The sequence below is a fragment of the Poecilia formosa genome, unplaced genomic scaffold, assembly GCF_000485575.1.
Source record: "Poecilia formosa unplaced genomic scaffold, Poecilia_formosa-5.1.2 Scaffold122, whole genome shotgun sequence".
Classification (NCBI taxonomy): Eukaryota; Metazoa; Chordata; class Actinopteri; order Cyprinodontiformes; family Poeciliidae; genus Poecilia; species Poecilia formosa.
Window position 1 is genome coordinate 888,427 of NW_006800061.1, and position 59,741 is coordinate 948,167.

Genomic DNA, 59,741 nt, shown 5'->3' on the forward strand with positions numbered 1-59,741 from the left:
CACACACACACACACACACACACACACACACACACACACACACACACACACACACGCACACACATATCGACCCCAATAAATTCAGTTACTGAGGCAACCTCAGTTGAGGAGAATTGGAACGGTGCAGGTGTGTTTAGCTCAGAGCTTCTCATTTGAAACTAAATTAATGAAAGGTTTGGATTACTCATGACTGCTGTGCGGGGAAAGCAGCGATTAAACAAAAAAGCCAGCGATGCAAACGCTTTGCAGATGGAAATCTTTAACGTGAGACAAATGGAGACTTCGGGGGGAGGCTATCAAACACTTAGATCAGGTTGCATTGTCTAATTCCCTTTAAAAAAAAAAAGTCAGACGTCATCAGAAAGTGTGGACAAGCAAAAATACCCAAACATTTCTTACTATATTCTGCTCTTTGTAATCGACTGAGTGTGTTCTGATTGTTCACAGCATCTAAAGCGTTTTGGTGCTTCCTAATTCTCAGGTTCTGCAAGTTTACATAGTTTACATTGTGCCTCTCTCAACACCCAACAGTAAGAAGACCCAAACACCAGGCTTGGGCTAACTTGGCTAGCTCCGAAGCAAATTCCAGCCATCTTCAAACAACTCAAATCGCAAATGTATAAAAACTTTCTGCAACAAGAAAGTGGCTCAAGTAAACTGTACAAGATAGATCAGTTCCAGAAAACACACCTGTGTGGCAGTTTCACTTATTACTGATTCTCACAGACTCATGCATTTCCTTCAGATTTTCTTTTTTTTTTTTACTCTAGTCATCTTTTGCTTCACATATTCAGTTTTGCAAAGTGTGTTTCACCTTGAAGCATTATTGCTAAAAGCCTTTCACTCTATATAGACTTCTTCAACATGAACTTTAATATAAGAAAACATTAATATTTGTGCCATTTCTATGACAGTCCATTGAATATATGTCAAGATAGTTTAGACATAATGGAAATGTCAAAGGCTAAAAGGAAGGTAAGTAGACCGACAAAGCTATTTGGTTTCATCCTGTAGTGACCCCGTAATGATCCACAACGCATTAAGTTATTTCCACAGGGACGGCGGTGCTGAAGCAACTGACGCACGAACATTAAAATCCTTGCTCACTTTTCCGACCATGTTGTTTGCGCCACATCTGGCATATTTGTTTGGATGTACTTTTATTGGAATATATCCCAAAATTAGATCAAAAATAACTAAAAATTCTACATTAGACAGGTAAAAATATCTGCTGCCAAAGTAAAAAAAAAATTCTAACGCTTTTCATCAGCAAAAATTATACCAACAGACTGTTTAAAAGCGGGACCTGTAAGATTCTGGTGGAACTGTCCTCATACAACAAGAGAAAAACTTGCTACTCTAATACATTTTGATGCATTTTTTTCTTTTTTAGCTGATATTTCTAAGCTCCATGATGGAAAAATAAACAAAAGCCTTCACCTAAAGCTCAACTTCATAATTCAAAACGGCCACTGCATTTTTTTTTTTTTTTTAATTTAGTGATAGTAGATCAAGCTAAATACGCTTGTTATCATCTTGTAATGTTTAGTGGTTAGGTTGTTGCTACGTTGAAGAATTAGCACAGCTAAATGTTCAGCTCTCCTTGATTGAAATCATTTCTTCTGTCAGTGCCAGTTTTTGATGCGGACCATAAGGGACGTTTCCCAGGGCAACACGAGACGATGGGGCGCACAAGCACCATACTACCTCTGGCACAAAAGCAGAACATTCCAGTAAATTATATTTTTTTCACAAAAGCAGAGATATATTTGAACAGCTGGACGGGATGAGAGAAACTCATGACTTCGAAACCCCATGAATTGACTCCACGCGGGGGAGGATGCAAACGTAAGCGATTCCACGGCCAATAAGTTTTAGAACCTCACTGTATGGTGCTACAGCCTTACAGTACTTCTTATATCATGGTTTGAGAATGTCACAAGTAGAGGACCTGAAAATATTTATTGTTAAAAAGGTAAAAATGTTTCCAAAGAGTAAAGAGGGAGTAAGTTAGTACCAGATGGGTGGAAAGCTGCGGTAAAAGTAATTCATAGATCCAGAATCAATATGGAAGGACACATAAATCCTGTCTGCCGGTTCGTTTTCAGCTCATAATCCCTATGGATTGCCAGGCTAAATTTAAACCCAGCCTTCCCACATGACGGTTGCAGCGCTAAAACAAAGACGCACAAACCCAACAAAAGCTTCACCCAACCAACGCTGCGATACTTGGCTGCTTTAGCCGCCACGTCCCACCGGCCGTCGCGTTGCCACGTTACATTTTGGGGTGGGGAGGGTTGAGTTAAATGGATGAGCCACAGGCCATAAGGGTGCTGCACTCTCTGACCTACATCTCTGCCTTATGGGGAGAGAATGTGATGACTCAATCATGCACGCACAGCGCAAAGAACGGGATTAAAGCGCAAGAGAAGCGGTGGAGATCTGATTAGGCCTGCGTGAAACTTTGCGATGCTGAAGCTGCCTGGATGCAAGCCTACGACACTCAACGTGAAGCTGCAAGTGAGGGCGGGCAAGAATTGCATTAGCGCTGTCCTCGCGATGAAAATCACAAGAGACCCTCGAGTCTCTGATGTAATTTGAAGAGACCTTGCATAACATTTGTGTAATTCACTTACAGCTGACCTGGTGACTATCTAATGTGATCTAGAGTGGATATGGGAGAACAATTGATATTTTCCTGACCTTATTGTTGGTCTGCTACATAAACACTAGGGTTTTTATGAGGTGTTCATAAGCCCGTGCAGCAGGAATCGACAGGATGGAAGGACTGGAGTGATGCTACAGTCCAAGCAAAAGCAGAAGAGAAGCCAGGAACAGAGCAACTGAGACGCTGGCTCTTCACCGCAGCCTACATCTTCACAATCAATAGTAAAAAGTAACTAGACACCAGAAGGAATCTTCAGATTTGTTTTTTTTTTTTAACTCCAGGATTAATACCTGAGGTCTCGTAGATCTAACATGAGCTGTTCAAACTTGCCTCTAAATTTTGTTTTGTCTTCGTTGTCCTCTTATATAAAGAAAATAAACAGATATTCAGAAAATGACTCTCTTTAGATGGGGTAATCATCAGAAAAGACAACATGCTGCTTTGATCATTATTTTGGTGACCAATACTGACGCTGGAAAACTACAATCACCAACTCTGGGATTTGGAAAGGATGAACAGCAGGGTGCAATTTCCATTCCATAAGAGGAAACGCCTGTTTTTATGCCCAAATTAGGGCAATCAAGTTTAAAAGCACGGGAGATTACAGTGACGGAATTAATAAATGTTACATAGATCACCAGAATTCATTCTGATACATAAGCACCAGTTGAACATTATCAATGTAAAGGAACTCTTACACTATGTTAAATGTTAGGAAATCCACAATCCAAGTGCATAGAGCAGCTTTAGTAGTCAAATTGAAAAGATTTGTGATAATTATGGATTAAATTACTGTATTAAGTGTAGTTGGTTAGAAAGTTATGCAGTGAAAAGTCGTTAAACAATGTGCCTCTTTCTGGCCTTACAAATATGTTTTTATTATTCCACAAATTTGCTCTTTAATTCAGCTGGTGGTTTGCTACTTTGCATTCTTTTTTTTCTTTTTATCGTGTATTCTGGGCATGGAATTGAGGATGTGGGTGGAGAGGGTCACAGATCAGCAGCATTCTTATCATCACACTGAGGCTAAAAAAACTGCCAAATTTAGGTGCTATCTGAGCAAGGAGATGTTACGTTAAAATTGTGCAAATATTAACAGACTTGTCTTAATCACTGCACCACTTTTTAATTGAAGAATTGTTTGGATTATTAAAATGTGGTCGTCAATGTTTATTTTTGCCTCTTTCTATTCTAGAAAACAAAAACCTTAACTAAGGAAAAAAAAACTGGAAAACAGCAGGGAGAGAGAAAAAAAATCTCAGAAGGCCATCTGTTTGGATAAGCTGCGAAAACCAAAATATATCAAGAAAAAAAAAATGTATATTTTTGTTAGCAACAATGCCCAGGGCAAAAATAATCTATTCTTTCACTGACTCTTTATTTTCCCTGAAATTGTGGGACATTTGTAAGCGACAAGGATTGGTGACTGAGCAGCTGAATTAGGTGTGCAGGTTATGCTCATGAAAATTTTGCCAAACACGCTTTCCCAATGCCAAACAGATTTTGTGGAGGCAGTGTGATGGTGTGGGGAGGCGTCTCACTCACTGGAAATAAAACAACGCTCATCACTGTTGATTGCAAATCTTCATACAAAAAGACATCGAGGTAGGTTGGAGAGAACCGGATGGCCTGCCTACAGTCCTGACTCTGGCTACAGCGAACATTGTAGGATCAGATTTCCATCCCACTGCAGGGCCTGAACACGCTGGTGACCAGAATGAGGAGGGATGGAGTGGCAGACCTTTGCTGATGTTCTACGGTTTTACCCACACACAACGTTTTGAATCAGGAGAACTTTCTCTCCACAACTGCCCTGGAGTGACTGCTCTAAAATATGACACAAGCCAGATTACCAACATGTCACGTTCAACAGGAAGTGCACATGCTAGCATTAGCCTAGCACTGCAGCAAACTGCTCTAACCGAAAAACACCGTCAGCAGGAGCAAGAAGTGAGTTTGTTGAAGACTGGAGCAGTACGTGTGAGGTCAGGCCTTCACATTTCAGGTGAATATTATAGTAGACTTCTGAACTGAACAGCAACATTAATTCGAGGCTGTTCAGTAAATTTCCCGCTAGCTAGGGAAACATTCGCCATCGCCAAATAAAACGGATGCTGCAACAGGCCGAGCGGCATTGGTGAGTCAAGTTAGGAGAGACGTAGCACTACTACAGTAGACCATGTACTACTAGAAGACTATATAGAGGGTTATTTTACTGCAATTTAAAGCTACTGGGTTTTGTATTCAAGGCCCCGATTTTCACAAAAGCTAGTGCTGGACCTCAATGGATTAATATCCTGACCCCCAAAGTCAAACGTTGGATCAAATTTTAAACCTCTGCTGGCCATCTGCAAGGTTTTAGTAACCAAAAAGTAAGAGTTTGTGTATCAAATCCTACTCATTTCTTGAGCCTACTTGTTGCAGTCAAACTCTAAGCTTTGTATAGTGTTGACCTAAATATTTTAGCACTTTATTCTGGCAAAAATACACAGGTGTAAAAAAAAAAAGTGTTTTGTCTTCTTGGACCAAAAATATGGCGGCGGATGTTCAAGAAAAGAATATGGTTTGTAAAAATAAATGTTGGGACTCCCCCTACTGGCATACAGCCGCAACACAGCCGATATATTGTGTATGACAGCACATCAGTTTGCTCTTGCATGCTTGACACTTTGATGACCTGCTCGAGAGTGACGGTCAAAGAAAAGGTGTTTCTCCAGAGAGAAGAATGAGGATAAAATGACCTGACAGGTTCAAATCTGGGCCAACAGGAGGCTAAGAAGTAGAGCAACAAAAAATAATAGAAGAGCCAAGGAAAAATATTAAGTGAAGTTGAGAAGATGTTATCAAAAGAAACTGGTGTAAAAAGTTCACAGCACATTTAGTATAAAAAACATTTTTATTGCAGTTTTCAATGAAGTAAAAGTAATATTCAATGTAGAAAAAGACTACAAAAATAAAACACAGTAGTAAGAAATAGTTATGTGATCCTTCTGCAACAGTAAATCTTTGCACTTTGCCTGTTCTGATTATTCACTACAGTCATGCAAATAACACAATCAGCTTTCCAAGTTTTCTTTCCTCTGACGACGTAAATAAAAAAAAACAGAACAGCGACTTTGAAATCCATCTTTACGCTTCAAAAACTCCCAGCCAAAACACCTGGCTGTCATTTCGCGTTTCAGTTCACCAGCGTCGTCTTCCCTTCCGTCTTTACATGGGCGTGTGTGCGTGCTGTGAGGAAGAGGACGGAGACGCTGCGGTGTTGGTGGAGGAGAGCGAGGAAGGAGGCGGCTGGGGAGTGCCGGCGGAGGAGGAAGAGGCGGAGGCAGACGACGCGGCGGCGGCGGCTGATGAGGAGGTCTCGATGATGCTGCTGTGAGTGATGAAGCGCAGACGCAGCTTCATCGCGGGGCGAAGCGTCATGATGATTTTCTCCACCTGGAGAGAGATGAATTTAGGGATATTTCAACATGGTTGGTGGTAGACTGGTTAGTCTGTCTGGGTATTTCAGAAACTGCTGATCCCAGGTTAGGCAGCTGGTGATTTTATTTTTTATATACACTGCTCAAAAAAATAAAGGGAACACTCAAATAGCACATCCTAGATCTGAATGAATGAAATGTTCTCATTGAATACTTTGTTCTGTACAAAGTTGAATGTGCTGACAACAAAATCACACAAAAATCATCAATGGAAATCAAATTTATTAACCAATGGAGGCCTGGATTTGGAGCCACACACAAAATTAAAGTGAAATGTTCCCTTTATTTTTTTGAGCAGTATATTTTTTCCCCCTAAACACATTGTGCAGTTTTCAGTTAAAATGTACTGAATATACGTCACAATAAGAGTTGGGCAACATTTGAACTGATATATTATGGACCAACCGAACATTACCAAAACGCGAGAAATTGTGTGCGTTTCCACAGAAACAAAATAATACAAATGGGTAAATAATTCGCCAGATTCAGAACCAGCTACACTTTTTTCGTGCGACAACTCTGAAGCTCGGTTTGGCTGAATCCTTCGACATCGTTTTCTGTTGTGCAGATTGTCGTACGATCCATTTTGTGCAGATTGAATAATTTTGCGAAAGAAGCAGACACACAAAATTGAAAAATGGCAACAACAAAAAAAACCCAAAACCATCCTCAGTCTGACCCCTCCTGTCACTTCGGGTGAATCTGATGGAAATATAGAAAAGCATTTTGACAATCCAGTGATAATTGTATTCTCAGCTGTCTGGTTAGATAAACAGCAGAGTTACGTCGTCACTGCCGGGTGTTTTGGTTCTGTGAAATCACATCATCTCAGTCTCTTTTTCAGCTTCCTCCTTCATCGGTGAACAACCGCCATCATTCTGGTTTGTCCTCACCTGCTCCTTCACGCTGTCTCCGGTGTACATGTACTTGATGTGATAGAGAAAATCACAGATGGGGTCCATGTAGCTCAGATGTTGGCAGTGCTGGTCAACGGCCTGCAGCATCTCATAGAAGGCCACCCCGATCTTTAACACAAACATTGACAAGTGCTTAAAGAAAAACCCAAACGTTTATCGTTTTTATCATCCAACACTAGAGCTGTGATTGTACCTCCAGCATGCATCGTGTCCTTTCTTGCTGAAAGCGCTGCAGGAACGGCCCCACTAGGTGATACACATAAAGCAACTGCAACTCTGTCTGGACGATGGGCTTCAGCGTCTCTGACAGGAACCTACACACAAAAAAAAAAAGATAAAGTGCTACATCACACCAGACCCTTAAAAGCACACAATGGCAGGCTTTAAAAGAGAAGGTGGGAAGGCTAACTTGGGAATCAGGGAGAGCTGTCCGATGGAGGAGTGGTGCCACACGGCGTGCGTCAACGCCAGCACGTAGCTGCAGTTCATCTCGCTGTAGCTCTGGTGGCAGGCGGTGAAGTCCAGCAAGGCGAAGGGATCCCCCGCCCACTCGGTCTCCGACGTCAACGCCGGAGAGCTGAGCACAGAGATGATGCGGTCGTGGAGGACGATCCAGTAGGGTTCCTGCGACAGGAGATGAGAGATGTTTGAAGTTGTTTTTTTTTTTTAGAATTTCTTTTTAGGAAATGCTCAAAAGAGTTTTCTTACAGGAAGGGCAGTGATCACCAGTCCAATGGCGTTCATCCAAGCTGTGATGTTCTCCCTGGGAACCAGAGGTTGACTAAAAGGTGAAAAAGATTTCAATCTCAACCACACAAATCAGCAGGCGACCTATAGTCACATCACACTACGTTTTGAAGGTCAGCAATCAATAACTGAAGCTTTCGGTGAGCAGTGGACGTTCCTCTGGGCTTGATGCCTTGGCTGCTGGTTTATGCATTTAAACAAGTCATTCTGCAACTTTCCTTCCAACTTATCAAGCCTTTCGATTTGGAAATAAGAAAATCACAATCTTTGCTTCTAACAAATTATCAAGCCTTTTGATTTGGAAATAAGAAAATCACATTCTTTGCTTCTAACAAATTGGGGTCAAAGGAGAAAGAACTAAACCAGGAAGAAAGCTGCTAGCTTGACACCTGATGCCGAGAACTTCAACTACCAAACCATTTATCCCTGAATGAAAACACAATATAAAAAAGAAAATCTTACCAAGTATTTTTGGTCTAGTTTCTAATGCAAATATCTTAGTTTTATCTTATTTAAAGTGCACTAACTTACAAGTAACTTTTCAGCAATGATATGGGAGATTGTTTTATGTCAATAATACTTTCATATTGATAAAAAAGTACAAATTCCACTGGCAAATTATCTCCCTTATAATAGGAGGGGAAAAGTTTTATTATAAGTGAAATAGTACTTTTTTGTCAATATTAAGGTATTATTTACTAAAAACAAGGTCCTTTATCTTTCTGAAAAGTTACTTGTAAGTTAGCACATTTGAAATGAAACAAAACTAAGAGAAATTAGACCAAAATACTTGACAAGATTTTGTGTCTTTGTCAAAATTCTGAAGTCTAGGTTTGTTTGCTCCATCCAGATCTGGAATCTCAATGAGACGGATTTGGTTGATTAACAAAAAAAAAAGTAAACAGGAAAATACTAATGCTACAAACCACAGATTTGCATGCAATTCACAATCATTAATGCGTTTGTTGCACCTCTTTAACACCACGTTGAGCAAAGCGTTTCCCACGTCCTTCCCCGGGACGGCCAGAGCCATGAGCTCCACGCAGGTGACATGCAGGGCGTGAGCCGCGGGGTTGGGGAACTCGTTGAACCTCCAGTCACAGTTCGGGAAGGGGCCGGGCGACTTTCCCGCCATGGGTGGGAGTGAGAGTTAAGGCGGGCAGAGTGGGAGTAGGTGGGAAAATAACTCCAGTGAAAGCGAAGGTGACCTTGTTTTAAATGAGCGGAGGCGAGTAACCCAGCAGCCACGAAAAGCCCTGAGGCCGATTTTTATCTTGCTTACAGATAATTCTAACAACACGTTGGGGCACAATAGTAAAACATTGACTTTTAATTGCTTTGCAAAGCCATCGAGGGAGACATGCTATTAGGAGTAGCAAGGGTATTAGCCGGGCGCCTCAGAGGGCTGTGCTTTCCTCCATTACCCTGCATCAGTCTGATCTCGTTACGGTGATGGATCCGTTCAGATTATTAAAAGGATATTGTCCACAAGGCGGCCAATCAGCTTGCAGTAGTAGGTGTCGTCGGGTATCCAGACGTTGTCCTCCCTGGGGTTCATGCCAAACTTCAAGTAGGTCTCACTCAGACACCATCCTGGGGTTCGGTTGTCCTGCAGAACAAAAGCTTCAGGGTTAACGCCGCCGCTCATATCCAACGGCAGCTCTGCTCGGTTCTCTCTGCCTGCCTTCAGTGAAGACATGATGGCGTGAACCAGCTTCCTCTTCAGGTTGGTTCGGTCTCTGAGATGCCGTTCGTAGTAGTGAAGGGTGTTGTACAGGTACGTCACGGGCCGGTCTGAGAACAGAAGACACTAGCAGATTAAAAACTTTGGTGCTTACTGACGTTTGCCCCTGCCGACCGATGGTCTTCCTCACCGTGGAACTTGTACAGTCCCCCCAGGTGATCCAGTAGCGTCTCCAGAGACTTGGAGACGGGGAGTAGCTCCAGGAAGCGGTGGATGACAATGTCGAAGACGGGCAGGAAGCGCAGGCAGACGTTGCCGAAGTAGATGGGCAGGTACTGAGACTGCAGCTGCAGGGGAGGGCTCACTTGTTCTGCGAGACCCTCAAAGTACAGCTTCTCAGGGTATTTCTGGCAATGAAACGAAGGTTTTTCCCTGTCAGCATTACTTTCTCAAACTCAATTTTGGTCGACAGTCAGGAAATACCCTGACAGGCTACAAACTGTGGCAAAGTGGAAGGAGAGAGATATCTGCAGGTTTAAGTGAGTTACATTTTAGACTTTTGGAAATCTTTTTCAAAGCCCATGACTAGGACGGCAACTAACAATCATTTTAGAAATTGATTAAATTGATTATCGCTTAATTGGATTAAACAAAAAAGGATCTTTATAGATTGGACGAGATGGACTGACAAATGAACCCACAAACATTTAGGAAAACATGTAGAGAATTCGTTAAGAAAAATGATAGAATCAATCATTTTCCACAGTCCTTTTTCTTTTTCCAGACCCATTTAAACCTGAAAACACTCAATATTTTGACATAAAATCTTTTAAGAAGAATAAAATAAATAAATAAAAGACACCTTGTGGTAGTTCATGTGTTTGTTGTGCCAGTCGCTCTGCAGCCAGTGCTCAGGAGCGTTCTCCTTCACAAAGTCGTTGACTCGGTTCCTGAAGTCGCTCGGCTTCAACAGAAGGAGCTGGATGATGAAGTAACAGACCTGAGCCTCGTTCCCCTCGTGGCTTCGCATCGCCTGGAAGAAAACACCGCTAATGAAGAACACTGAACCAAAGAGGAGCATCAGCGATGCCGAGTTTCTGTAGATGTTCTCACCAGACACAGAATGAGTCTGTCCAGAGTGACGATGTTGTATTTCCAGACCATGTCGTTCAGGATTTCGATGCACTTGTTGAGCTGCTGTCCGCCAGCCGAAGTCGAGAACTCGTAGACAAGAAAGTCGGCGAATGTTCGGACGTGGGCCACCAGCGCACGAGCTCCGATTCGCTCCAAAACCCTGATCAAGGTTTAAAAAACATTAAATAAATAAATCACAATGTCTTAATTCATGACACCATCCTCTCTCATAGTACAAAGCAGCGTCTCCAGACCTGAATCCTATCTGGTTTATGCGATCCGTCTCCAGGAGCATCTTCCACAGCAGACACAGGAACAAGGGAGGAGAGCCCTGCATTGAGAAGTGGGTGATGATGTCATTCTCATTGGCCATCGACTTCCACTTCCTGTACTCCTCCTCCACGTTCTTCTTCAGGTTGAAGCGAGACTCCTGAGGAACATTGTTCTGCTTGAAGAACGCCTGCATGGCAAACAGAGGAATAGTTTAATAAAAACAAAATAAATAAATCTGTCGTTTTTAATCCATGTCGTGCCTGCAGAGGTAAACGCGTGGCACCTGCAGAGGAGCTGGGAAGCAGGACAGAGTGTGAGACGCCCAGTTGTGAGGCGTAAAACTCATGATGGTCTGGAGGATGTCTTTACACCAGGTGCCATGAATGGAGTCGGAGCCGGTGAAAAAATCTGCAGAAGGTACAGAGCAGGTGGCTTTTCAGCTGAGGAAGCGTGGCGGAATAAATGAAGCTGAAACCAAAACAAAACGGATCTAAAAACGAAGTCTACTGGAAAGTACCAGTCACATGCGTGGCCCTGGCCAGCGTCAGTATCAAAGCTCGGTTCAGCTCCTCTGACTCGGCAGAGAGGACGGTCTTCGGGTCGTTGAGGAAGCGGGTGAACTGAGGTTGGACCTCTGAACTCCCCAGCGCCGTGATGAGCCGCAGGGCGGTGCTCTCGACGCTGAGGAAAGAGACACAAATCTCGGTTTCTATAAAGTTATGAGTAAAAAAAAACAACAAAAAAAACGAACAAAACAAACTTTGAGCACAATCAGATACACACCCTCGCTATTACTACTACATCGTACATAGTAAGAAAATAAAAGACGACGCAAATCCTTTTCACATTATTATCAGTTGTGTCATTTCCAAACAGAACAAATGGCAGTAACATGGAGACTTTACGAATATCATTACTAGATATACAAAAAGAAACAGCAAAACAAAACCAGGGATCCTTAGAATTAAACCTTGGGAAACGTATGAAAATGTTAATTTTTAATTTGCATATATTTTTTCTTTATCCTGCAACCTAATTAACTGCATCTCTCTTGCGGTTTTCGTTTTTATTACATGCTCTTTCACAACACCGTCTTCCTGGTTAATTGTTCCAGTTTTTTACTTAAGAATTTGAACCCGCAGGGCGTAGAACAACCATTTCTTTCTTGCATTGAGGTTACCAGAGATGCAGCTGATTCTGGTTGGTCTGGGGCACGGCAGCCAGGCTGTGTAGATGGCTGAGGAGCTGAACCCTGTAGTGCGGCTGGATGTGATGCATCCTGTAGCTGAACATCTCCAGCAGCGTGTGAAGGATCCCCCACGCGTGAGACTTGAACACGTTGGGCAGCAACTGACCTGGACAGGGAAGTTTTGTAACGTTTCCGCATACCGACATTTATTTCAGCGCAAAAAGTACCGGTGAAAAACGTTCAGAAATTTAAGCGGCATGGATACGTTCGCAAGGTTTTTGCGCACTGGTTCGTCAAACGTGTTTTCCTGGATTCTTCAAACATTCTTTGTAAATTCGTCCTACGTCAAAACATAAGCAAACACTTACTGATGAATCCCTTGATGCCCAGTGACTCGATCTCCATGTAGACCAAAAGCCTGCTGTACGTTTCCACCAGCGCCGGAGCCAGGGCGACGCTGGACTTGGCGTGAGCCAGTTTGATCACACGCGTGGCGATGCTGTGGATCAGGCTGAAAACAAACCCGGCGGACGCATGCGTTAAAAATAAACCGCTTCGGCTCAAATGAACTGCTCTCTCCCTTCCTTTCTCCACTACCTCATTTTCGCGTGCACAGTGAGAGAATCCAGCAGGTTCATGGGCAGCGGAGTGACGGATCCTGACGCCATGCAGCTGGTGCCGGGCAGGTTGATCCTCATGGACCCGTTTCCGTAGATGGTCTCCACCAGGACGCCCATCGGCAGTGAGAAGCAGTCGGAGTTGGTGCTGTAGGCGTTGCACAGCAAGGCGATCTTGTAGTCGGACATGCCCAGGCTTTTGTTACGCAGCGACTGCTGGAGAAACCTGAGACGAAGACGATGACAATGAGTAAACTACTGATAAACTAAGAGCGGCAATTCCACTGTGGGACCAGATGAGTTAAATATACGTACTCATGGTGGAGTTTCAGGGAGTGCGGTATGAGAATCTGTAGTTTGGAGTTGTCGTTCTGAGCTTTGCGGTTCAGGTGGATCCAGATGCAGGTCATGGCAAAGGAGTGAGTCGACTGAGGTTTGCTGATGTCAGGAACCGGTATACACTGAAAATGTGGAGAAAATTTTTTTTTTTGCTACATTTAGTTATTACGATCAAATGCATAAAGTAACACACACAGCAAAAAAGCCAAACTGAGTGCACCAGTTCACTTAGTTTACCTCTTTTTCTGGGTAAAGCAGGTCAAAGAGCTTCATGACTGGCAAGAAGTCAGCTAAGGCATTTTTCTGAATGCTGCCTGATATGAACTGCAGCAGGACCCACATCAGGTGATCTCTGCCTTTAATAAGACCTCTGCCTGCAAGCTACAAAGACAGAAAGGTTGAGAAAAAGAAGGATGATTAAGAGTAGGATTTTTCACCCAATTCATGTCATTTAGCAACAGAAAGCTGTTTGTGCATCAACTAAGCCTGTCACTATAAGCAATAAATCAATCACATAAATTAAAAATGAGTGCGTCTTTAAAGAGATGCTCCCATTTAAGTCGGCATTTATTAGAGCATTATTTTGAGTGGACTCTGAGATGGCAACAGGCATTCAACATAACAGTTTTATACAGAAGACTAAAACAAATCCTAAACACTGGAGAGAGTCTGGCTCAACAACACCTAACCTTGGGTGTGCAGGTTCATCTGGTGAGAGTTCATGAGACTTTAGAATAAAGACATAACCAACAGATTGTATTGTATCATGTAGAATTAAATTTTAAGTTTATGTTTCAGCACTTTTGGCCACTGGACCACCCAAGAGCCGCTCCATTTCAACATTTTGCAAAATCTTTGACTTGTCAGACTGGATCATCCAGCACTAAAGACAGATTGTTTAAGCAACAGTTTGTTATCTTGGACAAATGTTTTATTTGGCATCTAACCCAGACAGTTTAGAAACCCCAGGTTCAGATTAATCACACTGATCCAAGAGGCTCAAAGACATGAAAAAGCACAAAACAACCCGTTTTCATTCTTTTCCTGACTCTCCTATTAAGGCTGTGGCAATCCTGTGTCCTTAAAATCTGAGCAGAAGATGCACCAACTCTGCTCATAGAAACTGTCTTACCTTCTGATGCAAGGAGAGCACCATGTGAGGGAAGCTCGCAAACTGAAACAACACAAAGAAGATGAGCTGCGAGGAGAGGTGTTGCCACAGTAACTGGCTCGTTCCTCCGATGTCGGCGTCGAAATGTTCCTCCGTCTCCGACCGCTCCATGGCGTACACCACCAGGTCCACCAGCTGCTCCTCCAGCACCAGGCACCGCTGCTTTTGCTGCAAGGCGAGGAGCGGAGCGTCAAAAGGGCGAAGGACAAAGTAAGCGCGACGACAGGAGGGTTAACACAGAAAGACAAAAATATTATTACAACTACGCTAAAGTTTCACATGCCACAGCCATTATTAAAACACACAGACTTGGAAAATATATTTCAGTCTCTCTCATGCAGGACGGCATCTTATCGAGGTTCAACTGTAGCTCTATTCTGGCGTAGAGCTTCCCCTCGTCCTTTCATTTCACCGAGATTCAAAAGTCAATAAAAAAAATAAATAAATAACGTACAGTTACCACAGCATGATTTTTGTACACACTGCATAATTATTTAAATCCATAGTGATAAAACAAGGACCTTGATGCAAGTAAAACTAAAATTCACCTGCATGAAAACAGCATTAATTAATTTTCAAACAGCATATCATATTTGGTAGTTCTGTTTAGAATTAGAACTGAAATACATCAGTATAACATTTGCTAGGGTAGAAAGACGTTTTTTTTGTTTTGTTTTTTTTTCAAAAAGGGGATAGAAAAGTGGGGAAAACGAAATAAACAAAAACAGGAAAGGAGGAGGATTCCCAAGAGAATAGGATACTGTAGGAAAACGGGAGAGGCAGGCAGGAGGAGAGATGAATAAAGGGATATTAAAGCCCCAAACTGTGATTGATTTTATGCAGAATTTTTGCAAATCATATTTTAAGTCTTTATTTAGTCAATATATTTAATGTTGCACACTCAAGACAAAGACTGTGCTCTGCTCGTTTTAAAATGTTGACTAAATATTTCCTTTAACTGAAAGAGCTTTCAATTGGCATTTTTAGCTATGAATTTTTCTTCTTTTTTTTTTTTTAACCAAGGTGTTTTAACTGTTTTAAAACAAAATAAAGCTCTTGATCCAGATCCTTAGAGTCCGCATCGGGTTGCTAATCGAGTCAATTAAAAAAAAAAAAAAAAATAAATGAATCAGTTTCTATTTAGACTCACAATCCCTGCTGCTGGTGTGTGTGTGTGTGTGTGTGTGTGTGTTTGTGCATGCGTGCGTACGTGTCTCGCAATAATGCAACACAAACTCATCGTATTAATTTATTGATCTACTGAATCTGTCGGTTTTCAAACAACAGATTCATGCTCACAGTAAAAGAGAGACCGTAATGGCTGCTGCAGCTCTGTCAGCGTCAGGTGACCTGCTGTACTTTGTTGACCTCCTTCTATCTGAGTTTTCTGGTTTTATTTCTCCGTGTAACGCTTATGGCTTTATTACGGCACATTAATGGGGCAGTATAAGAGCTGTTAAAAATCAATAAAACTGATTATTGATTTTACCACAAATCATGTGGTGCAGGTCTAGTTTCACCAGCTTTATGAAGAAATGGAGCACAAAATATTTTATTTATAAGACAACTGAATTCACATCCTGTTGTCAGAGCGAAGGAGGTAAAGATCTCTTTCACTAGGAAGTCGTGTGAAACCTCTGGGGATAGAAGTTCTTATGTAACTCAGACACAGATTGGGTTGAACAACACAGCACGACGCAACACAGCACGGCACAGCAACCAATCAAAACAAAAAGGTGCAACACATTCCTGCATGCAGAACTGCAAGGTTTGGAGAGGCAGTCAGAGGGGGGAAAGGGGATATTAGGAGGAAGAAGAGGAGGCTGTCCTTCACTTTCTCACTCAATTGTATTTATTTATTTTGTTTGTTTTTTTTGTTTTTTTAAAAATCCAGCTACTGGTATAACCTCTTTTCCATGCTCACACAGGGGAATAGAAGGCAACAAAGGGACAGAGAAAAAGAGAGGTGCAGCTTCTGTGAAATTTCTGAAAATCACCCACATGGTTTATCTACATCACTCCAAAAAAAGAAATCACCCCAATCACTGGAGAACTAGAAATCACTAAACATCAGAACAAAAAGTCCTTCAATTTAGCAGATTTCTTCTCCTGAATCAATCCAATCCAAATACTTTGAATTAAACACAACCTTAGCTATTACAACAGTTTAATGCTAACAATTATACATCACGGACAATTGTGTATGGAAACACTAATCGAGTTCAAGTTAAGATTCCTTGTTCCACATACAGCAAGACTTCAAGCCTCCCTTACATCCAACTTTTATCTTGGGTCTTGCAGCTCAATAAAAGGCATCCAACAACCTACGCCCTTCGTTTACAGCACACTATTTAATTGTTGTGCCACAGGTCAGCGCTCCGTCAATCAGCCAATCACAGCTGGGTTTGTATATGAAGCTTTCCCTTGGCTTCTGCATCTACTTCACTATCCCGTGGCTTTTTAGTCGGGCGGCAGTTAAGGTATTTCGCCGTTTCTCCAAGATTCTTTGACATTCGAGTGTTTTTCTTTCAGACTCTTACCGTCTGCTCTCAGGGTGAACGCAGACCGCTTTTATTTTGAAATCCCTCCACCTGTAGAGTACTTTCCATACAGCGGAATGGCTGATTTCAAGTTCTTGAGACCTCCTTAAAGCCCTTACCAGACTCACAAATGGCTCAAATCTTTCAGATCACATTGTTTCTGTAGATCTAAAATCCTCAGTCACAACTAAAAATGACCCATTATGCAACAATAAATTAACCTCTGGGAATCCATTTCCTTTCTATACATTTATAACAGAGAACCAACTTCCTGCTCCTCCTGCCAACCTGATATTGTTTTAAAACCAGCTCTGCTTCCTCTCTGACTGCTTGTTTAATCAGGTGCCTGAAGGTCACAAACTACAAATAGTATTCCCTGTTCCTGCAAGGTTATAGTAAGCTGTTATGTGTCGACAAACAAATGCATAGGGAAGAAGATGCGTCCTCAGTAATGCGAGTTAGAGTTTCTGGAAACAGTTTTGCCCAGGTTGGCATGACAACAAGCACCTTGCTGACAACAGGCAAGCACCAGACTACATCCACACATGCAGTGCAGCAGCACCTGAAATGTCAACAGCAGGGTTTCAACTTGAAAATACTTAGTCTGACTCAGAATAAAATGGAAGTTTTTAACGGCGTTTCGAGTGAAAGACTATCAGTGATAGCCACAGAGCTGGTTAAAGTTTTAAAGCGCAGGACAATAGTCCAAAAGGAATGTTAAACATTAACAAGTAAATCTATAAACAGAATGTATTAAAAGAGCGCAGGCTCAGCAGAGCAGATTTACTGCTGCTAAATGGCACAATGCAACTTTAATAAAAAAAAACACATTTTAGCCTTTAAAATTTAAGAATAGGCAAAAATTTGAATCTCTCGATGTGGAAAACTGGTATGGACTTTTTCCTAAAAGACTTGCCGCTGTAATTATGGTGAGTAATAGTTTTGAAAAAACTAATAAATTAGAGAGTTGAATACCTTTGCCCACCAAAAAAAAAAAAAAAAAACACATGCATCATTGGCATTTTATTATTTTTGCCCTACTTCCCCCAGCCCTGAAAATAAATGGAAGTTTTTGGTTGTAGCATAAAAAAATAAAATAAAAATAAAAAACTGAAAACATTTTAGGGAATGTAAATAATTTGGCAAGACACTGCATCACGTGCACGTTGTTGCACAGAAGTCAAATCATCTACCTGCTGCTTCCTGTGAGCACAAAAGTGATTCAGCACTCATTTCAAAACACAAATATATCCATATGAACCCCTTCTGCATCCATTTCAAGCACTGTTGCGATTCCGATTTGCTTCCATTCGACTTTCTGTCTTTGTCCACTTTGGAGATTTTTTTTGTATTACAAACAAAATCTAAGCGAGCGGAGAGCTGGTTAGTTGGCAGGTCGTGTAACCAGAAGAGGAACAACGACATACCTGGGCAATGTTCAGAGTCTAGAGAGCGCATGGCAGAGAGACGGACAAACACCAGAGACAACCAGAGGACAAAAGAGAGAGAAACAGGAAAGAAAAAGTAAACAAAGAGGACGGGAAAGGGGCAGGAGGGGGGAGACAGAGAGAAAGTGGTGACCAAGGAGCTACAAGTAGGATGTTCACTGTTTGTTCACCACAGTTTAGCATCAACTCAGCCGTCTAAAGTGTACAAAACAGGCTCTGGTTCGCTGAATGTCAACAGAGACCCGTGTGTTGCTTTAGTTATGTTTTGCTGTCATTGCGACACTGAGTGGTGAACTCGAGCTGAAACTGGATGAACCAAAACAGGGAAAACTGACATAAGTGCATTATGGGACAAGCTCACAGCATTGCATTACATGGATCTGTACAGCTGCATGGCAAGGATGACAAAAAGAAGAATGGGAGGAGGGTCAGTGAAAAAGGACTGAGAGGGATTAAGAAAAATGAAGGGGAAAATGTTTTAAAAAGTCCAAACCAATGGAATAAGTAGAAATAAATGGGCAGATGTATATAAAAACCAAAAAAAAAAATGGCATGGTGTTTAGGCAAAGAAAACGGTAGAGAGACCGTTTTACCTGTTTGTTGAGTCCTAACATGTTGCACACCATCTCTCTGGAATACGGCTGCTCGAGCACATAGCGGAGCAAGCCGGTCTGAGGCTCGAATAGGTCCTACACAATGTAAAACACATGTATCCCACTTCAGAACGAGCAAATAAGTGCAAACTGTGGATCCAAATAGATAGCATAAATACCACTTGTGAAAGTAAATTACTGCATTGGCACTTCAGAGCAAGAGGAAGTTGAATTAAAAAAATGCCACATTATGCATATTTTTACTTTCAGATTACAGTCATATCATTTTATGTCGCACTACAGCTTAAAATACATTGAGGATTGCGGCTGTAAGGTGACAAAATGTGAAAACATTCAAGGGGTTGTGAATACTTTTGCGATTCAAAGTGTTAGCTGTGTACAGGTAAGTTACTTTGTCATAAGGCAGCATGCCCCTCAGAGGGAAGCGAAGCGTTGTTGGATCTAATTTCCAAGAGTTGCAGATGGCACCGCTGTTGTTCACCACCGGCAGCAGACTACACCGTCCTGCACACACAAAAACACACGCATTAGATACGACCGATTAAAAAAAAAAAACTGAATGAAAATCAATTTGAGGAAACGAGTAGCAGCTGTGTCCTTTTAATCACATGGAGATTTTTCTGATCTTATCTGACTGGAAGATTTAGTAAGAGGTGCAAATACAAAGAGTTGGATTTCGAAAGGAAAAGATGTCGTGTATAATGTGATACAACAGCATTCGGAAACAGATTATAAACTGCTGAAAATGTTATCAGGTTTTTCTGCAGTTTTCACACAAAAGTGTTGGCAACAAAATGAGATAATGGCGAAGGCAAATGTCGTCCAGGCAACAAGTGATACATTTACACTTCAGCTAATTAGCGGTAGCCACAACCGCTCGGAGTCACAGAACGTAATTAATATGTCTGAAAGTGACTCAAACAATTGCCTGACCAAAAAAAAAAAAAAGACCTACCTATACAAGATTAAATAGTGTTGGCATGACAAAATTAAAGGCCTGTGATTGACATATGGAAGGCCTATTTAATTTTTTTTTAATATATAAATTTAAGGCATTGTAAGATGTTAATTTTAGATGCACAAATTTTTAAGGCTGTTCAAGGACACCTTGTTTATACTCAGATCAAAATAGTTACGTTTTCCCACTGCTCTGGATCTGGTTACAGCCAGGCTCCATCGCAAAGACAAAACATTTACTCAGCATGGCACCTTCTTTCCTGGCATTGAGCTTTACGTTGAAACCATTATGAAACAAACTTTACTTATCTGATTTATAGCTTTATCTTAAGAGTTTGCAAGTTGCTGATTGTCCGCCTCATTCTCAAACAAGCAGCAGATGCTGTTTCTAAGCAAACAGCGAGAGCAAATAGATCATTTTGTGGTAAAAGTCAAAACAGGTGCTAAAAGCATCTTGATTTATGTGCTGGGAACACAGTAGCAGTGAACAATAATGTCGAAGAAAAACGTGTTTATACAACTGGGTGAACAGGAATCCTTATTTTATTTTTGTTACAATATTTTAAAACATTTCGTACTTTATCGGTAGATATCTTCACAATGTTGGTAAACAGAGGTTGTTGTTTGTTTTCCTTTTGTCATAACCTAATATTTACACTGTCAAGTATGATGACAGACCATGAAATGGTGTATGTACACTTTGGATGAGGAAACCATGCCAACAAGATAATAAGGAATAAACAGTTTGTATCCGGTCAGGAACAAATGCAGGCATTAGCTGTCAGAGTCGTAAAATTTCTAAAGAGCTCATGTTACATCATAACATACTCCTAAATAACTAAATGACCTCCTCTTGATGCTTGTTATTTATCAGACTCACATAATCACATTTCACTATAGCAGACTCTCAGTGAGTTATAGAAAATAAAAATATGCAATGTCTGAACAAAAACAAAATCAATATGAAGGTGATTAAAAAGTAAGGACTGCTGATCTCACGTTGTACAAACACAAACTGAAATGAAATGTTTTTAAAAATGAAGAAAAAAAAGTTTCTAACTCAAATCTTGTATATTTTTTGACAAAATTAGTGCCTTACCACATATCGAGTTGATTCTGGCTGTGGGTCTGAAACTGTCCACAAAGTCTGATATCAAACTGCCCAAAAGCTACAGATGAGAAAAAGTCATATGAACAGATTATTACAAGGGAAAAAAACCAAAACAAAGTACCAGTTTTAAAACATGGCTGCACAAATTAGTTGTGACAATATGAGTGTTTAAAATATTAATTACAAAGGACTGCTTGGAAAGGAGTGGTTAATATATTCCAAATCTCATCAGTTCCTAATATTTAGCCTATTGGTTGCAGTGGATGCAGACACTTAACATAAATGACAGCGTCAAAGATGCTGAAGGTCTTCAAAAGTGTTTGAGTAACAGATGAGAAAAGGTGGCAAGATAAATTTGGATTAGTTGCAATCAATATCGTCACAATTACCAATAAAGTTGCCATCAAATTATTTTCCAACATTGTGCAGCCCTATGTATTAGAAACACTTTTACCCAATGTGAAAGGTGTCCTTCTGGGTAGAGTTTTCTGATTTCTGTGACAGCAAAGTAGGCAGGCAGCAGACAGGCGTTTCTGTCCAGGATATATTCTACTACCTGCAATGGAAGCAAATAAAAATAAAAAAATAAATAAATAAATAAAATGAAAATGTGACAGAGATTTACAAAACAAAACAAAAAAACCCTGAAAAATGCAAAAACATTTTTCAATGTGTCTGAGTACCTCTCTTGCCGCCAGCAGTTGCTGCACAATAGCTGAGCTGACAGTGATGGGGATGGTCTGGATTTTATCCAGAACAGCTTTCAGCAGATCGCGAACGCCCTGGATTAAAATTCAAAACATAGTTTTTAAACCATCCCAGTTTAAGTAAACATTACTCGACAAGCCTTAAAATGGAGAACAAAACAACTTAGAGCTTTGATAACAAACATGTCACACTAAAGAATACAGCAGCACTTCCTCATCATGCATTGTTTTGTGTGTCAGAGAGACCTTGTAATCCACTCCTCCGATTATCTTGCGAATAAGTTTGAAAGTTAAGGCCCACAGTCGAGTCCTTTCCCACTCCAAACTCTCAGAGCTGATCAGGGCAACACACACCATCCTGAAAATACACTTCAGATTAATTAGATGTTTAAGAATTATGGAGGATTTCTGTAATCAGGCTTTAAGGAGGGAGTGTGTCTTGACCTGGGCGGTAACAAACTGGTCTCCACAGCCATCGCCAGACAGTCGTACAGGAATGAGATCCTCTTGGGACTGTGCTGACTGTGGATGAAGCGCACTATCCACTGCACACACTGCTCATGAGAGTCCTGATGAAACACAGAGACAGTTGATGGAATGAAGTTAATGTAGGTTATCTTTTAGTGCTGGTATGTGTTTGAATTTGCACATGTAGAAACCTGTTGCAGTGTCCCCCAGTACTGTCTGAAGGCCCCGAGACAGCTTATCAGTTTAGTCCTCTCATTCTCAGGAGTGTCCATGAACATCCTAAGAAAAAAATAAATAAATAAATCTCAGGACTTTGTGAATACACCCTCTGACTTAATTTATCTCTTGTAGCTGGTCTTTCCAGATGTAAAACACTGACTAACTCAATCTTGTACAGTAGGGGTGCACTGACAAATCAGTCGTGAGTTTTTTAATTTTGGGAGACTGACCGATACTTTTATATAAAACCACTGATCGTATCTACCTTCAAGGCACAGCTTGAAAAAAAATGCTAAGAGGAGTTCTTACAACTTTCTTTCTATAATCCCAAACTTCCATTTTGAAGATTTTTTCCTCCATAAATCCCCCCCCAAAAAATTTTCTGAGATCTAAAATTAGTTTTGTAAGATCTAAAAAAAAATTTAAAAATTCAAGGTGAAATAGAAATTTTGCAATGTGCTGCAAGTTTAAAGATTAAAGTCTTACCCTGCAAATGCCTCTTCTATCATCTCGGTTTTCTGAGGAACACAAAAAAAGATGAACAATTATTTGAAATGATAGAAATAATGGTAAAATCACAACTTATACGGTTTGGTTTTAACTCTAACATGGCCTTCAAAAACCCTATTTCCAGTGCAATTCTGACTTGCATAAAAATAAACAACAAAATGCTTGGCATGTTCCGAAACAAATATATCCTGTAGCTTGTGAGGTGGAAACCATTGAGTCACAAATATCTTTATGTGTAATCATGCATCAAATATTAACCATCTGAACTGTATTTATGTTTATATGATGAAATCTAAAGTGAGATCACTGTGTGCATTTCAATGAAAAAAAGCTAACAAGTGAAATGCTAACTAATCTTAGCTCGCTAATAAATCAAGTTATAAACATGCATGTTACCACAACATCTTCAAAGATGCTCTGAAGCTGCGTCTCCATCGAAAGCGCCATGTTTGCCGCTTTAAATGTTAGTTATTTTCATTAAAACATCACAAAAACCAAGCTGGTCACTCCATCAAGGGAGCGCACAGATATCAACAAGCTAAATGCTAACCACGGTGCAGCGACTAAAACAATCCAGACGCTATTAAGGTACACGACAAAACGTTCCGCTACCTTTTATGAACGTCAAACTTATAAAATATGCACTTAAGTAATACATACCGACTTTATTATATAATTTACAAAAAATGTATAATAATGTATAATATGAAAAGCAATACTCCATGCCTTACTCATATATCTAATGTTTGTTTTTGTTTTTTTTGCCGAATAAGGAGGTTGCAATTAAAATATTTACCACAGATGTAGTAGAGACCATTAGCTCGCTTTTTATTATGATCGTAATTGTGTTGTTTCATAGCAATTCAAATTTAATTTGTAGCTCAAGTTGTTTGAACTCTTAAGTTTTTGTCTGCACTCAGTTCTGTTTCATGCTTGAAGCTGCTCGGCCCGAGGAAAATGAGATAATTTTGTTTGTTTGTTTGTTTTACTTTTTTTTTTTAATTCAGAGTCTTGGCTAATGTGCCTTCACCCACACGGTCTATTTTCCATTTAAGACTGAAGGTGGACAGAAAACATATGCCTTAACTAAAATCTATTAATTTCTGCAGAGACAATATGACATAGTTAAGAATTGAAAATTGTGGCCAAAAGTCATTTAGCAGTCAATAAAATAGAATAACAACGAAAAAGAAGTTTAAGCTTAAAAGTTAATTAAAATGTGAAATTCATCTATTAGGATTTATAATACATAAAAGTTTCGAGTTACAATTTAGAAAGATTTATAGAACACAAAATGGCATTCTAAGTGTTTTATCCAGTTATTTTTGATGATTATTTGTGTCTGTTCCCACGCGGATTTGTTGACCTTAGAAGGAAGAATAATCGTTGGTGAATTATTGCTGTACTGTTTCATAGCAAGGGCTGTAACTGTGTTGGCTGTAAAACCCTCTCAAGACGGAAGTTCAGAAAAAGCAACATTGCTAAGTAGGGAAAGGTTTCATAGCTCAGGGTTGTACCTGCTCAGGTGTTATGTGCACAGACGAGTGAGGCCACATTCCTTCTTCCGAACACGGAAACCTGCTGGCGTAAATCATTGAGTTTTTACAGGTTCACTGGTCAAACAGTGGGAGCTACTCTCTCGGGGAGAAACCTCTCTTTATTTTTTATTTTTTGGAAATGGTTATTCGTCTCTGCTGATTTCTTTCGATCCTCAAGGGAAAACTTGTCCAAGGACAGGTGTCCCACCCGGGAAAAACCCGCCGGTTTCTCGGGAAAACATGACTTCTTCGGACCAAGATGTGGACTAAGCTAATTTTTGTTGCCCTTTTCCTTCTGCGCTGCGCAGGTAAGGCTGCACGGATAACAACGGGCGATACTCACAAACTGTTATTTCAATTAGGTTGGGTCTGTTGGTTTGGACTTTTTCGTTCCCATAAACAATCACTAGAGTGAAAGGACAAACTTTAGACATACTTCAAACCCTAATGTTTGTAGAAGCAGACTCAATAAAACCCAAAATAAATCTTATCGTGGTGTTGAACTGATTTACCAAGTATCAGTTTTGTTTTTCTTACATATATATAATTTTAATGCTTGCTTAAATTAAACTGACATTTATAAGAGTATGCTATATGCACGGTTATTACAGTTAACGAAAAATCAGAATAGAAGTAAACAGACTGTGTTGATGCAACTTGAGAAAATAAAACGCTCGGATCATTCAATAGTTCCTCATGCTTTTACTGGTTGCTTTGTTTTAGTTACTCATGTATTCTGTTTAAATAGAAACAGTCATTGCTATATTTTTTTTAATTACCACTTGTAATAAATCAGCACTTTGAATGCTGATTATTTGTCTAATCAGATGGCTTGCATGCTTTTGCATGCCAAGAAAATGTTTAATACTCAGAACAAGAAATGTGTTATGAAGGAGCGGCAGATTTTCTCATGAAATGAATAGATCTTGAAATGTTGGCATGAGAAATAGTTGAAGTCAGTCAACCAAACATTTTATAATATACCTCAGAAGATCTGGAGATTTTCAACATCACAGATGAAAGAAACTGCTTCGATTGGACAACAAAAAGAGAAATGTGTTAGGACTTGGGGTTGTTTGTTTTTGGTTTTGTGACTTTTTTGTGTTCCTTCGTCTTTTCTATTAGTTCTGCCTTATTCCATTACCACTTAAGTTCTTCCTTACCAAGTCCAGCTTGTTTCTTGTTTCTAGTTATTCTTTGTCTCTATAGTTTATTTATGTTTCTTTAGTTATTCTTTAATATTGGATTTATTTCCTAAGTCCCCTGTGTTTTCTCCTTTACCCTCTGTACCACCTTCTCTCACCCTCTACTCAGTCTGCCTCCTGATCCCTTCACCCACATCTGCAACCCCTTTAGCAATCAGCCCAGTTCCTTTATCAACCTTCCAGTATTTAAGCACTTGATCGTCAGTCACTACTGGCCGTTTCGTCTCGTCACTTCTCCCTGGTTTCCCCGCTGTCTCCTTGTGTCGCTGGTTGGCTTTGTTTTTGATTATTTGTGTTACTCTGGCATCTCGCTTTTTTTTTTTTTCTTTTGACTGCATTAGACTTCCTTTCAATTTTTTACTAGATTAAATTAGAAATTAAATTCATATACAATGACTTCGTGTGGAGGATGGAAGAATTCATTACATCATCACCCTTCCTGCTTTAGATTAATAATATAAAATAAATGATTGCATAATTATTCACCACCTTCAAGTCAGTATCTAATAGATGCACCTTTTCCTGCAGCTGCAGCAACTGAGTCTGTGTCGTGAGGTCTCAGTCAGGCTTTCACATCTGGACACTGCAATTTTACTCCATTCTTCCTGATAAACTTTTCCAGCTATGGCAGTTTGCGTGGGGATCGGCTGTGTTCAGCCCTTTTCAAGTACTGTCACAGATTATCTACCAGATTAAGTCTGGGCTTTGACTCGGCTACTCCACCTTGGCTGCAAACCATTTCGCTGTATCTTTAGTTGGATGCGTCGGGTCATAAAATAATGCTTTGTCTGATAGCAAAAAGGCTCCATTTTGTTCTCAGCAGATCAAAGAACTTTCTTCCGCTTGACCGTGCAGCCTCCAACACGCCTTTTGGCAAACTCTACTCAAACTGTTTTCTCCAACAGTTGCTTTCTCTTTGCCACTCTCCCATAAAACTTTAACTGGTGAAGAACCCGGACAACAGTTGTATGCAGAGTCTCTCCCATCTCAGCTGCTGAAGCTTTTTAATATTTAAGTGTTAGGTGCCAAGGTGACCAGTTTGTGAGAACGACCTGATCCAGGTAAATTTACACATGTGCCATGCTCCTTCCATTTCTTGATTATGGATTTAACTGACCTTCAGGAGATATTCAGTGCCTTTGAATTTTTTTTCTCATATCCATCCCCTGACTTATACTTTCCAATATCCTTTTCTTTGATTTACTCGGGGTGTTCTTTTGTCTCAACGTTGTAATGGTAGATAGGAATACTGAATACACAATATCCCTTAGTGTCTTGGCAGATTATAGCAGAAGGCTTCACTTTGTGTCACAGGAAAAGTGTGGAGGTTATTAGCACTGTAAAATAATATAAAAACACCCTCAGGCATTATGTGCTGCATGACTATATGGAGCCGTGCGCTGCGTCTTTAGCAATCTGAATGTTATAATCTGCTTCCTTTTAGTCTCCTCCTCTCCTCCGAAACCGATTAATGTCAGCTTCTCTTCCGTGAACCTGAGGAATGTTCTGCACTGGTTTCCAGGAAATGGCACACCAGATGGCACACACTTTACTGTGCAATATGCCATGTAAGTTCATACTCAGTAAATGTACACTCAATAAACCGTGCGTGAATGTGTCCCTGAAAAGTAGCCTGTTTTCTGCTCAAGTGTTTCAAAGATATGAGTTTGAGTTTTTGTTTCACCCCTTGCGTGGACCTGTGTCTTTTGCAGCTATGGAAACTCCAGGAAGGTCAGACAAGGAAAACGGGAGTACTGGAGAGCAGTGGACAAGTGCACCAATATCGTACGGACCTGGTGCGATCTGAGTGCTGAGACGTGGGATGAGGAAGAAGGATACTATGCCAGAGTTCGCGCATTGGGAAGAAAGTCATTTTCAAAATGGACTGAGACAAACAAAAGATTTGATCCAAAGTCAGAGAGTGAGTAAAACATACCGACTTGAGTAGTTCTTGATGTATCATTTGCAATGGGCATTTTAACCAAACTTTGCACATTTGCAAGGTCAGAGTTAATGATTTTTAGATGTTATTAAAAAATAAAACATCTGTGTGTTTAGCAATTTTCGGCCCTCCACTGGTTTCTGTGGAAATAGAGAACAACAGTGCAGTTGTCACTCTAAGTGGGCCGGTGAGGTATTCACCAAACAACCACACCCCAGCGCTCACCATGAAAACAATCTACGATCGCATGTCCTACAACCTCTCCATCTTCAATACCCGCCGCAACCAAGTGGTGAGTAAAAATCTTAAATATGATGATAAGAAAGTGAGGATGCCTGCACCACAGCACTATGCACAGCTGTCCAGTGTTTATACAAAGATTATCTCAACATGCGAAACTCTTTCATGCTCAAGCATAAACACAAAACAGTACTGGAGAAAAGTATAAATATAGATTTCATTTGTTTTTAACTCCTTTTAAATCTATCTGATGATCAAACTAAATTTAGCAGGAAACAAAGATAGATATGTTTGTTGTTTTTGATCATCAGTAGTTTTTGTCTAGGATGTGAATATTACCAGTTATTGACTTTGACTGAACTCTGCTGGATTGGATAGCTTTTTTCCCCCTGAATGAATGGAAGAATCATCTAAGTAAGGCATTGTGTATTTACTCAGATTGCATTTATTAAATGTTTTCGTAATCTGAAACATCAAATTCAGAAAACCAAAGTAAAACATGAGAAATGGCGGCAATTACTTTTTTTTTTAGTAAGGTAGGTGAAACAAAGATGCAGCATCTGAATTACTACTTTGTCTTATTCAACATTTTCAGGGAAGTGGTGGTTAATATTTTGTAGCACCAGCTTATCTATCTTTACCTATCCTTTGCTTTGCAGCTTCATTTTCCAGTGGAGAATTCCAGTGGCCTGTTCAAATATCACATGATGGACTACAATACAGAATATTGCTTCTCTGCCAAATCAAGATACCTCTCCATACCACTGAAGTCCTTGTCCTCAGTTTGGCACTGCATAACCACACCTCAAGGTACAACCTTGTGACAAACGTGTTTGTGAAATACATTCTTTTGATTTGGAAAAGGCCCATTGGGAAGAATCCTGCTGAACTAGATACAAAAACTGAAGAGTCGTTCATGTTGTTTTTCATACCAGAACATCCGGTTTAATTCAGCTGAATGAAAATGCTTTCTAGATCAACTTCGTCATTATGGTGATATAGAGCATGAAAATTGGAATCTCATTTGACTGGATGAATACAGGCCAAGGTCAAGAAAGAAAGATTTCTTGCCCTTTGGCAAAAACTGCAAAGTATTTGCAGTTTTATGTTTACGGAAACTGCAAATACTTTGGAATCCTGCAAGAAAATGGCGACCAGGATCTGGTTACACAGTTTATTGGCAACCAAACAGATTCTGAAGAACAAACTGAATGGAAAGAATAAAAAACAACTGGTATCATAGCCTCGCCACATTAAAAGAAAGGAACCAGAGAAAAGAAGGCAGTATCCTGAGAGTGTGTCCTAATCAGAAGGATGGAGGCCAATGACCATTGACCTTCAGAGTCACCATTAAGGTATAAAAATGAAAAAGTAGGGCTTAATCTGTCTACCTTGTGCCTGTGGTGATCATATAAGGATTCATGACCAAAAGATTGAGATCCTGGCCACAAGTGCTTGAAATGAGCCTACTCCACTGGGTCTCTGCCTTAAATACAGAGTAAGGCTCTCTATCACCTAGATATGCCAAGGCACTTCTCCTCTGCATTGACAATAACCTGCTGAGGTGGTTCAGCCGTTTGTTCAGGATCTGCATCTGTCCCTTTGGGAGTATTCCTGGCACATTCTATTGGGAGGAGACCAGTAGAACCAGATCATTTTGGAGAGATGGCATGCCCTTCTGACCTTTGAAGGCCATGGGATCCCTGTAAATGACTTGTTGGTTTTCGGTGGAAAGAGGGATGTCTGGGTTTCCCTCATGCACCTGTTAACCCTTGAAACCCAATCTTGGATTAGCGGAAGAGAAAGGATGGATGAATGTATAAAATTGTGGGTCTACTTTACATGTTATTGACTCTGATCTATTTCTTCCCACAGACCCTGTTATTGTGCAGCTGCAGCAAGTGGTTGTGGGGATTGTTGTCCCATCGCTTTGCATCTGTATAATTATGTTGCTCAGTTACCTTCTCTACAACTACCTGAGTGGGAAGGGACGGGCAAGCCCACCTGTATTGGTAATTTGAATTCATATTCATGTGCACAAAGGCATTTACACAATTAACTTGCTTGTACAATTTTGTCAATCCATGTCTTATTCTTCTCTCTCTAGAATCAACCATCGTTTCACTCATGTCCTATTGTGTTCCTTCCTGATAACGCCACCCTGCAGCTAACCAGTATCATTCCCAATAAGCCACCTCCTGAGATCCAACCCTTCATTCCATGCCCTCCATATGCACCTCAGAGGGCTGATGTACCACAAGAACCTGAAGAACCCATGAATAATTTGTCAGATGACTATGCCGCTGTCGTCCGAAAAAAAGTTAGTGGAGAGAACACAAGACAGAGGGAGCCTGAGGAAGGAGTTGCTGTGAATAACTTGAAGGATGAGCACCAGAAAAATGCAGATTGTTATGAGAAGAAAGACGTTAAGATTAAAGATGGTAATGCTTCTAGTGGGTACAAACCTCAAGCTAAAACATTTGGGCAATCACCTACGCAGACAGAGGTTAGTGCTTTATTGCAGAGTTTGCCGTGCTCCCTAAGACCCCCTGTTTCACCATCACAAACTCAGGCACCAACACAATCTAATCAGAGATCATTTAGTGATAAGCAAACTATAGAGAACAATACAGAGTCATCAGCTTTGTGGTTTACCAAAAACGCTCAAACCCATCCATTTAACATCCATCTAAACCTACCATTATTGAAGGAGAAAGAAAAGAGGGAAAAGATAGAGGGAGGTGAGCAGGAACAAAATCAGTGTGAGAATGTTCCTCTTCTTTCCAAGTATGCCTCTCAGGTCATCCCAACCACGCCCGCTGTCCACCCCCAACAGTCTGACCACTTGTCAGACGAGTACGGTGCTCTGATTCAAGCCACAGCACAGAAAGCAGAGGCAGGTGATTTTAAGATGGAGATGTGTAGTAACTGGAATCCTGGGAACATCCAAGAAATGCTGCCCATGCCAGGGATGACCTTCAACTGCGACGAAAGGTTGGGTGGCATGCAGCCTTCAGACAGAGGCAAAGAGGACAGTATAGGAGGAACATTTGAGGGGAAGTATATGACAAGAAATCACCTGAAGTTGGAAAATGTGTTTCTCAGACAAGCAAGTGACGAAGGGGCTGGCGCACAGATGGAGGAAGACATGGATAATATTCTTAGCAAATGGCATTTGGTCATCTCAAATGATGACTAGAAGAAATTAATGACTGCCAGTTTTACTCTTATCTACAAGCATCGTGTCATCATATCACAGTAATGTACTCCATTCGGTTTTGAGTCCAGTTAATGTAGATCTTTTTTTATATAACTAGAAGCTCAAATCACAATGAGGTGTTTACATTTATTGGATTTTTATGTAGATGAAAGGTGCTGATGACGTCACTTCTTCGTCATTTCGTACCTTTGCACTCTTGGTTCTTTTATGTTCCACTGTTGTGGCTCTAAAATGGCGCCATTTACTTTGACATGTTTCTTGTGAACTACATTTGTAGTAGCCAGGGGGAAATTTTGCACTTGCAACTACAACTAACAGTTCGAGTAGTTTTCTTTATTTCCATTCTACCGTAGCGCACTGTAAGGAAATAACTATTTTAATTGATTCCAACGAATCATATCTGCCAGCTAAGGCACAATAAATTTTGGTTTTGATAAGTGTCATCTTAGTATTTCATAAAAATGAATTAACCTGAATTGGTTTTAGAACCAAAGCCCCGCCAAAAACAAAAGACAATAGGATATAACACAAAGAATTCAGAAAATAAAGTGAGGTTTGAGTGTTTTGTCACTATCTCCATAAATCTTGAAAACAACTAGCTACAAAGAAAAATAGACTGATCCATAGGTTAAGTGACAAATTGGTTTATTTCTGGATATAAAATTAAAGCATTAAGGTACACAATGGCAAAGAGGTGAATTGACCAGAAGCTGCAGATAGTCAACAAGCAAACAACTTGAAAGTAATGAGGAAAGACCTACACCTCTACCCTAACCCTTGACCCATGAATGATCAGCGACAGAAAGCTTTAGGCGTATGATTCATGCCTTGCTCTGTTTGTGGTGTATTTGAGTGACTCTGTTACAACGTTGCATGAAGCCCAGGGAGTGCCACTTTAATGTTTAGGATCTTGTTCTTTTATTTCTTAAATGACGCCATATTTATGAGAAACCATTTTAGAAAGTGCAGATGATGATTGGCTTAATCATTTGCAGACATAAAACAATATAAGTTGTCAGTTGGAGACAAGAAGCAAAAGCAGTTGCTGCTGCTTTTGCTTCTTGTCAAGTTACAAAAATAACAAGCAATCCGGAACAAATCAAATCTCTCACAAGCTCTGTCGTTTTACGGAAAGCTGACTTTATGTAGGAGTAGTGTCAAATATGTGGTATTTTATCGTATCGTTTTCTTGTGTACGTCTTAAAGGATTTTCCCGGATAATTCTGTGGTTGATTTACTAGCCGTACCAGCTCATTTTATACGACTGTGTACGTCTTTATGCCGTTTACTTGTACATCACTTTGGTTTAGTTGCAGAGTTTAATCATTTGATTCCAGTTAAAGCACTTGAAACTCCATATGTGGTTACTGAATATATATTGTTTTCGTCTATTGTCGGTAAATTTAGTGGAACATGTCTGAAATTCATTCCTTACGTATTTATATTCATTTTAAGTTAATTGCTGATGATCAGAGGAAAACATGAGTTACTTTGTGCATGTTAATTGTTTCTAGAGGAATAGATAGCACTTTATCACTAAATGTATCTTAGGTTTACTCATGAAGTAATGTGTGACACGATGTGTCAACTTTTCTTTTCTCACTATATTATTTTTTACTTCCTTTCCTTACCAAGCCAACTGGTTCTCTTTATCAGCATTAATTGTTCTGCTATCTTGATTTTCTGGTTTGGGACAAAGCTTGTTTGGATTTTAAGAAGTAAGATATGGGTGTGAAGGGGTTTTTCTTTTTCCCTGTGTCACTACAAGTTGACAGACTTGACACAGACACTTCCTCGTTCCATCACCATAAGTAGGCCTAACTAAAGTAGTATGATGTCGTACAACACTGTAAATACTTTCACTTTCCTTTTTTTGAGCTGTAATAGAGAAGACGACTTAAAACTAGTTGTTTTTTACTCAAATAAAAATGAAGGAAATCTTTATTTAATTGTACTATTGTTGTTTCTGATTCCGTGCCTTTTTTAATGAAGCTTTTAAAATCTTTATACAGAGCTTTTTTTTTTGTCTTGGTCCTACCATGAGAATGTGAAATCATGGAGGATCCAAGTGCTCCGCCATAATGTGTAACTCTTATGTCAATTCTGATTCCCAGTTGGTTCATATAGTTTCTGTTTTCTGTATTTACAGAGTTAAGGATGATAAATTACAGGCTTTATGTGTAAACTCTGGGAATTAAGTGATTATGTTTTTACGTTGATATGAATTGTATTTGTATTGAGAGAAATGACAGAATGAAAAAAAAATAAACTGAATGTATTACATACTTTTGTCAGTTTCTGTTTTCCAAACCTGCTTCATATTTTAATAAACATACTTAAATTGTCAAATAACTATTTGCATGTTAAAACAGACATCTGATATAACTGTATGATTGATAGTATTGTGCAGAGTTCACCCCCTTTATGATTGTTTTGTTTATGATATGATTCAATCTGGTTGCTCATTTGTATGTTGAAGAACATACAAATCAGTTTTTAAAAAATCTTGTTAAATTCTTGCTGGTACTTATTACATCAAAATATTGTCATATCTCATGAAAGACAATATTTTTTATACCAATGATCGCCCCAAGCTGGCCTAACCAGGCATGGCAGTTTCTCTTTCTATTTGTTTCCACATTGAGCATCTAACTAGTAAATTAACAACAGATAACATAAGCTGAATTTGAAGATTATTGTGTGAATTTAAAACGTGTCTGATAAACTGATAAACTAGGCAACAACAAAAAAAATTCTTGGTTCATACTGTGCATTCAAGGGCTCTTGGGAGCCCCCTGCTGACATTATTTAAAATAAAAGGAAATATGACTTAATTTGCCCTTGGATTGATGGTGTTTGAAATATAAAAACATTTCAGAAAGAATCATTCTAATTGACAATCATTTCAAAAGCATAATATCTAACAACTATTTATGGTGTGATTGGAGAACTTCATGTGGAAGCAAGATCCATCCCAATTACTTTCAGGTGGGCCAGTCTTGGATCAGCTGTAGTTTGAACAGAACATGTTGTTCTGCCCACATCCTGACTTCAGATAAATTGTACATGCCTCCATACATCAGATAGGAATGTCAATAAATTGGTGCCTTTTGCTCAGTCGTTTTGGTTAGATTGTTAAGCTTGAAAATGTTCATGTTCTGATCTGTTGTAGGTTCTGGTAGGGATGTTGGAAAAAACAACTGGAACAGTTTGTAAAGGATGTTTTTATCACTTTTTTTCTCTCCCATATTTTTCTATATCACACAACAACACCAATTTATGCACACGTAAGGCAATTGAATATTAGAAAATGACATAAAGTGGCGACTTCTAGAATCATTTTTGAAAGATAGTATAAAAAAAGCAACTTATATATTCACTTTTTGACGTTATGTTTTATAGCAACATTGAAAGCAGTGGATTGAATTATCTTTACAGGAAAAATATCTTCATACTCAGATGTACCCTTTAGGTGACGCTGTGCTTTTACCCATAGCAGCTCCCCTCTCCCTCCGTCTCCTCTACATCCAACATGGCGCCGTCCGGGACGGCTGCTCCGCATCATCATCACTGGGCGGGACCGCGGTGGGTCGAGCTTCGCCCTGCCAGCAGCTGAGCACTTCCGCCGGGGGTCAGGTTTCGCCTCTCTCCGTCATTCGGCATTTAAATTGGGCTGCAGGACATCAGCTGCTACCCCACTCAGCTTTGCTGCGTGACAGGAAAAATAACGCCTAGCGCTAGCTGAAACATTTAGCTTTTCTTTTCTTTTTCTTTTTTGTCTCGGAAGCAGCAGAATTACCCGCGGACCCTGGAAGAGGTTCGGGTTGTTGTGGAGCAGAAGAGCCGGAGAAGCTGAACAATAACGGTGGATGCACACTGACAGACAGCCACATCATTTCTGGGACTCCTCTGCTAACTATTGGATCATACTGAATAGCGGTAACGGTGCGCTGTGCCTGAGCAGAATAAATACGTTTTTCTCAATGGAGTTTGTTTACTGATGCAGATTAGTAAACAAACAAACAACGACAAAAAAAACAAACTCATTCAAAACAGTGCTGGGTAGCATTAGTGGCCTGGAGCTGGAAGGACCGATGAGCCCGATTGAATTGTAATAAATAGATATGCTGTTTCACTGATTTTAGTTGTAGGTAAAATTAAATACCCTCCAGATTATTTCATCAACTTTATTCAGAGCAGGTTAAACTTTGACATTTAATTTACTTGACCACTTTGTGACATAAATTAACTTTGCATAATTTTTTGTAAGTATTGGTTTTGTCCATTTTTCATATTTTTCTATACAAAAAAATAGATCCGTCATTTTTTTCCCCCCTCATATATGCAAAAACATCTCCCTACACTTAATTTTTTAACCTGCATGTCAGGAAAAAGCTGAACAAAAGCTGACCTGTGTCCCGCTAATCTTCCAGTTATTTTTTTATTTATTTTTGGCTTCCCCCCCCCACCCTAAAAGTTGGTGAATCAGTCCAACAGTAGGTAAACTGCACCAATGTTCAGCTGGCTTGGAACCGATGACCGGAGGAAGAAGGAGCCAGAAGTCTTTCAGACAGTCAGTGATGGACTGAAAAAACTCTACAAGACCAAACTCCTGCCGCTGGAGGAAAGCTACAAGTTCCACGAGTTTCACTCTCCGGCACTGGAGGATGCTGACTTTGACAACAAGCCGATGGTCCTGCTGGTGGGGCAGTACTCCACTGGAAAGACGAGCTTCATACGGTGAGACTGTGCAGCCGCACTCTTGTTAGACTTTGTTAGATTGAAAGATGAAATGCACACGGCAGGAGAAACCAGAAGGATAAAAACAAGGAGAGGCTGACACACCCAGTCAGACTCTTGTGGACAAACCACACTGTTAAAAATCACAAATGAAACATAGGACAATTAAAATGGCACAAAGGGCCTGTGGTGAACGTCTGCAGACTATATGTTCTCTATAAAAATGTTTATTTAACACACACGTGCAGACACGCACACACACACACACACACACACACACAAATGTGTTGCATCTGGAAGCATCACTGCGTGGAACAGCATTCTTTCCTTGCATCTTATCTTTATGCTAATGTACCATGCAGAAAATAGCTTCTGATAAAAACGTAGTTCCTCATGTAGAACAACTGTGATCAAATGTTTTGGGATAAAATGCCCGACATGCATGCTGTATCAGGGTTTTCAGTTCATTTGTAGTTTCTGATCTGCTGATCACAGATCAGATCCAACGAGGAGAATCTCTGATTGATAGTTTTTCAGTCAGCGATATAGTGAGACTTGCAGCATCCAGAGATCTCATCATGGCTATGAGAGGTAGACCTGGTTTTCATGGAGATGCAGAAACTGTTCAGTGATGTTTACCACCTCATCCAGTCCTTTGTGCTATGGAGCAAAACGTATGCAGACCATATTGTTTGTTTTTTTTCCCCTTTGTATATTTGAGTGTATATTACCAAGACATATTTCATCCAACAACTTTTACAATTTCAGTGCATAACTATTGTTATTTTTCTGCTCTTTAACAGGAAGTGTTGCTTGTTCAACCATTGATTTAGAATTTTTTTTTTTTTACTTTTGAGAAAAAGAAATCATTTTTTGAGATACACTAACATATTAAATCCAAATATTAAACCATTATTGTTTTTGTTGACAAAAGGTTTTTCAAATATGTTATGCTATTAATGTTGTGGCATTCTTAATGAGTGATGATTAATTGATGGTTGTGCAACTGACTTACACTCCAAACCAGTGTTTTATTTGCTGTGTTGGAGTTTTGAGAACCGTAGAGGGATTTATAAATCTTCTTACAAACCTGCATTAGGCTTTACACAATTAGCATATACCTTTTTTAAATCAACCAAGTAATCTACTAGTTACTGTTTTTTTTCACCAGTGCTTCCTAAAAATCTGATTTTATTTGCTTGCATATACTTTTCTTTGTCAAATTGTTGACAGATCGAGATTCTAGAGTAATTTGACCTTCAAAAAGTTACTCAAGATGTAACAGACTTTCAGATAAATAAAGTATCATAAGTCATTGTTAACCACTGAAGAGGTAGAGCTGTCAGTTTCAATCCTGTCTCTGTGGGGGGGGGGGAACAGAGATTAAGGCAATATTTCAACAAACTTTACATTTTTTTAATTTGGTAAATGGTTCGTTTTTAACCTACATGCATTCTCTGGATTTACTCAAGATATATTTTTGAAGCATTTTTTCAAATGTAACAACAATTTTGACTGAAAATTTTAGAGCCAAAACTCAAAGTAGGTCAATATATTTTCGTTTTTGCTTCGACTGCATTTTCTGTGGCCTATCAAAGCACATGACCTGGACTACCCCTGGAATTAATGTGTAATGCTGAGCAATATTAGCAGCACGGCGTTGAGCCTCTTTTAAGCCGAGGAGCGTCTGCACACACACTTGCACAGAGACACGCTTGCAGAGAGCGCTGTGGGTAATTAGCGAGTTAAGGCTTTGAAAGCCAGAGAGATGATGCTGTTAGTGACTTCCTGCTACAAGACATGGAGACATCCCTGCTCTCTCATCTTCCTCATAAAGGTCTAATTCTCTCTCTCTCTCTCTAACTCCCTCGGTCTCTGATGGCTGCTCCCCCGGTCAGCTGCCTGACCCCACACCACCAGCATTTTAACAACACAATGCAGAATGTACGAACTGCTTAGTAATGTTTGGTCTAAGCTCGTGCTCCTGCAACTCTTGCATACTTTGCAAAGCAATATTTCTTGCAAAACAAGGCATTGCTGCACCTCCTTGTTCTGCAGCTCATAGATAAACCCAGTGAACCTCATCGTTAGGCTGAATTTACTGATTTAACCTCGCACGGTGTCAAAGAGCGAGTAATCTCCTGCGTGTTTGTGTGATTAAACGCGCCTTTTTTTTTTCCTTTTAAACCTCACGATGTATGATTTATTTGCAGATTTTATGAAACATGCTGCTGTGAGTCTTCAAATAAATTTGTAGTCCAAGTGCAGAATTCAAGCTGAGGTGATCCAGAATGACGCGAATGTTATAACTGCGCACACATGCTGCACATCATCCTCGTAGCTGAGCCACGGATCTGTGTATATGTTGCACAATGTTCTCACAGAAAGGAGGGTTCACGCTACTCAGGCGCGTATGCATAGAGATGGCTCTACCAGGCACCACTGTCTCCTCTGGCAAGGTGTGTCTTTAGTCAGATAATCTTATGGAAATATTCCACAGATCCCAGTTTACACTTGAAACATGTAACCCTCCAACTTCCAGTTGTCAAAATCTTTCCTCAAGGAAAACCTTGAGGCTAATGCTATTAGAATTGTAAAATGTCCCATAAAATTTCTCCACGAGTTTAAAAGGTGACGTTTAAAACAAAAAATACAATTCAGAATTCAATCTTAAACACATGACATGTCTAATAAGTATTTTCAACCTTGGCTGTCACAACTTTTTGTGCCCTGCAACACTTTTAGAGTTGCCCTATTAATTCAGTGGGAAGGGAACACATGATGCTGCAAAAATATGATAACCAGATACCAGATAATCCGGTCTCCATTGATTTTTACGTCTGTCCCTTTTTTTTATGTTGATGCGCCTCTGCTTTCACGTGCCATGCAGACTACACATGAGCACCACTGCTACAAAATCGATGCAACTATGAGTCGCATGTTATAGCAATAGCATAATATTACTTAATTCAATTCTTCACACTGCATTGACGAAGATTCGTTCACTTTGGTTTGCTCGGCACTGAAACTGAAAGCTGACCGCCTCGCCTGCCCTACTTATTGCTTAGTTTTGCTAGTAGCTCTCTGACAACTTGAGGCACTAACGGGGTATTTAAATTACATTAGCAGACTGCCAGTTGGTTTTTCAAAAAGGAACAAAGTAAAAGGTCAAAACAAGACCATGTTGCCACAGCTAGACTGACCAACCCTGTCCTGCTGCAGCAGAACACTGTGAATTTTTTCAAAGATGTGATGGGATTTGATGTTGCATTCATCCCCTTCGTCACATTGGGGCCCACTTAACTGACATTTTTAAATATGTCGATGCACAAAGAAAGATGGGAGCAGTGTGGCCTCAGCATTAGCCTTTGTGATATTCATAGGCTAAGTGAAATTTGAAATGCATTTGGCAAAACACCAAAATGCCAAATGCAGTGGTGCGTGAAGGAGAAATAAACTTGCCTTGCCTTGTCACACACAGCTGCTCTTTGTTCTTTCTGGTAGCATTTTCTTGGAAGCCTAGTCCCACTTAATGGAAAACCTGTTCCTATACGGCTGGTTTAGTTTTACAAACTGCTGGACTGTTTGAAGAAGTCCCTCATCTCGTTTAGTTTTAACACCGTGACCTTCAATTTCACCTGCAGCTACCTGCTGGAGCAGGATTTTCCCGGAATGCGGATTGGCCCGGAGCCCACCACGGATTCTTTCATTGCGGTGATGCACGGCGACACCGAAGGAGTCATCCCCGGGAACGCTCTGGTGGTCGACCCCAAGAAGCCCTTCAGGAAGCTGAACGCGTTTGGAAACGCTTTCCTGAACAGGTAGACGCCGCGGTTCAGCGAGCGCACGCACACGTTCGGCGAGGTCGCCGATTAACGCGGCGCAGGTGTCGCCGGACGTCTCAGGAGGAGTGTTCAGGGGAAGCAACATGTTATTTAGAGGTAAAGGTAGAGGGGAAAGACTGCAGCAGCTAAGAGAGAACAAGTGAGAATCCACACCAGCGCTCCACATTCCTGTGTGATTGAATTTCTCTCCTCTTATGGCTCAGACTTTTTTTTTTTAGATTCTTTTAAATGGGTGCCTGTGTGAGCCACTGCACTGCCATCCTCCTGAAAAACTCTCTACTCTTTTTTTTTTTTGTTGTTGTTGTTTTTGCATTTATGCTGTCACAGATATTTTACTGCTGAGAAAGAGCATAATGAGTTAGAATTAGAGGGGGTTGCCGTGGGGATGACCCCTAACGTGTTCATATTTATTCAGCTGAGCAAACAGAGAGACGAGTAAGAGGAGGAAGGAGAGGTAGAGGTGTCCCAGTGTGGGACAGTGTTTGTTATAAGAACACTTTACACTTCTGTCCTGATTTGGTCTAACGTCACTGCCTTCTCCTCTCTGTTTGTGTGTGTGTGTGTGTGTGTGTGTGTGTGTGTAGGTTTGTGTGCGCCCAGCTACCTAACCCTGTGCTGGAAAGCATTAGTGTGATCGACACGCCAGGAATTCTGTCTGGAGAAAAACAGAGAATAAGTCGGGGTAAGACACACACTTGTCACTCTCGCTCTTTTAAATATTCCTCTGTTTATGTTGCTGTGCGCGTGCACAGGCGTGCGTGCGTGCTTGTGTGTGTGTGTTTGTTAGTTCATCGGACCCGCTCAGCTGCAAGCTCACAGTCCCACTGATCTCTGAAACCCAGTGTCAGCATTTCCTTTGGACACTCTTGTCTCTTTGTTTGTTTTTAGCTGTTGCTTTCAGGAGGATTATGCCTCATTCATTTCAAAGAGCAGGAAGCGGAGACAAAAAAGATGAGCTTCGAATTCACTCTTGGCACACGCACATGCATATTTTTACTCTGCAGCCCTGTAACAAATTGATTTAATACCCTTTTTCTTCCCCCCACAAGTACTTCCTAAATAGCAAACAGAGCTGCAGATGAAAGCACAATCACACATCCTGAGTTTGTCATGGGTTAGATGCTTAAACATAGTAAACCACAGCTGCAATGTCCATAATTCCCGTTGTGCATCACACACAACTTCATTGCCACATGTGTGTCTCGGCAACGCCTTTTCACTTGACTGTCCAGCACAGGCAGAGATCCTTTTAATCACCAATAAGAACAAGCTGTTACATGTGGTTTAGGTTTAGATCTTAAGTCATTGTGAACAGAAAACACAACCTGAGAAGAACCCTAGTGCCGCTTCGGAGGAGGGAAAGTAAAGGTCTCGAATGACGAGACTTTCACGTTTCTGGTAAAACCCTGGAATAAATACATTTTTAGGGGGAATTTGTGACACCAAGATGCCACTTTATGTTGAGAGTATTTTTTCCTAGTTCATAAAGACACACTTCTACCTTAGTTGAATGCCTTGTTTTCTTGTTTTCCCACATTCCCACGTCCCACTACACTTGTAGTGGGACGTGGGAATTAATTAGTAACCCAAGAGTTGGGTTACTAATTAAAAGTTCCCCAATATTGAGGTAAAATACAACTTTTTATTGGTATTTATTGAACAAATCAATACATGTAGATAGATTTTTTTAAAAATAAATAAGTATGGAAGATGCTATTTATGAAAAGAAAATCTCAAAAATTATTTCAGTATTTTCCAGCATTATCAGATAAAAAATTACACTATTCAGTTTATATCAGAAGTGAATAAAATATGTCAGCTTTTCAGTCTAACTGTTCACAGTTTGAATGATTTTACATTAAAAACAGTTCCTTGTCTGAACAGAGAAAATCAGTCCTTAAACACAATGCAGCAGTTAATTACAAAAGCTTGTGAAATGTTGAGCCTGACAACATTTCTTACAAATTTGTAAGAAATTAAATTTACAGTTGAACTCCAAGCTGTCTAATTGTAATTAATATTCATTATTAATTGTAATCTTTTGGGTTATTTTACATGATTTGACACCAAGACTTGGTAAGACCATGTCGAACTTGTATTAAACTTTTTGAAAAAGTGAAGATATCCGCGGAATAGTGGACTGGCTAGTCAGACAAACGCTGGATCGATGCCTCACCAGCTGATCTGGCGAATCGGCTGATTGTGAGTCTGTCGGAATAATTTTCAAACACATGCGAGACCTGCAAGCAGAAGAACATACCATCTGTGATGCCGTTGCACAACTGAGAGAAAACAGTTCACCACATTCTTGGTGGAGCCAGAGCAGATTTGGCAGATTGATGCAACTGGAAGGCTTTTAAAGTCCAGACAATGTTACTGTACGTAACTGTGCAACATAAAACCTTTGTAGGTGATTGATGCCTTTAACATCAACATTATTAAATGAAAACCAGAAAGAAAATCTAAGAAATTTTCAAATGAACTCAACCTTTTCACTACATCCTGACCCGAGTGAACTTGGAAGTGAACAGACGGCAAAGTGAGAGGATATTGTGGAGCAAAGCGCTTCGTTACAGGCAGAAAAGTGTTTGTGTGAGGCATGGTTGGCATTCCCTGAGCCCGGTAACGGCCTCACCATGCCAACCAGCAACATTTACAAACGAGCAGAGACTCAATAAAATACTTTCACGGCTTCGCCTTCTTTAAATCATTTTTTTAGAGGAACTTTATTTCTTCTTTGCTTACCGCTGTTGCCCTTTGGTGATTGTTTTTTTTTTTTCCTCTCTCTTACAAGAAGCCTGATTTTGTTAGTTGCAGGATTCATCCTAAGCTGCTCTTGTCCTGCTTTGGTTTCCGTCGAACCTTCTTAGCGATGCATGCATTTCACACACTTGCCTTTCAAAACACGTCATAAAGATGCATACATTTTCTTACGCAGTTAATTCCCAAGCAGTGAGTTCTGCAGATCACGGCTGATTACTTCATAGCCGGGGTGGGGTTAGATGCTTCTATTTGGAGTTTCCTCAAAACGCGAATGTGGAAAGGAGTTTTTCATCTGTTATTATCTCCAGCTCTTCTCTTGAGAAACGACTTCGACCGAGTGATTAGTGAATACGAACAGAGCGTTATTTAGGTGTGGCAGTAGTTGATTTAACACAGCCCTGTGTCAGCTCATTTTTCTTTGGTCATTTTTCCCAGGAAATACAACTGAATCAGCACAGATGTGTTTTGTCCTCTTGTCCATTTTGTAATCCCTTCCCGCCATCTGAGTCGATTTATTATTCATCGCGTATGAGTTTAGTAATTCCGCATCTGTATACAACTGTATGCTCTTTTTTTTGTGTCCACATCCTTTCTTTTTCCACTTTTTATTCATTGTGTTATCAGATTTCACCTTTATCTATTTGTGTGTCTAGATGAGGAGTTGTCAGGATATAGCTCTCTGCGTAGATGTCCTTACGGAGGTACAGTAGATTATCTGACAAATCTCAGAGTCGGCCAGCTGCAAAAATCGCTCGATTTTTGATAAGTGTTTGAGTTCATGCATGTTCTTCACCAGTCTTGTCGCATATATTGGGGGGAAAAATTGTCTTTGAGTTATATTTCTGTTTCTTCGCTGTTCAGATTGTCTAGATTTTGTTTTTCTCACCCCACAATCCCCATTTTGTATTTTTTTTTCTGTACAAGACACACTGTTGCCAAAATAATCAAATCACTTGCTTTTAAGAACAAATTAGATTTAATGATATCCTATATTTAATGTAAAGGTTCTGGTCTACACTTTTTGGCTATAAGGCTGAAATGTGGACCGTTTTTCCAGATGCTGATTCAAACATCTGATTCAGACATCTGAATTCAATGATCCTGATGGGTGCGCAATTACGTTTAGTATTTCAACAATTAATCAAATAGTTTTTTCCAATTCTATTCTGACCTTTAACAGCCTGATTTTACAGTTTAAATGCATCATTTTCAGGTAAAATATTAGCAGTGTAAATGAACTCGCCAAAGCGTCTCTACAGATTTAGTTTTCTATACTTGTGGTTTAGCAGGCTGAGGCACATCGAACCCTTTCGAGATTAAAAACGGACCTTAAAATGTCTTAACAGCTTCCCCCATCAATATGTGATAAGTTGGCGAAGAACAGTAAATTCTTCTATTTTGCTCTATCTTGTTTTCTCAAGCAGCAGATCGATTCATGCAGGTCCCTGGTGACACATCAGCTAACCTTCTGCTAACTCCGACAGAACGACGAGTCTGTTAAAACCATGTCAGATTTAATGTTGTCATGTGTTGAAGACCTTAGCTTTATCAAGACTAGTTAGTTAATCATTCATAGCTGTTATAGATTTTAAAAAAAAAGTCCCTTTGGTAAAGGACAAGTGTTGATTTTACACCAAAATCTAATTGAAAATAGAAGAAAAAAAATTTGTTTTGTAAAAACTAGATGCACACAAAACTTCTAGATTCGTACGTTATTGTTTTTATCTTGGCGAAAGCATTTCAAAAATGAGCTTTTTAACGGTTATCTGCTGGCCTCCTTGCTGGTTGCTGTGGCTTAGAAGTTATAGTGTAACTCATTAACCTGTAATGTACTAATTGTCCTTATGTGTTGAGTGGAAATTTCACCTCACTAATATTTCATCCTAATGTTTTATTTTATTCTATGATTCCTTCAGGCAAACCTCATGTTTGTCCTTTAGTGGCACGCAAGGCCAAACATCAATGATGATGATTTTCTCACTGATTAATTTACAGTAGAGGACAGTGGTGGTGGTTTTCACTGAGTGAGGATTTATATATTTTATTTTAATTTTAAAACCTAAAACAGGTCCTTTTTTTTAATGCAAAAAATCCCTTTTGGTGTGTAACGTCGAGAGTTCGACCTTCAAGAGGAAACAACATTCTTCTCTGTCAACGTGTTTTAATAAAGTTCTTGTTTCTTTTGGCTCTGCTTTATTCTGGAGTCACCGTAGTTTCTCTGGAGAGCATAGATCCATCATCACCTGAAGTTTCCTTTTTTTTTCCTCACATCATGTCGAGAGTTGGGAACTGCACTTGCTGTGCTTGTTTGAAGGACAATCAGTAGTTTGAATTTGTTTTTTTTGTTTTTTTTGGTTTTGGTATCTCATTTTAGGCTACGACTTTGCTGCTGTCCTCGAGTGGTTTGCAGAGCGTGTGGACAGGATCATACTGCTGTTCGATGCCCACAAACTGGACATTTCTGACGAGTTCTCGGAAGTCATAAAGGCCTTAAAGAACCATGAAGACAAGATCAGGTACTGTAAGGCTTCTAACTACCAGATCATCATTTCGAATTCATAAAAGTTTCCTACGCTCTCTGGAAAAGAGAACCACATCCAGATAATTGACAGTTTTTTTTTGTCCAGACTTTTTTTCATCTTATTTTCTTTTTTCAATTAAACAAATCTGGTGCCAAATAAATGAAGTACTTGGCAATAACTTCCCTCCCTTTGTCTTTAATTTGCAAACTCGTAGCTTGATTTTAACATTTTACCTACAAACATTTCCATCTTTGACTGAATCAATGACACCCATACAAATGGAAAAAAGTAGAGCGAGTTTTTCTACCGGTTCAATCTCTAGAAAACTTCAAGATTCAGGTTGACTAAGTAGCACTAAAATTGTGATTTGCTGGAGTTTTAACGGCATCTGCATTGACAAACTATTGCTTTTAGTCTAAGATCCTAATTTCCTTGACAGGACCAAGAGTAACAAATTTTGAAATAAAGCTCATGTGAATTAATCCAGAAGCAAAATGCTCTATTTTAAAAATCAGCGATCTAAAAGCCATAAGATCCAGATACTTTTTAAGGAGGTTTCAAATATAGAAACAAGTACGGAGTTTAGTCTGGAATCTGGAACCCAGTTGATGAATATTTTGTTGTGGTGCAAAACTATTTTGTCTTTTTTTTTTTAATCACCTTCTTACAAGCAGCTCATTCGCTCTGTTTTCTGTTGTTTTCTCCAGAGTTGTGCTGAACAAGGCGGACCAGATCGAGACCCAGCAGTTGATGAGAGTGTACGGTGCCTTGATGTGGTCGCTGGGCAAAATAGTCAACACACCCGAGGTACAAAGATGGACGTTCACGTCACGCAGTTGTTTGGCATTTTGGCATTGTGGTGAAACAAACGTAAAGTTTGAGGCTGTATGGAGTGAAAATCATTTGAAATGGAGACACAGGTCCAGATTATTCACACAACACCTCATTACGGAGAACGACTTTTCAGCAAGATACACGAGTTTGTTTTCAGTCAACAATTCCTTAGTTACAAGTGAAATAATCTGCCAGTGGAAGAAGATATTCTGGCTTAAAGTACAGGAAAAATGTCTTGTTCCACTGGCAGATTATTTAAGTTATAACAAGTTCTTTTTCATTAATATTAAGTTGTTGCTAACTTCAAACAATCTCCTATATCTTGCTGAAAAGTTACTTGTAAGTTAGTTTTATATTTTTTTAAGTATATCAAGATATTTGCAATAGAAACTAGATCAAAAATACTTGGTAATATTTAGTGGTTTTGGAGTGTTGTGGTTTATGATGTTGTTAGCGCTCTTCTTCCCTCTTGATGTTTTTACGCTAATTTGTGACGGTATGTCACTTAAAATCCTAGCAGGAAATATTGGTTGTGGCAATAGTTGAAAAAATGTGAATACTTTTGCTTTGTTTTTTTTTTTACTCCAAACCTGCCGTTGATTTTTTTTTCCGCTTTTCTCATCTGCAGGTGATCCGTGTCTACATCGGCTCGTTTTGGTCTCACCCGCTGCTGATCCCTGACAACAGGAAGCTTTTTGAAGCGGAGGAGCAGGATTTATTTAAGGACATCCAGTCTTTACCCCGAAATGCGGCACTTAGAAAACTCAATGATTTGATCAAGAGAGCAAGACTTGCCAAGGTGAGACTCTGGCTGGAAAGACAGCAGAGATCTGGAACATTTTCTCCCAAACACTGTGACCCAGAGCCAGATTAACAGGACCTCTAATGACGTGGCCGAATGTCAGCATCATGCGCATATGTTTCCTATTTGTTTCCCCCCCGCTCTCCGTCCCTCCTACGGCTGTTAACCTTGACAGGGAAGCACTTATCGCTGTCACAAAACCGATCGCGTGGGACAAACATCGTTTTTCAGCTCTTGAGTGAATTATCTCCCGTTTCCTCTCTGAGCAGGAAGTCAGGTAGGAGCGTCACGTCGTAGTTTGGGGAAGGGCGTACGCTCGGACGCACAGATTTATCGGAGTTGATGGAGGTTTTCCTGCTCGACAGCTCACGGGTGTGTTTGAGTGTTTCAAGGACGTGAGGCGGACGCAGGAAAACGCGCATGCATCAACACGGCAACCCCACAAACATTATGGATTTTTTTTTTTTTTTTGCAGAACTTTTCTATTGCTACATTCATTTTCTAAATATTTTTTTTTCCCCCTATTTCAACCTCCAAAATCTGATGCAATAGTTTGTCTAATGACTAAAACAAAGCTGAAAGATTTAGTGGATAAGTAAACTAGTTTCAGGAATGCTGAGTGCAACACCAAGCTGTGATTACAACAAAATAACAAATTCTACATTGCAAAGGTTTGAAGTCATAAGTAAAAGATGGGAGGTAAGAACATAGCAATTAAAAGCAGATGCATGCAAACACTTTATTCATTTTTTATGGTAATGTTGTCTATTTTGATGACTTGTTATGATTAAACCTGGCTGGATGAAGATGAGTTTTGTTCAAAACTCATAGATTTTTATTATTCACAGTCAGGTGCAGCCAGAGGCTTTGTATCTACAGATAAGATGTTTTGAACTTGTTGAACTTTCTGAAATGCTTTTGTCACAACTGGTTATTTTTATCCCAGTACATCGTAGGCAAATAATATAATAGTTAACATGATGTAGCTGAAATTCGTCAAAAAAAGTTTATTTAAACCGTTTTTTTCTTGTGTGTAATTTTGATGATCTCAAGCAAATGAAAACCAAATATTCAGATTCACATGAAATCTGAATGTTACATCAAATATATATGTATTTTTAATTATCCAAAAGTTGTTTTTTTTATAGTCCACACTGTTGAGTTGATGGAAAGTTGAGTAGAAGGAAAAAGTGTGGTTAAAAATTATGCTGAAGCAACAGGGATAATGGAGGAAGTAATTTGGATTGTTACTCAATGGTTCGTGATCCTTTTTTTTCTTATGAAGCTATATATTGTATGCTGTTTGGAAGTCAGTGTGGCAGAGTCTGGAGGAAGAGTGAATCCAGGCTGCTTGAAGCTTAATGTGAAGTTTCTGCAGTCAGTGATGATTTGGGGAGCCATGTCATCTGCTGGTTCTGGTCCTGAACCTCTTTTGGACCTTTCTGCTCCGGTTTTGAGACTGATATTGTGACCTCATTATTCAGGATCGAGTTTCCACTTTAACAGCCATCTGTGAATAATTTCTGTTTGTTTTCCATCTCAGCTTGCGTGAACTCAAATCGGTGTCTTAATTGCAAAAACGTTAAATGCTGACCTGTCGAGAAATATCCTGATGCTCCCCGCCTTCGTTCGCAGGTCCACGCCTACATCATCAGCTCTCTGAAGAAAGAGATGCCGTCTGTGTTCGGGAAGGAGAACAAGAAGAAAGAGCTGATTGCCAGTCTTGGAGACATTTACAAGCGCATCGAGAGAGAACATCAGATCTCGCCCGGAGATTTCCCAAACCTGAAGAAGATGCAGGTGAACAGAGAAGGAAGCGAATGTTTCAGGGGGTCACGGATGACGTCATGATCTGACGTTGACTTTTGTTTTCCAGGACCAGCTCCAGGCTCAGGACCTCACCAAGTTCCAGCCTCTCAAACCCAAACTTCTGGAGGCAGTCGACGACATGCTGGCCAACGACATCGCTGGCTTGATGGTGCTGGTTCGCCAAGAGGAAACCCAAAAGCCCAACGCAGTGGTGAAGGGCGGCGCGTTCGACGGCACCCTGGACGGTCCGTTCGGGCACGGATACGGGGAGGGAGCCGGCGAAGGCATCGACGAGGCGGAGTGGGTGGTTGCCCGCGACAAACCCGCGTACGACGAGATTTTCTACACCCTCTCCCCCGTCAACGGAAAGGTGACCGGAGCCAACGCGAAGAAGGAGATGGTGAAGTCAAAATTGCCCAACACTGTGCTGGGGAAGATCTGGAAGCTGGCAGATATCGATAAGGACGGGATGCTGGATGACGAGGAGTTCGCTTTGGCCAATCACCTGATCAAGGTGAAACTGGAGGGACATGAGCTGCCCTCAGAGCTGCCCGCACACCTGGTGCCTCCTTCCAAGAGGAAAATAGCCGAGTAAAAGAAAAAGAAGAGAGAGAATATATTCATGCCCAGAGAAAACTGTAACTGGAGGACTTCAACTTACAAATGTACAAAAAAAGGAAGATATCCGTCGTCCAGTCCTGTTGTTTCTGTCATTCCAACGTCTTCACAGCATTTCAACTTCCATCAAATTGAAACTACTTGATATAAGCAGATCTTTGAACATTCGTACAATTGGACAAAATTTTGTTGAATTTATCCTGCAAATATTTGAACAGTCACAGAAAGCTTTTATTAGAGCCTAATGAAACAGCTAAAACAGACAGTAGGATAAAAATAGACGTCAAACATGTAAGTACAGTCAGTAGATAATAAAATAAAACATAAAGCACCATAGCAATATTAAATCAAAGTGAATTACAGTATTTCACAGCACTTGTTCTGTCTAGTACTGTGTTAATTTGAGTTTTCCAGGCACGTAATTAATTTTCTGATCCATGTTTAAGGCTGACATAAAAATGAAAAAGGTTTCCTGTAAGGCAGAAGAATACCCAAAACAAAACGATGGTTATCACTACAATTTGCTGTAGCACCTGGATTAGCTTTTGTTGTTGTTGAATAATTAAAATTTGAATTAGAGAATATGAATTTAGTTATTTTTCTTTTCTTTTTGTGATTCGTAACCTGCTTCGAATCTCATTAACATGTTCCGATACTGTGACACTAATAACAATCTACGTTATACGTTTTGTTTTTGACAGAGACTGAATATTGAATGTGCAGATGCTTGTTATTTCTCCGTAGATTTGTCATGGCCATTGTATGTATTTTATGTATGTGTGTGTGCATCTGTTTGAAAACGTGCATCGGTGTTGACATATTTGTATTTTCATTTTACATCTCACAAGCTACTGACTTGGGAATTTTCCAGTGAATTATTACAAAAATGGTCCAATAACATCCTGGTTGAGCTAGTATTTATCATTTTGTACAAAGTGTATTTCAAACCATTTAAAAAGTATCTCATGCCGGCAGACTTTACTTTCTGAATCGTGTGTTTCGCTGAAAGAAACGCACATTACGGTATTTCTAACATTAGCATGAGCGACGTTTATAGCTTCTCATAGTTTCTAATTGGTCAGTAATGAAATGAAACGACCATATTGGACTCGATTCCATTTTAGCCAGAGATCCTTAAAAGTTGTCAGAAGAGTAAAGGGGTTACATAGCAACTCAAAGTAAATATTTCCACTTCTCTCCTTCTCGGTGTTCTTCATACGCTTTGCAGTTTTAAATCTAAACTTATTGTCATTCCAGCTTTCTTTATCCAAATCAAGTCTGGACTTTGGCTGAGGTAAAACATTATTATATTACTTCAGCTCAGACGAAACAAGTTGACATTAAAAGATGGCTCTAACCCTTAATCTGCAAGGAATAGGAACTACGAACTATTTTCGGCTTAACAAAGCATAACAGCATTCCATTAGTTTATTGTTGGAAAGGTTTGGACCCGATCGGCTACGCATTTTTCCTTTTTTTGTTTTTGTAGTCCTGGTTTCTTAATTAATCATAACAGCATGTTGCTTCCTGAGAAGTTTGTGCTGCAACTACAGAAATACTCTATTACTCTACTAGTGACTGGCTTTATGAAGAAACTCTAACTGCACCATTTACACTAGTTTCAGATGGCTGGAAAGTCATCAGCAGCATGCTTTACTCATTACATCCCTGTATGTCATCAGATGAGTGCATTCACTTGAATACGGAAAAGCTGCCTGTTGAATGTGGATTGCAAAATCCTCCGGCGGTTTTCAAGGGTTGCGACATGAAATAAGTGGCATCGCTGGCGTTTCCAGTGTGTTTTCTGTTTGTCGGATGATGATGCATTGCTTCGATGTGTACCTCGCTGCTTTTCTGTCTTCGGAAAAAGTTTAAACGTGGAATAAAAATCATCTTCAACTGCTTCACCTGTGGCTTTTTCTTAAATGAAATACAAAAGTAACCATGCTTTGAAAGGAGGTTTTATCTCTTAAGTCTTGTGCTGCATAAGGCAAAACTACAGTGGAGTACCTGCTAGTCTTGAGTTTTAATTTTACTCAAGGTAAGAGTATACCTCTAACTTTTAGAGTTAAGGTTTGGGTGTAAAGTTGGAAGCTCGTCATTCCTTTGCAACTCCTCTTTTAACAAGAGCAGCAAAGTCACAGCACCTCCTCAATAAAGAAGATTTGAATGAGAATCTTGATTAGAAATTAAGTTTCTGGAGATTAGACTCTGTGGGGAGTCAAAATTGTTCACTTTACACAAAAAAGCTACTGGAAAAGGAATAATACATAGTTGTATTTATATTTACACACGTTATTTTGCCGTACAGGCGCATTGGAGTTCTAGTGCGTTCAGTCTTACATCAGCATCCGATGAAAAAAAGAAAGAAATATTTTTTTTTGTTGTCTCAGATTAAACCCGGGAAAAGCCAGTGAAAGAAAATGACTACTATACAGTAATTCAGATGGATTTCCAGCTCATCTAGGAGATAATCTATTAAATTAACTGTGTTCTTGTTCAGCCCTGACTTTGATGAACAGGGTGTGAAATCCTGTACGGTATGGAAATTGAAATTCCTTCAGATTGTTTTTTTCCCCCTCCGTATCTTGGGGTCATTTTGGGGAGGATCTCGTTCAACAGTATGCGACACGGAGCACATGATAAGTCAGTTATTATTTCTGCTCAAAGCTGCAGTGGAAATGAAGTGGTGAAATAGGAGATTCCAGCTCCGGCCATCTTTTTAGGACAGGAAACAGAGCGTGTGATTTCAGCCTGGAACCACCAGCATTTCTGAATCATCCAGGGACTTCTGAATGTATGCATGTTGATGTGGCAGGAGGCCAGAGGATCCCGTTGGACTGTGACTTACAGGCTCTGTAAACCTTCAACACACACATCAACACACACGCACACTGGCCACATGAAGAAGTGAAACGCAGTAATCTACTGCGCACACAGGACGGCCTGTACTTGTCCACCACTTCCTGTCAATCCCGCTGTGACCTTCATGGTTTCTCCCACAAATGCATCCTCCATTCAATAATTTCATCAAAACAGAGTTTTGGTGCATTAGTGCTAAAGTAAAGACACACACATATACAACATATTTGTGCTACTATTGTTTTTGAGATTGATAAGATCGAGAGATTTTCTTTTTTTTTTTTTCTTTTTTTTTGCTTAACCTACCGACAGTAAAAAGCTGTTTCTAGATAACGCGCCTAAATTTAATTTAGGAATAGGGGGGTGGGGGGGAACAACATTTTCAACAATTTTAAGTAGATTGTGCTTATATTTCCTGGAACTCTGCAGTAAGATAATGAAGATACTTTTTTAAGATTACAAAGAAACAGATGGACAGCGAGGAGCCAAAGAGTCTTAACTTAGTGAAAGATGACTTATTTTATCAGTTTTATCTTTTCAGAAGGAAAAACACCTACAAATCTTGTGCTGTTTTGTCAGCAGCAATAAATGAGGAACATCAGTCAACAGAAACGTCTAAACGTGTATCTGTATTTGTGTGTGTGTGTGTGTGTGTGTGTGTGTGCGTGTGTGTGTGTGTGTGTGCAGTAAATGTGTGTGAGTTATGTGAGTGAGTGGTTGGTGAAGAAACACACTTGAGGAAACCATACATCAAAACAAATTTGAGTCAGGAATTTGAAAAAAATGTTGGGTAGAGAGGATTCTCATTCTTTACATCTCACCCTCATACATGCTGGATGGGAAAAATGCTCTGCTGCTGCAGGCACTGCTGTGTTATCATATGTGGAGCTGTGCTTTGACATTTTTTCCACATTTTCTACCCTCGCAACCACAGCTTTCATTGTATTTTGGGGGTATTTTTGTCTGTTAGACCATCAAAACGCTGATGTATTTTTGTGAAAAAAGAAAAAAAAAAAGTAGAAAAGGCAGTATGCTTACTATTGTTTTACAATCAGTCTGTCATTTGTTGTCTCTAAACTTTAATTAAAACAACATAAATGGAGGCTGATTCATTCAGCATTTAGCAAACTTCTTGGACTCTTGGTGAATTACTTACTGTCAACCAATCAATCCAGCTTGGATCTTCATCGGCTCAAACAGTACACAGTAAATAATCTGTTTGTGGGAAAACTTGGTTTGATAGTGATCACATCCTCTTTAAAACACAGCGCAGAGGGTCATATAGGGTGTGGGTACCCTCACGTTCTGATTGGTGCCATTATCTTTAGGTCCCACATGCAAGGCTTTATGCAAACCCAGAATGCGATCCCGTATCTTTCCTGTGTTTTCTGGTATTCGGGCTGTTGAGCAATAAATATAAAGCAGGCTAAAAATTCTTGGCGGGCGTCGATGAAGAGAGATGATTGCTCGTTGTTTTCCAAGCCATGAGTGTCGTCTTCGGCAGGCTGAGATTTTGGCAGATCGTCCGTCCACGTCAGGTGTCGGGTGATGTCCCGCTCTTCTCACGCTATCTGTCAAACTCAAACATCGGCACAGTTGCAGAGTTATGCTGCAGAAATGATTGGTGTTATCTTTACTTTACACAATACCAGCTCACAAATGAAAAATGCATTTTTCATTTGTGTTAAGAAAAATGTTGTGTTTTGAAAAAACAACAGAAAGGTATTACACTTATTAAATGTGAAGAAGTTGGAGATAGTTAGTGTAGGTTTTGGTGACAGACGGGTAAGCCAGGTTTCATTTGCCGGAGTTAACGGATGTACCGAGGGCCAGAGTGCCTGGAAGTGGTTGTTTGTGTTTTGACAAGAGGAGAGTGTGTGCTTATAGTAGATCACAAAGTCAGATGGGTTATCAGGTGACAAGGAAAGGCAGGCGGACATTTTGATGGTAAGAGAAGAGCNGACGTTTATAGCTTCTCATAGTTTCTAATTGGTCAGTAATGAAATGAAATGACCACATTAGACTCGATTCCATTTTAGCCAGAGATCCTTAAAAGTTGTCAGAAGAGTAAAGGGGTTACATAGCAACTCAAAGTAAATATTTCCACTTCTCTCCTTCTCGGTGTTCTTCATACGCTTTGCAGTTTTAAATCTAAAGTTATTGTCATTCCAGCTTTCTTTATCCAAATCAAGTCTGGACTTTGGCTGAGGTAAAACATTATTATATTACTTCAGCTCAGACGAAACAAGTTGACATTAAAAGATGGCTCTAACCCTTAATCTGCAAGGAATAGGAACTACGAACTATTTTCGGCTTAACAAAGCATAACAGCATTCCATTAGTTTATTGTTGGAAAGGTTTGGACCCGATCGGCTACGCATTTTTCCTTTTTTTGTTTTTGTAGTCCTGGTTTCTTAATTAATCATAACAGCATGTTGCTTCCTGAGAAGTTTGTGCTGCAACTACAGAAATACTCTATTACTCTACTAGTGACTGGCTTTATGAAGAAACTCTAACTGCACCATTTACACTAGTTTCAGATGGCTGGAAAGTCATCAGCAGCATGCTTTACTCATTACATCCCTGTATGTCATCAGATGAGTGCATTCACTTGAATACGGAAAAGCTGCCTGTTGAATGTGGATTGCAAAATCCTCCGGCGGTTTTCAAGGGTTGCGACATGAAATAAGTGGCATCGCTGGCGTTTCCAGTGTGTTTTCTGTTTGTCGGATGATGATGCATTGCTTCGATGTGTACCTCGCTGCTTTTCTGTCTTCGGAAAAAGTTTAAACGTGGAATAAAAATCATCTTCAACTGCTTCACCTGTGGCTTTTTCTTAAATGAAATACAAAAGTAACCATGCTTTGAAAGGAGGTTTTATCTCTTAAGTCTTGTGCTGCATAAGGCAAAACTACAGTGGAGTACCTGCTAGTCTTGAGTTTTAATTTTACTCAAGGTAAGAGTATACCTCTAACTTTTAGAGTTAAGGTTTGGGTGTAAAGTTGGAAGCTCGTCATTCCTTTGCAACTCCTCTTTTAGCAAGAGCAGCAAAGTCACAGCACCTCCTCAATAAAGAAGATTTGAATGAGAATCTTGATTAGAAATTAAGTTTCTGGAGATTAGACTCTGTGGGGAGTCAAAATTGTTCACTTTACACAAAAAAGCTACTGGAAAAGGAATAATACATAGTTGTATTTATATTTACACACGTTATTTTGCCGTACAGGCGCATTGGAGTTCTAGTGCGTTCAGTCTTACATCAGCATCCGATGAAAAAAAGAAAGAAATATTTTTTTTTGTTGTCTCAGATTAAACCCGGGAAAAGCCAGTGAAAGAAAATGACTACTGTACAGTAATTCAGACGGATTTCCAGCTCATCTAGGAGATAATCTATTAAATTAACTGTGTTCTTGTTCAGCCCTGACTTTGATGAACAGGGTGTGAAATCCCATACAGTATGGAAATTGAAATTCCTTCAGATTGTTTTTTTCCCCCTCCGTATCTTGGGGTCATTTTGGGGAGGATCTCGTTCAACAGTATGCGACACGGAGCACATGATAAGTCAGTTATTATTTCTGCTCAAAGCTGCAGTGGAAATGAAGTGGTGAAATAGGAGATTCCAGCTCCGGCCATCTTTTTAGGACAGGAAACAGAGCGTGTGATTTCAGCCTGGAACCACCAGCATTTCTGAATCATCCAGGGACTTCTGAATGTATGCATGTTGATGTGGCAGGAGGCCAGAGGATCCCGTTGGACTGTGACTTACAGGCTCTGTAAACCTTCAACACACACACACACTCACACACACATCAACACACACGCACACTGGCCACATGAAGAAGTGAAACGCAGTAATCTACTGCGCACACAGGACGGCCTGTACTTGTCCACCACTTCCTGTCAATCCCGCTGTGACCTTCATGGTTTCTCCCACAAATGCATCCTCCATTCAATAATTTCATCAAAACAGAGTTTTAGTGCATTAGTGCTAAAGTAAAGACACACACATATACAACATATTTGTGCTACCATTGTTTTTGAGATTGATAAGATCGAGAGATTTTCTTTTTTTTTTTTTCTTTTTTTTTGCTTAACCTACCGACAGTAAAAAGCTGTTTCTAGATAACGCGCCTAAATTTAATTTAGGAATAGGGGGGTGGGGGGGAACAACATTTTCAACAATTTTAAGTAGATTGTGCTTATATTTCCTGGAACTCTGCAGTAAGATAATGAAGATACTTTTTTAAGATTACAAAGAAACAGATGGACAGCGAGGAGCCAAAGAGTCTTAACTTAGTGAAAGATGACTTATTTTATCAGTTTTATCTTTTCAGAAGGAAAAACACCTACAAATCTTGTGCTGTTTTGTCAGCAGCAATAAATGAGGAACATCAGTCAACAGAAACGTCTAAACGTGTATCTGTATTTGTGTGTGTGTGTGTGTGTGTGTGTGTGTGCGTGTGTGTGTGTGTGTGTGCAGTAAATGTGTGTGAGTTATGTGAGTGAGTGGTTGGTGAAGAAACACACTTGAGGAAACCATACATCAAAACAAATTTGAGTCAGGAATTTGAAAAAAATGTTGGGTAGAGAGGATTCTCATTCTTTACATCTCACCCTCATACATGCTGGATGGGAAAAATGCTCTGCTGCTGCAGGCACTGCTGTGTTATCATATGTGGAGCTGTGCTTTGACATTTTTTCCACATTTTCTACCCTCGCAACCACAGCTTTCATTGTATTTTGGGGGTATTTTTGTCTGTTAGACCATCAAAACGCTGATGTATTTTTGTGAAAAAAGAAAAAAAAAAAGTAGAAAAGGCAGTATGCTTACTATTGTTTTACAATCAGTCTGTCATTTGTTGTCTCTAAACTTTAATTAAAACAACATAAATGGAGGCTGATTCATTCAGCATTTAGCAAACTTCTTGGACTCTTGGTGAATTACTTACTGTCAACCAATCAATCCAGCTTGGATCTTCATCGGCTCAAACAGTACACAGTAAATAATCTGTTTGTGGGAAAACTTGGTTTGATAGTGATCACATCCTCTTTAAAACACAGCGCAGAGGGTCATATAGGGTGTGGGTACCCTCACGTTCTCATTGGTGCCATTATCTTTAGGTCCCACATGCAAGGCTTTATGCAAACCCAGAATGCGATCCCGTATCTTTCCTGTGTTTTCTGGTATTCGGGCTGTTGAGCAATAAATATAAAGCAGGCTAAAAATTCTTGGCGGGCGTCGATGAAGAGAGATGATTGCTCGTTGTTTTCCAAGCCATGAGTGTCGTCTTCGGCAGGCTGAGATTTTGGCAGATCGTCCGTCCACGTCAGGTGTCGGGTGATGTCCCGCTCTTCTCACGCTATCTGTCAAACTCAAACATCGGCACAGTTGCAGAGTTATGCTGCAGAAATGATTGGTGTTATCTTTACTTTACACAATACCAGCTCACAAATGAAAAATGCATTTTTCATTTGTGTTAAGAAAAATGTTGTGTTTTGAAAAAACAACAGAAAGGTATTACACTTATTAAATGTGAAGAAGTTGGAGATAGTTAGTGTAGGTTTTGGTGACAGACGGGTAAGCCAGGTTTCATTTGCCGGAGTTAACGGATGTACCGAGGGCCAGAGTGCCTGGAAGTGGTTGTTTGTGTTTTGACAAGAGGAGAGTGTGTGCTTATAGTAGATCACAAAGTCAGATGGGTTATCAGGTGACAAGGAAAGGCAGGCGGACATTTTGATGGTAAGAGAAGAGCAAAGACGGAGATGGATTGGAGGTCTCTGAAAGTTATTTTACGTTTATCTTCAGGGGTGGTGACATCCATAGTGATTTCCAGGTGGTCTGAGATGTTGAGGATGAGGCTGGAGGAGAAAGAGCCAGGGCGTGACTATGAGTGTGTGTGTGTGTGTGTGTGTGTGTGTGTGTGTGTGTGTGTGTGTGTGGAAGTTAATATGTTGTGTGAAACTGAAGCAATGTTGCAGATCCAGGAGTTCAGCGGAAGGCTTGCAGCGAAAGTCATTTATGCAGAAAGAAACCACCTTTTCGTTTATGTTAAGAAAAATTTTTATTTCCTTTTTGAAAAGAGGTTGCATACATTTGAGATGGATCTCTATAGGACGATGGTATTTGTGAGAAATTATGTAGGTGAAATAAATATTTTTGTGACATTCTGCTGTGGATATTCAGTGGAAATAATTCAGGAGGAAAAATGGCACAAAAACCTCATTTGTTGCTATGTTTGTTTTTTAAAAACATGCGTTGTCTTTACATTGTTTAGCAAAAAAAAAAACTGTCATTTTAACTTTTTTTTGTTGCTTTTTGTACAAATCCAGACCGTTCTTAGTAGTAAAGGCGACGTGAAAAAGGAAGAAGGGTATTTTTTCTCTGAAAGCAGAAGTTCAAAGCTTTTCAGGTAAACAGAACAAGCCTGAACCTTACAAGGTATTTTTTGGGGAATGAAAAGATTATTGTTGGAGGTGAAAAGAGGGGAGGAGAGAGCCAAGGATCCAACATGTAGAGAAGGAGATTTTTCAATGAAGCACGAAACTGGAGTGAAAGTAATGAAGCAAGGTCTTTTTCCTCTGAATTTAATTTATTCCTTTCATAATCCTATAGATATAAGTGGAATTTTGTGCGATAGATCAAAATGAAGTAATGAAAGGAAATAAGTCAGAGGCAGAGGTTCATCTTCCAGCAGGATAATGACCCCAAACGTCCAGCCATAGACAGAATGCACATGTAGATTAAAGCATATTATGAAATAAAACTGTTTTAGAACAGCCCCAGACCAGAAAATGTGGCAAGATGTTAAAAATCGCTTTATACATAAATAACTTCCTTCACGTTTGGTCTACATTTCAAGATTCTGGTTGCAAGATGAAAAAATGTCAACAGGTTTTGGGGGTAGGGATACTTTTTCAGCTCCTTCTACACAAAACAGCCATGTTAAAAAAAAGACTGATTACTGCTAATAAATAATAAAGAGTGTACAGTTGATAAAGACGCCCTGTTAGCTGTGTTCATCCGTTTGCATCCTGTGGATAAATAATCCCCAGTCCTCGTAACCCCTCCTTGGACCTCTTCCTGGCTTGAACAGAGGTCATGTACCCGGTCAGCATCCTGTAAAAATATACACAACCACACACGCACGCACGCACGCGCACGCACGCACGCACGCACACACACACACACAGAAACAAACATCAACACACACGCATCCATGCTTGTTTTCACCAATCCAGTTTGAGCTTCGACTCCTCCCACTGATTAACATTTTAAATAATGGATTTCATCACATTTTGTGGTCGGTTCTGATTCAAAGTTCACTTTTATCAGGTATTAATCGAATTAAAGTGCAGTAAATGCATCTTCTTGTAGTTCAGATATCTCTGAGGAAGAAATGAGCAGGACATTTCTCATTCCTCTGAATGCTGTTGTGATTGGCTGCTTCCTCCACCGTCTCCTGATATCTGATAGCTTCCTTCCAGGAAGTTCCTCTCTAAAAAAAATATCAGATGAAACGTCAAATTTCTGCATCGCTCGCAGTGATATGTACCCTATCCATGAATCAAACGTGCAAACAAACATATTAACCTTATTGACAAAGCAACAACTGCAATTCTGCTTCTAAATTCGTTGAAATCGAAGCTCCAAGAAGGAATCTGACCCCCTTTCCCTTGAGCTTAGGGAGTGTCGCCTTATGTTTTTACACATGCACTGGCTCGATTTCTGCTGTACATGAATTTTTATCACAGTTGCATAAGATGATGTCAGGGTGAGGAGGTTTCTGATATGTTATCTGGGAACATTATGTTGTTGGTAAGAACAGGCACCAGACGGGCTCAGCTGTAGACAGCAGGACATTCACCTATTCATCACGCATGTACAGATTCTTCTAAAAAAAAAACTAACTTCGCCTTTAAATAACTCTTCTGTTTGTTCCTGATCATGCAGTGCGCAAGAGATGAGCCGTCTGCATCAGATTCCCTTTATAGACAAGGAGTTTGCC

The 59,741-nt window shown here is 39.9% G+C and overlaps 3 protein-coding genes and 1 long non-coding RNA gene across 6 annotated transcripts; 3 read left to right on the forward strand and 1 right to left on the reverse strand.

Moving 5' to 3' along the window:
• Positions 1-5,545: 5,545 nt before the first annotated feature.
• On the reverse strand, positions 5,546-23,387 carry med23 (mediator complex subunit 23). Of its 3 annotated transcripts, none has more exons than XM_016675876.1 (31): positions 23,192-23,387; positions 22,772-22,803; positions 22,258-22,345; positions 22,043-22,167; positions 21,845-21,956; positions 21,575-21,673; positions 21,346-21,447; positions 20,880-20,949; positions 19,215-19,327; positions 18,803-18,898; positions 18,189-18,206; positions 14,183-14,389; positions 13,288-13,431; positions 13,027-13,172; positions 12,692-12,937; positions 12,463-12,605; positions 12,086-12,260; positions 11,423-11,586; positions 11,189-11,313; positions 10,887-11,092; positions 10,612-10,792; positions 10,361-10,531; positions 9,689-9,905; positions 9,499-9,608; positions 9,297-9,423; positions 8,786-8,951; positions 7,776-7,830; positions 7,477-7,691; positions 7,261-7,381; positions 7,044-7,175; positions 5,546-6,106 (listed from the first exon to the last, which is right to left on the reverse strand). In XM_016675876.1, exons 1-31 carry the CDS (start codon positions 23,240-23,242, stop codon positions 5,879-5,881), a joined length of 4,185 nt encoding a protein of 1,394 aa, XP_016531362.1. In that variant the 5' UTR covers positions 23,243-23,387; the 3' UTR covers positions 5,546-5,878. The 3 variants fall into 3 exon arrangements, with proteins under 3 accessions (XP_016531362.1, XP_016531361.1, XP_007561073.1); XM_016675875.1 differs by having other exon boundaries at positions 7,776-7,848; XM_007561011.2 differs by lacking the exon at positions 18,189-18,206 and having other exon boundaries at positions 7,776-7,848; positions 23,192-23,386.
• On the forward strand, positions 14,345-14,688 carry LOC107837201 (uncharacterized). The gene is made up of 2 exons (XR_001663204.1): positions 14,345-14,431; positions 14,563-14,688. It is a non-coding gene; the product is annotated as an uncharacterized LOC107837201 (long non-coding RNA).
• Positions 23,388-24,064: 677 nt separating the features above from the next.
• il20ra (interleukin 20 receptor, alpha) lies at positions 24,065-33,223 on the forward strand. Its single transcript, XM_007561013.2, has 7 exons — positions 24,065-24,641; positions 26,983-27,106; positions 27,251-27,459; positions 27,597-27,772; positions 28,380-28,530; positions 29,596-29,732; positions 29,828-33,223. The coding sequence occupies exons 1-7, from the start codon at positions 24,593-24,595 to the stop codon at positions 30,917-30,919; spliced, it is 1,938 nt and encodes a 645-aa protein (XP_007561075.1). The 5' UTR covers positions 24,065-24,592; the 3' UTR covers positions 30,920-33,223.
• Positions 33,224-34,445: 1,222 nt separating this feature from the next.
• Positions 34,446-50,778, forward strand: ehd3 (EH-domain containing 3). Its single transcript, XM_007561014.2, has 8 exons — positions 34,446-35,680; positions 39,325-39,501; positions 40,110-40,207; positions 44,663-44,804; positions 45,518-45,617; positions 46,273-46,443; positions 48,082-48,246; positions 48,323-50,778. Exons 1-8 carry the CDS (start codon positions 35,454-35,456, stop codon positions 48,848-48,850), a joined length of 1,608 nt encoding a protein of 535 aa, XP_007561076.1. The 5' UTR covers positions 34,446-35,453; the 3' UTR covers positions 48,851-50,778.
• Positions 50,779-59,741: the final 8,963 nt, after the last annotated feature.

Excerpts from the sequence above, each read along its gene's own strand:
- med23 (XM_016675875.1), bottom strand. The coding sequence starts at position 23,242 with ATGGCGCTTTCGATGGAGACGCAGCTTCAGAGCATCTTTGAAGATGTT. Across the intron at positions 20,950-21,345 it reads AAGGACACCTTTCACATTGG|CTTTTGGGCAGTTTGATATC; the intron begins GTAAAAGTGTTT and ends TCTCATCTGTAG. Across the intron at positions 7,692-7,775 it reads TGGTGATCACTGCCCTTCCT|GAACCCTACTGGATCGTCCT; the intron begins GTAAGAAAACTC and ends CTCCTGTCGCAG.
- il20ra (XM_007561013.2), top strand. The coding sequence starts at position 24,593 with ATGTGGACTAAGCTAATTTTTGTTGCCCTTTTCCTTCTGCGCTGCGCA. Across the intron at positions 24,642-26,982 it reads TTTCCTTCTGCGCTGCGCAG|TCTCCTCCTCTCCTCCGAAA; the intron begins GTAAGGCTGCAC and ends GCTTCCTTTTAG. Across the intron at positions 27,773-28,379 it reads ATACCCGCCGCAACCAAGTG|CTTCATTTTCCAGTGGAGAA; the intron begins GTGAGTAAAAAT and ends TTTGCTTTGCAG.
- ehd3 (XM_007561014.2), top strand. The coding sequence starts at position 35,454 with ATGTTCAGCTGGCTTGGAACCGATGACCGGAGGAAGAAGGAGCCAGAA. Across the intron at positions 40,208-44,662 it reads AAAACAGAGAATAAGTCGGG|GCTACGACTTTGCTGCTGTC; the intron begins GTAAGACACACA and ends ATCTCATTTTAG. Across the intron at positions 45,618-46,272 it reads AAATAGTCAACACACCCGAG|GTGATCCGTGTCTACATCGG; the intron begins GTACAAAGATGG and ends TCTCATCTGCAG.